General features: G+C 47.4%; 4 protein-coding genes across 4 annotated transcripts; 2 read left to right on the top strand and 2 right to left on the bottom strand.

The window, feature by feature from the left end:
• The first annotated feature begins 28,261 nt into the window (after nt 1-28,261).
• Nucleotides 28,262-29,272, top strand: LOC147979322 (uncharacterized). Its single transcript, XM_087546839.1, has one exon. The coding sequence runs from the start codon at nt 28,343-28,345 to the stop codon at nt 29,042-29,044; it is 702 nt and encodes a 233-aa protein (XP_087402965.1). The 5' UTR covers nt 28,262-28,342; the 3' UTR covers nt 29,045-29,272.
• A 3,792-nt stretch (nt 29,273-33,064) lies between these two features.
• Nucleotides 33,065-39,385, bottom strand: LOC125543686 (Chaperone DnaJ-domain superfamily protein). Its single transcript, XM_048707135.2, has 3 exons — nt 38,820-39,385; nt 36,327-36,396; nt 33,065-33,336 (listed from the first exon to the last, which is right to left on the bottom strand). The coding sequence occupies exons 1-3, from the start codon at nt 39,239-39,241 to the stop codon at nt 33,274-33,276; spliced, it is 555 nt and encodes a 184-aa protein (XP_048563092.1). The 5' UTR covers nt 39,242-39,385; the 3' UTR covers nt 33,065-33,273.
• Nucleotides 39,386-53,500: 14,115 nt separating this feature from the next.
• On the top strand, nt 53,501-54,073 carry LOC125542198 (uncharacterized). The gene has a single exon (XM_048705152.2). The coding sequence runs from the start codon at nt 53,501-53,503 to the stop codon at nt 54,071-54,073; it is 573 nt and encodes a 190-aa protein (XP_048561109.2).
• A 411-nt stretch (nt 54,074-54,484) lies between these two features.
• Nucleotides 54,485-56,245, bottom strand: LOC125548289 (uncharacterized). Its single transcript, XM_048711938.2, has 3 exons — nt 55,719-56,245; nt 55,534-55,588; nt 54,485-54,910 (listed from the first exon to the last, which is right to left on the bottom strand). The coding sequence occupies exons 1-3, from the start codon at nt 56,156-56,158 to the stop codon at nt 54,824-54,826; spliced, it is 582 nt and encodes a 193-aa protein (XP_048567895.1). The 5' UTR covers nt 56,159-56,245; the 3' UTR covers nt 54,485-54,823.
• Nucleotides 56,246-72,089: the final 15,844 nt, after the last annotated feature.

The following is a 72,089-nucleotide window of genomic DNA, read 5'->3' as shown; positions in this document are numbered from 1 at the left end:
GCTTCCACACAATGATGTCTTCAGCACGTTTATCAAGGTGGACATCATTTATAAGCGCCCATAGAGTGAAGAATTGTCGGATGTGTTCAACGGATACGACCGTGGAGGTGTTGATCTTGAGGATCCATGCATTATATTTTAGGGCCCCACACACCTTCCAATTCTTCCTCGAGGAGGCCTAAAAACGAGCGGAGCAACGTCCTTGGGCTTGCATCCATGAAGCCAAGGAGAATCCCAAAAGGATGTTTTAGCACCATGCCCCATGGTGATGGTTGTGGACGCATAGAAGAAGTCAAGGTCCTCCTTGTCACATGGGTTTCCCAATCCCACCCACATCTTGTGAGGCACCGTCCATTCAAACCATGGCCACCTCAAACGCAAGGCCCTCTCAAATTTGTCGGTGTTGAGGACCCCTAGACCGCCATATTTACGCGGCCAGCAAACAATCTCCCAATTCACCTTGCACTTGGCACCCGTCGTCTTGTCCGATCCAGACCAAAGGAAGGCTCGCTCGAGTTTGTTGATACTTTGAAGAATGCTCGACGGTATGACCAACGGCATGATGAAGTAGATCGCTTGTGAGGTGATGACGGACTTGACAAAGGTTGTGCGTCCAATGGTGGTGATATTTTGGCCATCATAGGTAACCAACTTGCTTGCAACCTTGTCGACAAGGAATTGCCAATCCACCTTCTTAAGCTTCCAGACGGATAGAGGAAGGCCCAAATATCTTAAGGGGAAGGACGCCCTTTCCACCGGCAAGCTTTGAAGGATGTGCTCTAGATTGAGGTGATTGCATAGAATGGCCACAACAGAGCTCTTATGGAAATTGGTGCATAGCCTGGTGACCTCCCCAAATCCGCGCAAGATGGCTGAGAGGTTGTCAATATCATTTTTAATTGGGGCCATGAAAATGGCTGCATCATCTGCATAGAGTGAAGTTCTCACCATGACCCCTCTCCCCGCACCTTGTGAAGTAGCCCTTTTCGGGTTGCCAACTCAAGAAGTTGTTGGAGCGCATCAATTGCAATGACAAAAAGGAGCAGGGATAGGGGATCCCCTTGCCGGAGGCCCCAACCATGTTTGATGGGGTGGCCAGCCACACCATTCAGTAGGATCCTCGAGGATGATGTGCATAGAAGGGACGCAATCCAATCCTGAAACTTGGGGGGAAACCCCTTCGCCGTAGGAGATCAAGGATGTATTCCCATCTGACCGAGTCGAAGGCCTTGCGGATGTCAAGCTTGAACAACAAAGACAGGGTCTTGCATTTGTGCAGTCTACGAACCAAGTTGCGAACACACAAAAAGTTGTCGTGTATGCCTTTGCACTTGATGTATGCGCTTTGGGCATTGGAGGCCAGCTTGTCCATGTGCGGAGAAAGACGGATTGAGAGAATTTTTGCGATAATCTTAGCAATGGCATGAATGAGGCTGATGGGCCTATAGTCTGCAATCCCCTCGGCGCCTTCTTTTTTGGGCAGAAGGACCACATTTGCGGAGTTGAGCCAATGAAGATTTGCCGTGTGGAGGGCATCAAAATGGTGTACCACCCTCATCATGTCCTGCTTCGTGTTGCCCCAACACTTATTAAAGAACGCACCCGTGAAGCCGTCCGGGCCTGGTGCCTCATCACTTGGCATGCCATTGATTGCCTCCCGCATCTCCTCCTCAGTGATGGGTGATTCGAGGCCATGCAGGTCATGCACCTCTAAGTTGAGCTCATCCCAATTGAAGTCTTTGTCACTTGTGCTCCCTTTTTTCATCACTTTAGCGAAGTGTTCCAGAATGAGCTTCTCTTTAGCGTCATGCTCGGTAACCCAACCTTGGTCATGCTTTATCCTATGGATATGATTCTTCCTCCTTCTAACATTAATTCGGCGATGAAAGAACTTGGTGTTGGCATCGCCCTCCTTGAGGTTAGCAATTCTTGAGCATTGCTTTTTCCGAGCTCTCTCGAGTGCGGCCAAGCTAATAACTCTCCTCTTCAGCCGGGTCCTAAGGTAACTCTCATTGGGGGAGATTTGCCGATTATCTTGAGCAATGTCGAGGCGGAGAATCACCAAAAGAGTGGCATGAAGGTGAACTTTTGCTTTTGAGAAAAGGCCCTTACTCCACTCGGAGAGTCGGAGAGCCACCTTCTTGAGCTTATGGAATAAGACTTGATATGGCTCGGTGTGCTCGAGAGGATTGTTCCATGCCATATTTACCACTTCCACGAAACCGGGCATAGAGATCCAAAAGTTTTCAAACTTAAAAGTTCGCAGTCTCCGCGGTCCCTTGTCATTGGCGAGGAGTGGACAATGATCGGGCAGAGATGACGAGAGGGCATGTAGCAAATGAGTGTTGAAAGTGGTGTCCCACCCGGCGTTGCAGGAAAATGAGTCAAGTTTGCACATTGTATGGTTTTCCCTCTCATTGCTCCAAGTGAACCTTCTGTTTTGCAAGTGTATCTCTTTAAGTTCACAACTTTGAAGAGTGGTTTGGAACCGATTTATTCGACTACGATTAACATGCCTTTTATTCTTGTCTCTTGCATGGTATATTTGGTTGAAATCCCCTACAATGAGCCATGGCATCCCGTTGGTCCGCCTTGATCTTTTCCAGCAGCTGCTCCGCTCGGGGATCGGTGAGCTTCTCGTGAGCCCACCGGTCCAGCTTCACCGGGATCGTGGTCGGCGGCTCCAACAGAGCATGGGGGCGCTTGGCATCCATGAAGACCCACTTGTTCCGGAAGTCTTCCACCTTCTTCCCTGCCCTCGAGATCGCATTGTTGCCATTGGCGGAGATGAAGCTAGCGCACCCGAAGCACTAGGAGCTGCCTAGTCGGAGGTAGAAGAAGTGGCGGAACAGCGGGACGAAGGGCATCACCCCCACAAATGCCTAGCAATAGAAGGCGAAGATCGACAGGAGGAGGATGGAGTTGGGATGAATATGGAGGGTGTGGAGCCCGTAATGATTGAGGATGGCATAGAAGAAACTAGAGAAGTGGGGAACAAGCCCAATGAAGATGCTATGCAGGAAGAAGGGGTAGAAGTTCTCCCCCAAGGTCCCCGGATCTGTGGAGCCAACCCAGAGCACCGTCTCCCCTCCATCGTTGGTGCTGTCGGTCGTCAATAGGAGCGCGGCAGCAAGCTGCTTCTCCTTGGTGACGGATGACGCACCAAGGGCCGGTTCGAACGAGGGGGCCTGGCGCACAAGAGGAGCGGCAAGCTTCGCCTTGTCAGAGGCCATCAGCGGCAAGCTTGGGGAAGAGATTCGGCGGATCCGGTGGTTTTCTGAGCAGAAGGAGAAGGGGATCTGGAGCAAGATGAAGGGAAGGCAATGAAGACTTGGTGGCAGGCACCAGCCTTTTTGTCAGTCCTGGACGGTTGCCGGGGTAGTGTGGGGAAGCAGAGACGCCCACATCCAATCAAGCGCCATGTGTCGACCAAGGCCGCAGGCGGTTAGGGCCCGTGGCGCTCCGCACTTGCCCTTTGGCTTCGCCTCGAAGCCAAGTTTGAGCGCGCCTTGGGCCCGGAGGCTACTGTCGGCGTTCTAGGTGAAGAAAATATGCCCTAGAGGCAATAATAAAGTTGTTATTTATATTTCCTTATATCATGATGAATATTTATTATCCATGCTAGAATTGTATTAATCAGAAACTTAGTACATGTGTGAATACATAGACAAACAAAGTGTCACTAGTATGCCTCTACTTGACTAGCTCGTTAATCAAAGATGGTTAAAGTTTCCTAACCATAGACATGAGTGTCATTTGATAAAAGGGATCACATCATTAGAGAATAATGTGATTGACATGACCCATCCGTTAGCTTAGCACTATGATCGTTTAGTTTATTGTTACTACTTTCTTCATAACTTATACATGTTCCTATGACTATGAGATTATGCAACTCCCGAATAGCGGGGGAACACCTTGTGTGCTATCAAACATCACAATGTAACTGGGTGATTATAAAGATGCTCTACAGGTGTCTCCAATGGTGTTTGTTGAGTTGGCATAGTTCGAGATTAGGATTTGTCACTCCGATTGTTGGAGAGGTATCTCTGGGCCCGGTAATGCACATCACTATAAGCCTTGCAAGCAATGTGACTAATGAGTTAGTTGCAGGATGATGCATTACGAAACGAGCAAAGAGACTTGCCGGTAACGAGATTGAACTAGGTATGAGGATACCGAAGATCGAATCTCGGGTAAGTAACATATCGATGACAAAGGGAACAACGTATATTGTTATGCGGTTTGACCGATAAAGATATTCGTAGAATATGTAGGAGCCAATATGAGCATCCAGGTTCTGCTATTGGTTATTGACCGGAGATGTGTCTCGGTCATGTATACATGGTTCTCGAACCCGTAGGGTCCGCACGCTTAACGTTTGATGACGATTTGTATTATGAGTTATGTGATTTGATGTACCGAAGGTTGTTCGGAGTCCTGGATGAGATCATGGACATGACGAGGAGTCTCAAAATGGTCGAGACGTAAAGATCGATATATTGGAAGGCTGTATTCGGACATCGAAAAGGTTCCGAGTGATTCGGATATTTTTTGGAGTACTAGAGAGTTACGGGAATTCGCCGGGGGAAGTAGTGGGCCTTAATGGGCCATACAGGAAAGGAGAGAAGGGCCTCAAGGGGTGTCCACCCCCCCCATGGCAAGTCTGAATTGGACTAAGGAGGGGGCGGCGCCCCCCTCTCTTTCCTTCTCCCTCTCCTACTCCTTCCCTCTCTCCTCTCTTGGAAAATGAAGGGGTCTCCAACTAGGATTGGGAATCCTAGTTGGACTCCCCCTATAGGCGCGCCCCTCCTAGGCCGGACTCCTCTTCCTCCCTCCTTTATATACGTGGGCAGGGGGGCACCTATAGACACACAAGTTGATTTCTTAGCCGTGTGCGGTGCCCCCTCCACATTTTTCCACCTCGATCATATTGTCGTAGTGCTTAGGCGAAGCCCTGCGTTGGTAACTTCATCATCACCATCACCACGTCGTCATGCTGACGAAACTCTCCCTCGGCCTCAGCTGGATCTAGAGTTCGAGGGACGTCACCGAGCTGAACGTGTGCAGATCCCGGAGGTGCCGTGTGTTCGATACTTGATCGGTTGGATCGCAAAGACGTTCGACTACATCAACCACGTTACTAAACGCTTCCGCTTTCTGTCCACGAGGGTACATGGACACACGCTCCCCGCTCGTTGCTATGCTTCTCCTAGATAGATATTGCGTGATTGTAGGAAATTTTTGAAATACTATGTTCCCCAACACTAGTATCCGAGCCAGGTCTATGCATAGATGTTATATGCACGAGTAGAACACAAATAGTTGTGGGCGATAATAGTCATACTACTTACCAGCATGTCATACTTTGATTCGGCAGTATAGTTGGATGAAGTGGCCCAGACTAACATTACATGACCGCGTTCATGAGACTAGTTCTACCGTCGTGCTTCGCACACAGGTGGCTAGTGGGTGTCTGTTTCTCCAACTTTAGTTGAATCAAGTGTGACTACGCCCGGTCCTTGAAGGTTAAAACAACACACTTGATGAAAAATCATTGTGGTTTTGATGCGTAGGTAAGAACGGTTCTTGCTAAGCCCGTAGCAGCCACGTAAAACTTGCAACAACAAAGTAGAGGACGTCTAATTTGTTTTTGTAGGACATGTTGTGATGTGATATGGTCAAGACGTGATGAGATATAAATTGTTGTATGAGATGATCATGTTTTGTTAAAGTTATCGGCAATTGGTAGGAGCCTTATGGCTGTCTCTTTATTCCATAAGATGCAAGCGCCATATAATTGCTTTACTTTATCGCTATGTGATAGCAATAGTTGTAAAAGCAATAGTTCGTGAGACGACCATGTGACGACACGTTGATAAAGATCAAGATGATGGAGATCATGGTGTCATGCCGGTGATGATGGAGATCATGATGGTACTTTGGAGATGAAGATCAAAGGCACAAGATGATGATGGCCATATCATGTCACATATTTTGATTGCATGTGATGTTTATCTTTTATGCATCTTATTTTTCTTAGTATGATGGTAGCATTATGAGATGATCCCTTACTAAAATTTCAAGGTATAAGTGTTCTCCCTGAGTATGCACCGTTGCGACAGTTCTTCGTGCTGAGACACCATGTGATGATCGGGTGTGATAAGCTCTACGTTCACATACAACGGGTGCAAGCCAGTTTTGCACATGCAGTATACTCGAGTTAAACTTGACGAGCCTAGCATATGCAGATATGGCCTCGGAACACTGAGACCGAAATGTCGAGCGTGAATCATATAGTAGATATGATCAACATAGTGACGTTCACCATTGAAAACTACTCCATCTCACATGATGATCGGACATGGTTTAGTTGATGTGGATCACGTGGTCAGTTAGATGATTAGAGGGATGTCTATCTAAGTGGGAGTTCTTAAGTAATATAATTAATTGAACTTTAATTTATCATGAACTTAGTACCTGATAGTATTTTGCATACCTATGTTGTAGATCAATAGCTCGCATATAGCTCCCTGTTTTATTTTTTTGATATGTTCCTAGAGAAAAATAAGTTGAAATATGATAGTAGCAATGATGCGGACTAGGTCTGTGGTCTGAGGATTATCCTCATTGCTGCACATAAGAATTATGTCCTTGATGCACCGCTAGGTGACGGACCTATTGCAGGAGCAGATGCAGACATTATGAACGTTTGGCAAAGCTCAGTATGATGACTACTTGATAGTTTAGTGCACCATGCTTTACGGCTTAGAACCGGGACTTCAAAAATGTTTTGAACGCCACGAAACATATAAGATGTTCCAAGAGCTGAAATTTGTATTTCAGACTCATGCCCAAGTCGAGATGTATGAGACCTCTGACAAATACTTTGCCTACAAGATGGAGGAGAATAGCTCAACCAGTGAGCATGTGCTCAGACTGTCTGAGCACTACAATCGCTTGAATCAAGTGGGAGTTAATCTTCCAGATAAGATAGTGATTGACAGAGTTCTCTAGTCACTATCACCAAGTTACTGGAACTTTGTGATGAACTATAATATGCAAGGGATGACGAAAATGATTCCTCGTGCTCTTCGCGATGCTGAAATCGGTGAAGGTAGAAATCAAGAAAAGCATCAAGTGTTGATGGTTGACAAGACCACTAGTTTCAAGTAAAAGGGCAAGGGAAAGAAAGGGAACTTCAAGAAGAATGGCAAGCAAGTTGCCACTCCCATGAAGAAGCCCAAAGCTAGACCCAAGCCTGAAACTGAGTGCTTCTACTGCAAAGGAAATGGTCACTGGAAGCGGAACTACGCCAAATACTTGGCGGATAAGAAGGATGGCAAAGTGAACAAAGGTATATTTGATATACAGATTATTGATGTGTACTTTACTTGTGTTCATAGTAACCCCTGGGTATTTGATACCGATTCAGTCGCTAAGATTAGTAACTCGAAACAGGAGTTACAAAATGAACAAAGACTAGTTGAGGGCAAAGTGACGATGTGTGTTGGAAGAGATTCCAAGGTTGATAAGATCACCATCGCATACTCCCTCTACCTTCGGGATTAGTGTTGAACCTAAATAAATGTTATTTGGTGTTTGCATTGAGCATAATATGATTGGATCATGTTTATTGCAATATGGTTATTCATTTAAGTCAAAGAATAATTGTTGTTTTGTTTACATGAACAAAACCTTCTATGGTCATACACTTAAAATAAATGGTTTGTTGAATCTCGATCGTAGCGATACACATATTCATAATATTGAAGCCAAAATATGCAAAGTTAATAATCATAGTGCAACTTATTTGTGGCACTGTCGTTTAGGTCATATTGGTGTAAAGCGCATGAAGAAACTCCATGTTGATGGGCTTTTGGAATCACTTGATTATGAATCACTTGATACTTGTGAACCATGCCTCATGGGCAAGATGACTAAGACTCTGTTCTCCGGAACAATGGAGCGAGCCACTGACTTATTGGAAATAATACCTACCGATGTATACGGTCCGATGAATGTTAAGGCTCGCGACGGGTATCGTTATTTTCTGACCTTCATAGATGATTTGAGCAGATATGGGTATATTTACTTAATGAACCATAAGTCTGAAACATTTCAAAAGTTCAAAGAATTTCAGAGTGAAGTGGAAAATCATCGTAACAAGAAAATAAAGTTTCTACGACCTGATCGCGGAGGCAAATATTTGAGTTACAAGTTTGGTCTTCATTTGAAACAATGTGGAATGGTTTCGCAACTCACGCCACCTGGAACACCACAGCGTAAGGTGTGTCCAAACGTCATAATCATACTTTATTACATATGGTGCGATCTATGATGTCTCTTATCGATTTACCACTATCGTTTTGGGGTTATGCATTAGAGACAGATGCATTCACGTTTAATAGGGCACCATCTAAATCCGTTGAGACGACACCGTATGAACTGTGGTTTGGCAAGAAACCTAAGTTGTTGTTTCTTAAAGTTTGGGGCTGCGATGCTTATGTGAAAATGTTTCAACCTGATAAGCTCAAACCCAAATCGGAAAAATGTGTCTTCATAGGATACCCAAAGGAAACTGTTGGGTACACCCTCTATCACAGATCCAAAGGCAAAATATTCGTTGCTAAGAATGGATCCTTTCTAGAGAAGGGGTTTCTCTCGAAAGAAGTGAGTGGGAGGAAAGTAGAACTTGATGAGGTAATTGTACCTTCTCCCGAATTGGAAAGTGGTTCATCACAGAAATCAGTTCCAGTGATTCCTACACCAATTAGTGAGGAAGCTAATGATGATAATCACGAAACTTCAGATCAAGTTACTACCGAACCTCGCAGGTCAACCAGAGTACGGTTCGCACGAGAGTAGTACGGTAATCCTGTTCTGGAAGTCATGTTACTAGACCATGATGAACCTATGAACTATGAGGAATCGATGATGAGCCCGGATTCCGCGAAATGGCTTGAGGCCATGAAATATGAGATAGGATCCATGTATGAAAACAAAGTATGGACTTTGATTGACTTGCCCGATGATCGGTGAGCCATAGAGAATAAAAGGATCTTCAAGAAGAAGATTGACGCTGACGGTAACGTTACTGTCTACAAAGCTCGACTTGTTGCGAAAGGTTTTCGACAAGTTCAAGGAGTTGACTACGATGAGACCTTCTCACCCGTAGCGATGCTTAAGTCTGTCTGAATCATGTTAGCAATTGCCGCATTTTATGATTATGAAATTTGGCAAATGGATGTAAAAAATGCATTCCTTAATGGATATCTTAAATAAGAGTTGTATATGATGCAACCAGAAGGTTTTGTAGATCCAAGAGGTACTAACAAAGTGTGCAAGCTCCAGCGATCCATTTATGGACTGGTGCAAGCCTCTCAGAGTTAGAATATACGCTTTGATAGTGTGATCAAAGCGTATGGTTTTATACAAACTTTTGGAGAAGCCTGTATTTACGAGAAAGTGAGTGGGAGCTCTGTAGCATTTCTGCTATTATATGTGGATGACATATTGTTGATCGGAAATGATGTAGAATTTTCTGGAAAGCATAAAGGAGTGTTTGAAAGGAGTTTTTCAAAGAAAGACCTCGGTGAAGCTGCTTACATATTGGGCATCAAGATCTATAGAGATAGATCAAGATGCTTGATAAGATTTTTCAATGAGTACATACCTTGACAAGATTTTGAAGTAGTTCAAAATGGAACAGTCAAAGAAGGAGTTCTTGCGTGTATTGCAAGGTGTAAAGTTGAGTAAGACTCAAAACACGACCACGACAGGAAATAGGAAGAGAATGAAAGTCATTCCCTATGCCTCAGCCATAGGTTCTATAAAGTATGCTATGCTGTGTACCAAACCTATTGTGTACCTTGCCATGAATTTGGCAAGGGGGTACAATATTGATCCAGGAGTGGATCACTTGACAGCGGTCAAAATTATCCTTAGAAGACTAAGGAGATATTTCTCGGTTATGGAGGTGATAAAGAGTTCGTCGTAAAGCGTTACGCCGATGCAAGATCTTACACCGATCCGGATGACTCTGAGTCTCAATCTGGATATATATTGGAAGTGGGAGCAATTAGCTAGAGTAGCTCCATGCAGAGCATTGTAGACATAGAAAAATTGCAAAATACATACGGCTCTAAATGTGACAGACCCATTAACTAAGCTTCTCTCACAAGCAAAATATGATCACACCTTAGTACTCTTTGGGTGTTAATCACATAGCGATGTGAACTAGATTATTGACTCTAGTAAAACCCTTTGGATATTAGTCACATGGCGATGTGAACTAATCACATGGTGTTGTGAACTATTGGTGTTAAATCACATGGCGATGTGAACTAGATTATTGACTCTAGTGCAAGTGGGAGACTGAAGGAAATATGCCCTAGAGGCAATAATAAAGTTTTTATTTATATTTCCTTATATCATGATGAATGTTTATCATTCATGCTAGAATTGTATTAACCGGAAACTTAGTACATGTGTGAATACATAGACAAACAGAGTGTCACTAGTATGCCTCTACTTGACTGGCTCGTTAATCAAAGATGGTTAAAGTTTCCTAACCATAGATATGAGTTGTCATTTGATAAACGGGATCACATCATTAGAGAATGATGTGATTGACATGACCCATCTATTAGCTTAGCACTATGATCGTTTAGTTTATTGTTATTGCTTTCTTCATAACTTATACATTTTCCTATGACTACGAGATTATGTAACTCCCGAATACCTGAGGAACACCCTGTGTGCTATTAAACGTCGCAACGTAACTGGGCGATTATAAAGATGCTCTACAGGTGTCTCCAATGGTGTTTGTTGAGTTGGCATAGATCAAGATTATGATTTGTCACTCCGATTGTCGGAGAGGTATCTCTGGGCCCTCTCGGTAATGCACATCACTATAAGCCTTGCAAGCAATGTGACTAATGAGTTAGTTGTAGGATGATGCATTACGGAACGAGTAAAGAGACTTGCCGGTAATGAGATTGAACTAGGTATGAGGATACCGACGATCGAATCTCGGGCAAGTAACATATCGATGACAAAGGGAACAACGTATATTGTTATGCGGTTTGACCGATAAAGATCTTCGTGGAATATGTAGGAGCCAATATGAGCATACAGGTTCCGCTATTGGTTATTGACCGGAGATGTGTCTCGGTCATGTCTACATGGTTCTCGAACCCGTAGGGTCCGCACGTTTAACGTTCAATGACGATTTGTATTATGAGTTATGTGATTTGATGTACTGAAGGTTGTTCGGAGTCCCGGATGAGATCACGGACATGACGAGGAGTCTCGAAATGGTCGAGACGTAAAGATCGATATATTGGAAGGCTATATTCGGACATCGGAAAGGTTCCGAGTGATTCGGGTATTTTTCGGAGTACCGGCGAGTTACGGGAATTCGCCGGGAGAAGTAGTGGGCCTTAATGGGCCATACAGGAAATGAGAGAAGGGCCTCAAGGGGTGGTCGCCCCCCCCCCCTGGCAAGTCTGAATTGTACTAAGGAGGGGGCGGCGCCCCCCTCTCTTTCCTTCCCCTCTCCTACTCCTTCCCTCACTCCTCTCTTGGAAAAGGAAGGGGACTCCAACTAGGGTTGGGAATCCTAGTTGGACTCCCCCTATAGGCGCGCCCCTCCTTGGCCGGCCTCCTCTTCCTCCCTCCTTTATATACGTGGGCAGGGGGGCACCTATAGACACACAAGTTGATTTCTTAGCCATGTGCGGTGCCCCCTCCACATTTTTCCACCTCGATCATATTGTCGTAGTGCTTAGGCGAAGCCCTGCGTCGGTAACTTCATCATCACCGTCACCACGCCGTCTGTAATGCCCCGTATGTAACTTGCCATATTTGTACTCTGACTCTTGCCATTTCCGGCTTTAAGTTATGTTTTCCCTTCGTGGTTGGGTTTGTCTTCGTTTTGCATTTTGTTCATGCCATGCATATCATATCATGTCATCATGTGCATCGCATTTGCATACGTGTTCGTCTCATGCATCCGAGCATCTTCCCTGTTGTCCGTTTTGCATTCCGACACTCCTACGCCTCCGGCGCCCCCTTTTGTTTTTCTTCGTGTGCAGGGGTTAAACATTCTCGGAATGGACCGAGATTTGCCAAGCGGCCTTGGTACACCACCGGTAGACCGCCTGTCAAGTTTCGTGCCATTTGGAGTTCGTTTGATACTCCAACGGCTAACCGGGAACCATAAAGGCCTCGTGTGTGTTGCAGCCCAACACCCCTCCAAAGTGGCCCAATAACCCATCCAAACCCCCTCCATCCTCTCGTCCATTCGATCACGATCGCGTGGCCTAAAACCGCACTCCATTTGGACTCTCCTAGCTCCCTCTATCTATAAATTGATGCCTCCCCCCGAAATTCGCAGTCCAAACCCTAAAAACCGCTCCCCTTCGCCGCTGGACACGTCCGAAGGAGCCGGACGCATCCGCACCGCCGCCCGCAGTGAACCAGCCACCACCTCCCACCGCGCCGGCCCGCGGGGCCCGACCGCGGCCCACCCGGCCCGGGTCGCCGCCGCCCGCGCCCCCGCGCCTCCCCGCGCCGGCCCCGCCGCCCGAACCCGCGCGCGCCGGCCGCCGCCGCGCCTTGCCGCCGTCTCGCCGCTCGCCGCCTTCAACCGCTCCGGTGACGCCGCTCCGTCCTCCGCCCGACTCCGGCCACCGCGCGGCACCTCGCCTCCGTCCGTCGCCGCCGGATCCGCGACTCCGGCAAGTCCGGCAAGCTCCGGCCACCTCCTCCCCAAGCTCCGGCGAGAACCACAACTCCGGCGAACCTCGGCTTCCGTGCCCAGATCCAGATCTGAGAAACCCAAGGTTGACCTCATTTTTTTCGAAGTCTGCAACATTTTCATGCACTATTCATCATGCCATAACTCCTCATCCGTAGCTTCGTTTTGTGCGTGTGATATATCAAATTGTTCATCTGGATGTGCTCTTCATTTCGTTCCATCGTGCCATGCTTGTTTGAGTCCATCTTGATGCCCAAATTGTTGATGCAAGAGTGCTATAAAATGTTAGTTCCTGTTACTTAGCAGATTATGAGCATTTGTCATTTTTGCCATGATTATTGTGTGCTGCATATGGGCTTGATCTCTACATGTGTTTTGGGCTATGCCATGCCATCTTTACAGGGGTGTATGTCATGTATTTTTATGATCAATGTGGTGACTAGCACATGCATGCAAAGTAGCTCTCGTGATATTGCTCATTTCAGGGACTTAGAATTTCACTGTCATTTCCCTGCTATTATTTTAATGCCATATATTCATGTTGCTACAGAGAGATCCATGCTTCTTTTGAATATGTTAAGTCAGGATGAATTGGACATATGGTTATGCTCTATCCATCCTTGCTCCTGTTTGCATTTATGGAGTGCCCTAGCATGACTCAATCTTGCTCTACTTTTGCTATAAAATATTCCGGGCAGATTGTTTATGTGTTAATCAATTTTGCCAAGGTTGTTGTAGTTGATCCATTTATTCTATGAGTTTGTTCTTGCTTTGGTTAGCTTCATGAACATGTCTTCTTGCTGGTAGTATGCTTATCTTGTCATGCCATGCCTTGTGGTGAGTGAATCGAGCTCGCAAAGAGGCCTTCATAATTCTGTTTTTGCCATGTCCATTTTTCTGCTAAGTCTGAATCTGTTAACGAAACTTGCTATGTTTACATGGGTGCCATCATATCTTCTGATCCTTTTTGGCTTATGGTCAATAAGGGTCTTTTGTTATAGGCTTTGAGTAGATTCATGCCATGCCTTGTTTTGCCATGATATGTTCCTGTAGCCTGTTGTTATCTTGCTCTAAACATTGCTTCCTAATGTTAATTCCTGACATGTTAGTATTTTCACTAAGTCTGTGAAGCTGATATCTTTTGCACTTTTGCCATGCTTGTTTGAACCTGCTCTTGTGTGATTTAGCCGTATCTCAGTGTTCATATTTTGTCAAGCATCTTGAGAAGATCACTGCCATGTGCTTTGTTGCTATGTTGGGGTGCAGTAGTTTAGTTTCTTGTTGCATTCTAGATGGCATCGTGCGGTTAATCACAGAATTGTGCCATTCTTGTTTTGCTTGCCATTTGCAAACCGTGCATCCGATTCCAGTGATCTTTATATCGATTTCGACCGAAATCAACTCACCTTTCCAGCGGAGGACTTGGTTTGCCAAGTTGATGCCTTAAACAATCTTTTCCTTCCGGAGCTCGCATATGCATTGCATATCACATCCCGCATATCATGCCATGTTTTGCATCATGTTGCTTGCGCATTGCACCGTGGTTGATTGTGGTTTCCTTTGCTTGTGTTCTTGCCTTGGGTAGAGCCGGGAGACGAGTTCGTGATCGAGGAACCCATTGAGTACGCTTACGAGGATCAAGCTTACGTCAACTCGGAGAACTTTGTAGGCAAGATGACCATACCCTCGAAATCACTTCTATCTTTGCTTGCTAGTTGCTCGCTCTATTGCTATGCCGCGATACCTACCACTTGATATATCATGCCTCCCATATTGCCATGTCAAACCTGTAACCCACCTTGTCCTAGCAAACCTGTTGGGGAACGTAGCAGAATTTTAAAATTTTCTATGCATCACCAAGATCAATCTATGGAGTCATCTAGCAACGAGGGAGAGGGGAGTAAATCTACATACCCTTGTAGATCGCGCGCGGAAGCGTTCAAGAGAACGGGGTTGATGGAGTCGTACTCGTCGTGATCCAAATCACCGATGACCTAGCGCCGAACGGACGGCACCTCCGCGTTCAACACACGTACGATTGGGAAGACGTCTCCTCCAACTTGATCCAGCAAGGGGGAAGGAGAGGTTGATGAAGATCCAGCAGCACGACGGCGTGGTGGTGGAAGCAACGGTGATCTCGGCAGGGCTTCGCCAAGCTCAGGGAGAGGGAGGAGTATCACGGGAGGGAGAGGGAGGCACCAGGGGCTAGGGTGCGGCTGCCCTCCCTCCTCCCCCCCCCCCCCACTATATATAGGACCCCCAGGGGGAGCGCCGGCCCTAGGAGATGAAATCTCCAAGGGGGGCGGCGACCAAGGGGGGTGGAGTGTTGGAAATATGCTTCATTGACCGTGGGGCACCCCCACCCCTAGGGTTTCCAACCCTAGGCACAGGGGAGGCCCATGGGGGGCGTACCAGCCCACTAGGGGCTGGTTCCCCTCCCACTTCAGCCCATGGGGCCCTCCGGGATAGGTGGCCCCAGCCGGTGGACCCCCGGGACCCTTCCGGTGGTCCCGGTGCAATACCGATTACCCCCGAAACTTTCCTGATGGTCGAAACTTGACTTCCTATATATAAATCTTCACCTCCGGAGCCTTTCGGAACTCCTCGTGACGTCCGGGATCTCATCCGGGACTCCGAACAACTTTCGGGTTACCGTATACTAATATCTCAACAACCTAGTGTCACCGAACCTTAAGTGTGTAGACCCTACGGGTTCGGGAGACACGCAGACATGACCGAGACGACTCTCCGGTCAATAACCAACAGCGGGATCTGGATACCCATGTTGGCTCCCACATGCTCCTCAATGATCTCATCGGATGAACCATGATGTCGAGCATTCAATCAATCCCGTATACAATTCCCTTTGTCAATCGGTACGTTACTTGCCCGAGACTCGATCGTCGGTATCCCAATACCTCGTTCAATCTCATTAATGGCAAGTCACTTTACTCGTACCGTAATGCATGATCCCATGATCAACCACTTGGTCACATTGAGCTCATTATGATGATGCATTACCGAGTGGGCCCAGAGATACCTCTCCATCATACGGAGTGACAAATCCCAGTCTCGATTCGTGCCAACCCAACAGACACTTTCGGAGATACCCGTAGTGTACCTTTATAGTCACCCAGTTACGTTGTGACGTTTGGCACACCCAAAGCACTCCTACGGTATCCGGGAGTTGCACAATCTCATGGTCTAAGGAAATGATACTTGACATTCGGAAAAGCTCTAGCAAACAAACTACACGATCTTTAAGCTATGCTTAGGATTGGGTCTTGTCCATCACATCATTCTCCTAATGATGTGATCTCGTTATCAATGACATCCAATGTCCATACTCAGGAAACCATGACTATCTTTTGATCAACGAGCTAGTCAACTAGAGGCTCACTAGGGACGTGTTGTGGTCTATGTATTCACACATGTATTACGATTTCCGGATAACACAATTATAGCATGAACAATAGACAATTATCATGAACAAAGAAATATAATAATAACCATTTTATTATTGCCTCTAGGGCATATTTCCAATAGTCTCCCACTTGCACTAGACTCAATAGTCTGGTTACATTGTGATGAATCGAACACCCATGCAGTTCTGGTGTTGATCATGTTTTGCTCTAGGGAGAGGTTTAGTCAATGGATCTGCCACATTCAGGTCCGTATGTACTTTACAAATATCTATGTCTCCATTTTGAACACTTTCACGAATGGAGTTGAAGCGACGCTTGATATGCCTGGTCTTCCTGTGAAACCTGGGCTCCTTGGCAAGGGCAATAGCTCCAGTGTTGTCACAGAAGAGAGTCATCGGGCCCGACGCATTGGGTATGACTCCTAGGTCGGTAATGAACTCCTTCACCTAGACTGCTTCTTGTGCTGCCTCCGAGGCTGCCATGTACTCCGCTTCACATGTAGATCCCGCCACAACGCTTTGCTTGCAACTGCACCAGCTTACTGCCCCACCATTCAAAATATACACGTATCCGGTTTGTGACTTAGAGTCATCCAGATCTGTGTCAAAGCTAGCATCGACGTAACCCTTTACGACGAGCTCTTTGTCACCTCCATAAACGAGAAACATATCCTTAGTCCTCTTCAGGTGCTTCAGGATATTCTTGAACGTTGTCCAGTGTTCCATGCCGGGATTACTTTGGTACCTTCCTACCAAACTTACGGCAAGGTTTACATCAGGTCTGGTACACAGCATAGCATACATGATAGACCCTATGGCTGAGGCATAGGGGATGACACTCATCTTTTCTCTATCTTCTGTCGTGGTCGGGCATTGAGCCGTGCTCAATCTCGTACCTTACAATACAGGAAAGAACCCCTTCTTTGACTGATCCATATTGAACTTCTTCAATATCTTGTCAATTTACGTACTCTGTCAAAGACCAATGAGGCGTCTCGATCTATCTCTATAGATCTTGATGCCTAATATGTAAGCAGCTTCTCCAAGATCCTTCATTGAAAAACACTTGTTCAAGTAGGCCTTTATGCTTTCCGAGAATTCTATATCATTTCCCATCAACAGTATGTCATGCACATACAATATGAGAAATGCTACAGAGCTCCCACTCACTTTCTTGTAAATGCAGGCTTCTCCATAAGTTTGCGTAAACCCAAACGCTTTGATCATCTCATCAAAACGAATGTTCCTACTCCGAGATGCTTGCACCAGCCCATAAATCGAGCGTTGGAGCTTGCACACCTTGTCAGCATTCTTAGGATCGACAAAACCTTCCGGCTGCATCATATACAATTCTTCCTTAAGGAAACCATTAAGGAATGCCGTTTTGACGTCCATTTGCCATATCTCATAATCATAGAATGCGGCAATTGCTAACATGATTCGGACGGACTTCAGCTTCGCTACGGGTGAGAAAGTCTCATCGTAATCAACCCCTTGAACTTGTCGATAACCCTTAGCGACAAGCCGAGCTTTATAGATGGTCACATTACCATCCGTGTCTGTCTTCTTCTTAAAGATCCATTTATTTTCTATGGCTCGCCGATCAACGAGCAAGTTAGTCAAAGTCCATACTTCGTTTTCATACATGGATCCTATCTCGGATTTCATGGCTTCCAGCCATTTGACAGAATCTGGGCCCGCCATCGCTTCTTCATAGTTCGAAGGTTCACCATTGTCTAACAACATGATTTCCAAGACAAGGTTGCCGTACCACTCTGGTGCGGAACGTGTCCTTGTGGACCTACGAAGTTCAGTAGCAACTTGATCTGAAGTTTCATGATCATCATCATTAACTTCCTCTCTAGTCGGTGCAGGCACCTCAGGAACAATTTCCTGAGCTGCGCCACTCCCCGGTTCAAGAGGTAATACTTCATCAAGTTCTACTTTCCTCCCACTTATTTCTTTCGAGAGAAACTCTTTCTCTAGAAAGGATCCATTCTTGGCAACAAAGATCTTGCCTTCGGATCTGAGGTAGAAGGTATACCCAGTAGTTTCTTTAGGGTATCCTATGAAGACACATTTTTCCGATTTGGGTTCGAGCTTTTCAGGTTGAAGTTTCTTGACATAAGCATCGCATCCCCAAACTTTTAGAAACGACAGCTTAAGTTTCTTCCCAAACCATAATTCATACGGTGTCGTCTCAACGGATTTCGACGGAGCCCTATTTAAAGTGAATGCGGTAGTCTCTAAAGCATAGCCCCAAAATGACAGCGGTAGATCGGTAAGAGACATCATAGATCGCACCATATCCAATAGAGTGCAATTACGACGTTCGGACACACCATTACGCTGAGGTGTTCCAGGCGGCGTGAGTTGTGAAACTATTCCACATTTCCTTAAGTGTGTGCCAAATTCGTGACTCAAGTATTCTCCCCCACGATCTGATCGCAAGAACTTGATTTTTCTGTCACGTTGATTCTCAACCTCACTCTGAAATTCCTTGAACTTTTCAAAGGTCTCAGACTTGTGTTTCATTAAGTAGACATACCCATATCTACTCAAGTCATCAGTGAGGGTGAGAACATAACGATAGCCACCGCGAGCCTCAACGCTCATTGGACCGCACACATCAGTATGTATGATTTTCAATAAGTTGGTTGCTCGCTCCATTGTTCCTGAGAACGGAGTCTTGGTCATTTTACCCATGAGGCATGGTTCGCACGTGTCAAATGATTCGTAATCAAGAGACTCCAAAAGTCCATCTGCATGGTGCTTCTTCATGAGTTTGACACCTATGTGACCAAGGCGGCAGTGCCACAAGTATGTGGGACTATCATTACCAACCTTACATCTTTTGGTATTCACACTATGAATATGTGTAACATTAAGCTCGAGATTCATTAAGAATAAACCATTCACCAGTGGAGCATGACCATAAAACATATCTCTCATATAAATAGAACAACCATTATTCTCGGATTTAAATGAGTAGCCATCTCAAATTAAACGAGATCCTGATACAATGTTCATGCTCAAAGCTGGCACTAAATAACAATTATTGAGGTTTAAAACTAATCCCGTAGGTAAATGTAGAGGTAGCGTGCCGACGGCGATCACATCGACCTTGGAACCATTCCCGACGCGCATCGTCATCTCGTCCTTCGCCAGTCTCTGCTTATTCCGCAGCTCCTGCTTTGAGTTACAAATGTGAGCAACCGCACCGGTATCAAATACCCAGGAGCTACTACGAGTACTGGTGAGGTACACATCAATTACATGTATATCACATATACCTTTAGTGTTGCCGGCCTTCTTGTCCGCTAAGTATTTGGGGCAGTTCCGCTTCTAGTGACCACTTCCCTTGCAATAAAAACACTCAGTCTCAGGCTTGGGTCCATTCTTTGACTTCTTCCCGGCAGCTTGCTTACCGGGCGCGGCAACCCCTTTGCCGTCCTTCTTGAAGTTCTTCTTACCCTTGCCTTTCTTGAACTTAGTGGTTTTATTCACCATCAACACTTGATGTTCCTTTTTGATTTCCACCTCCGCTGATTTCAGCATTGAATATGCCTCAGGAATGGTCTTTTCCATCCCCTGCATATTGAAGTTCATCACAAAGCTCTTGTAGCTCGGTGGAAGCGACTGAAGGATTCTGTCAATGACTGCGTCATCTGGGAGATTAACTCCCAGCTGAGTCAAGCGGTTATGCAACCCAGACATTTTGAGTATGTGCTCACTGATAGAACTGTTTTCCTCCATCTTACAACTGAAGAACTTGTCGGAGACTTCATATCTCTCGACCCGGGCATGAGCTTGGAAAACCATTTTCAGCTCTTCGAACATCTCATATGCTCCGTGTCGCTCAAAACGCTTTTGGAGCCCCGGTTCTAAGTTGTAAAGCATGCCGCACTGAACGAGGGAGTAATCATCAGCACATGACTGCCAAGCGTTCATAACGTCTTGGTTCTCTGGGATGGGTGCGTCACCTAGCGGTGCTTCTAGGACATAATCTTTCTTGGCAGCTATGAGGATGATCTCAGGTTCTGGACCCAGTCCGTATAGTTACTGCCATCATCTTTCAGCTTGGTTTTCTCTAGGAACGCGTTGAAGTTGAGGGCAACATTAGCGTGGGCCATTTGATCTACAAGACATAGTGTAAAGATTTTAGACTAAGTCCATGATAATTAAGTTCATCTAATCAAATTGTTCAATGAACTCCCACTCAGATAGACATCCCTCTAGTCATCTAAGTGAAACATGATCCGAGTCAACTAGGCCGTGTCCGATCATCACGTGAGACGGACTAGTCAACATCGGTGAACATCTTCATGTTGATCGTATCTTCTATACGACTCATGCTCGACCTTTCGGTTTTCCGTGTTCCGAGGCCATGTCTGTACATGCTAGGCTCGTCAAGTCAACCTAAGTGTATTGCGTGTGTAAATCTAGCTTACACCTGTTGTATTTGAACGTTAGAATCTATCACACCCGATCATCATGTGGTGCTTCGAAACAACGAACCTTCGCAACGGTGCACAGTTAGGGGGAACACTTTCTTGAAATTATTACGAGGGATCATCTTATTTAAGCTACCGTCGTTCTAAGCAAATAAGATGCAAAACCTGATAAACATCACATGCAATCAAATAGTGACATGATATGGCCAATATCATTTGCTCCTTTTGATCTCCATCTTCGGGGCTTCATGATCATCGTTGTCACCGGCATGACACCATGATCTCCATCATCATGATCTCCATCATCGTGTCTTCTTGAAGTTGTCTCGTCATCTATTACTTCTACTACTATGGTAAAGCTTTAGCAATAAAGTAAAGTAATTACATGACGTTTATGTTGACACGCAGGTCATAAATAAATTAAGACAACTCCTATGGCTCCTGCCGGTTGTCATACTCATTGACATGCAAGTCGTGATTCCTATTACAAGAACATGATCAATCTCATACGTCACATATATCATCTATCACATCTTTTTTGGCCATATCACATCACACGGCACATGCTGCAAAAACAAGTTAGACGTCCTCTAATTGTTGTTGCAAGTTTTTACGTGGCTGCTATAGGTTTCTAGCAAGAACGTTTCTTACCTACGCCAAAACCACAACGTGATATGCCAATTTCTATTTACCCTTCATAAGGACCCTTTTCATCGAATCCGATCCGACTAAAGTGGGAGAGACAGACACCCGCTAGCCACCTTATGCAACTAGTGCATGTCAATCGGTGGAACCAGTCTCACGTAAGCGTACGTGTAAGGTCGGTCCGGGCCGCTTCATCCCACGATGCCGCCGAATCAATATAAGACTAGTAACGGCAAGCAAATTTACAATATCCACGCCCACAACTGCTTTGTGTTCTACTCGTGCATAGAAACTACGCATAGACCTAGCTCATGATGCCACTGTTGGGGAACGTAGCAGAATTTTAAAATTTTCTATGCATCACCAAGATCAATCTATGGAGTCATCTAGCAACGAGGGAGAGGGGAGTGCATCTACATACCCTTGTAGATCGCGCGCGGAAGCGTTCAAGAGAACGGGGTTGATGGAGTCGTACTCGTCGTGATCCAAATCACCGATGACCTAGCGCCGAACGGACGGCACCTCCGCGTTCAACACACGTACGGTTGGGAAGACATCTCCTCCAACTTGATCCAGCAAGGGGGAAGGAGAGGTTGATGAAGATCCAGCAGCACGACGGCGTGGTGGTGGAAGCAACGGTGATCTCGGCAGGGCTTCGCAAAGCTCAGGGAGAGGGAGGAGTGTCACGGGAGGGAGAGGAAGGCGCCAGGGGCTAGGGTGCGGCTGCCCTCCCTCCCCCCCACTATATATAGGACCCCTAGGGGAGGGCGCCGGCCCTAGGAGATGCAATCTCCAAGGGGGGGCGGCCAAGGGGGGTGGAGTGCCCCCCAAGCCAAGTGGGGCGCCCCCACCCCTAGGGTTTCCAACCCTAGGCGTAGGAAGGCCCATGGGGGGGCGCACCAGCCCACTAGGGGCTGTTCCCCTCCCACTTCAGCCCATGGGGCCCTCCGGGATAGGTGGCCCCACCCGGTGGACCCCCGGGACCCTTCCGGTGGTCCCGGTGCAATACCGATTACCCCTGAAACTTTCCCGATGGCCGAAACTTGACTTCCTATATATGAATCTTCACCTCCGGACCATTCCGGAACTCCTCGTGATGTCCGGGATCTCATCTGGGACTCCGAACAACTTTCGGGTTACCGTATACTAATATCTCAACAACCTAGCGTCGCCGAACCTTAAGTGTGTAGACCCTACGGGTTCGGGAGACACGCAGACATGACCGAGACGACTCTCCGGTCAATAACCAACAGCGGGATCTGGATACCCATGTTGGCTCCCACATGCTCCTCGATGATCTCATCGGATGAACCACGATGTCGAGGACTCAATCAATCCCGTATACAATTCCCTTTGTCAATCGGTACGTTACTTGCCCGAGACTCGATCGTCGGTATCCCAATACCTCGTTCAATCTCGTTACCGGAAAGTCACTTTACTCGTACCGTAATGCATGATCCCGTGATCAACCACTTGGTCACATTGACTCATTATGATGATGCATTACCGAGTGGACCCAGAGATACCTCTCCGTCATACGGAGTGACAAATCCCAGTCTCGATTCATGCCAACCGAACAGACACTTTCAGAGATACCCGTAGTGTACCTTTATAGTCACCCAGTTACGTTGTGACGTTTGGCACACCCAAAGCACTCCTACAGTATCCGGGAGTTGCACAATCTCATGGTCTAAGGAAATGATACTTGACATTCGGAAAAGCTCTAGCAAACGAACTACACGATCTTTAAGCTATGCTTAGGATTGGGTCTTGTCCATCACATCATTCTCCTAATGATGTGATCTCGTTATCAATGACATCCAATGTCCATAGTCAGGAAACCATGACTATCTTTTGATCAACGAGCTAGTCAACTAGAGGCTCACTAGGGACGTGTTGTGGTCTATGTATTCACACATGTATTACGATTTCCGGATAACACAATTATAGCATGAACAATAGACAATTATCATGAACAAAGAAATATAATAATAACCATTTTATTATTGCCTCTAGGGCATATTTCCAACAAAACCGTTGTATGGCTATGTTACCGCTTTGCTCAACCCCTCTTATAGCATTGCGTGTTGCAGGTGATGATGGAGTTTGTTCCTTGTTGGAACATGATTTTTGTTGGGATATCATTAGTATATCTTGTTTACTTTCATGCACCTATATACTTGGTAAAGGGTGGAAGGCTTGGCCTTATGCCTGGTGTTTTGTTCCACTCTTGCCGCCCTAGTTTCCGTCATACCGGTGTTATGTTCCTTGTTTTTGCGTTCCTTACGCGGTTGGGTTATAATGGGAACCCCTTGATAGTTCGCCTTGAATAAAACTCCTCCAGCAAGGCCCAACTTTTGTTTTACCATTTGCCACCTAAGCCTTTTCCCTTGGGTTCCGTGGACTCAAGGGTCATCTTTATTTTAAACCCCCCGGGCCAGTGCTCCTCTGAGTGTTGGTCCAAAACGGGCAGCCTGAGGGGCCACCTCGGGGCAACTCGAGGGTTGGTTTTACTCGTAGCTTGACCTATCCGGTGTGCCCTGAGAACAAGATACGTGCGACACCTATCAGGATTTGTCGGCACATCGGGTGGCTTTGCTGGTCTTGTTTTACCATTGTCGAAATGTCTTGTAACCGGGATTCCGAGTCTGATCGGGTCTTCCTGGGAGAAGGAATATCCTTCATTGACCGTGAGAGCTTGTGATGGGCTAAGTTGGGACACCCCTGGAGGGTTTTGAACTTTCGAAAGTCGTGCCCGCGGTTATGGGCAGATGGGAATTTGTTAATATCCGGTTGTAGAAAACCTGACACTTAACTTAATTTAAAATGAATCAGCAGCGTGTGTAGCTGTGATGGTCTCTTTTCGGCAGAGTCCTGTCAGAGAACACGGTCTCGTGTTATGCTTGAACGTAAGTAGTTTCAGGATCACTTCTTGATCATGATAGTTTATCGACCGTGCTTTACTTCTCTTCTCGCTCTCATTTGCGTAAGTTAGCCACCATATATGCTAGTGCTTGCTGCAGCTCCACCTCACTACCCCCTTTTCCTACCTTAATCTTAAATAGTCTTGATCGCGAGGGCGTGAGATTGCTGAGTCCCCGTGACTCACAGATTACTTCCAAAACCAGATGCAGGTGCCAACGATGCCAGTGCAGGGGACGCGACCGAACTCAAGTGGGAGTTCGATGAGGATTTTGGACGTTACTATGTTTCCTTTCCGGACGATCAGTAGCGGAGCCCAGTTGGGGCGGGGGATCTTTTGCATTAGGGGTTGTCTTTCTTTATTTGGTTCCATAGTCGGACCTTGATTGTATTCTGGATGATGTAATGCTATATTTATGTATTGTGTGAAGTGGCGATTGTAAGCCAACTCTTTATCCCTTTCTTATTCAGTACATGGGATGTGTAAAGATTACCCCTCTTGCGACATGCCTACTATGCGGTTATGCCTCTAAGTCGTGCTCCGACACGTGGGAGATATAGCCGCATCGTGGGTGTTACACCGTCGTGCTGACGAAACTCTCCCTCGGCCTCAGCTGGATCTAGAGTTCAAGGGACGTCACCGAGCTGAACGTGTGTAGATCGCGGAGGTGCCGTGCGTTCGGTACTTGATCGGTTGGATCGCGAAGACGTTCGACTACATCAATTGCGTTACTAAACGCTTCCGCTTTCGGTCTACGAGGGTACGTGGACACACTCTCCCCGCCCATTACTATACTTCTCCTAGATAGATCTTGCGTGATCGTAGGAAATTTTTGAAATACTACGTTCCCCAACACTGGGAACGAGGGTACCCAGACTTGCCTGCCTGCGGCCCACGGTGTGGCTCTATCGACGGCCTGGTACGGCCCACCTTCAGCATCAACAACTCAAGACCCTCGCGAGGGGCCAAGCCTCGCGAGGCGGACAACATCAAGACCTCCAAAAGGAGCGGCCTCCTCAGGCTGGCTCCTGAGGAGCGGAGATTCCTATGCAAGTCTAACCTCGTGAGGCTCAGGTGATGTGAGCCATGACGACCAAGGCCAGGCGGGTGCCAGTGGGTGCAGAGCAACAATTTCCTTTTCGGTGCTAAGGAGGCAAAGCGCAGGCGTGGAGTCCCGAGGAATCAACTAAAGGTTTTCGTTCTTGTGCAACAAGACCAAGACTGCCAGGACGGAGGTCATCGCCGAGCCCACCGTGGCGTCACGACCAGAGGCTTTTTGCAGGCGAAGACTATTTTTGTCAAGATAACACGTATTAGTTGTCTCCCTTCGAATTTGGCCATTGTGGGATCCCTTCCCGCCTTCATTTCGGAAGAGGACCAAGGCCACTATAAATAGGACTTAGCCACCACCATAGGGGACGACGAGGAAAAGGAGACCGGATCGGATCCATTCCATCCTCACCAGCTCACCAACTCTCTCGAGCACAAGAACACACCTCCTCCCGAGGTTGTTCTCCCACTGTACTAGTTCACCCTCAGCCCCTCGAGGCCAATCCAGTACAAAGCAGGAGTAGGGTTTTACACCGCAAGGTGGCTCGAACCTGGGTAAACGGTTGTGTCCCGTTTCCTTCTAGTTCGTCGAGATAGGCCGTGAGATTAGCGAGTAGGCAGACTGGGGAGGTTGAGTTCTTCGCACGCACCCCAGAGTTTGAACCTCTCAAGGGTCTGCGGAACCCGAAATCCGACACCAGCTGCGCCGCAGCGACATCCGCGTGCCCAAGGCCAACACCTCGGCGCCTCCCACCCGTGTCGCTCGAGCGATCGCGGGAGTGCTCCTGGCCATCCTGCCGCTGACGGCCGCGAGCGCCCCTGGAGAGGGAGCGGTGGATGCGGTCGCGCCATCCCTCCTGCGCACACGGGCCGCCGTCGCGGTCGTTGTCGTCGTCGCGCCGTGCCGGACGCCTCTCGTCGCATGACTGTCTAGCACGACAGTCACCACGTCGTGTCGTGCCGTCCACCATACGGGGGAACCACGTGAACTCGTAGATGTCAGCTGGCGGCGGGTCGTCGTCGTCACGAGCCTTGGAGTGGTCCTCGTGCAGGTCAAGGTGGATCAGCACGCGGTGACGCAGGCCGGGCCGGCCACGGCGCCGGTGACCGCGGGCGGGCAGCGTGAGCCACTTCACTTTTGGAATGGTGTTAGGGTTGGACGTCCATGCCCAGAGCGCCAGGTAGCGCGTATCCTCCCAGCGCAGCGACTTCTGCTTGATGTAGTCGAGGGAGCACCCACGGCCGATGACGAACGCGGCAACATACTCGTTCCAGCCATGGACAGGGACCCCCTCGATGCACAGGCGAACGTAGGCATCATGTCCAGCGTGCGCCTCGAGCCTCCAAGCATGGACGAAGAGAGAGGAGTTGCCGACAAGAAAGTCGCCGCGGTTGACCGCGTCGGCACAGTTGTGCTGGTACATAAACCTGACGAGATACTGCTCGGGGAAGTGATGCACCACACTTACGTCTGCCTGACGGAAGCCAAAGGTGGTGGCGAACGCAGCTGCGGCGATGTGGCATGGGACATCCTCGCGGGCTCCTTCGAACCAAGCCACCGCTGCGTTGGTGGAGAGCAGCGCCGACTCCGCCTACATCTCCGGCATGGCTGGGACGACGACGAAGTCCTCCTCCGGCCGGTTGGCCATGTGTCTATTACCAAACGCCAAGGAGTATGGCATTTACACCAAACGCAAGGTTCATGGCGTTTCGCCTTTGCCACATTAGCGCCAACTGCGGAAGTGTGGGTCAGGGCTAAACGCTATTGATCGTGGCGTCTGCAGTGCAATTGAAACACCAGGGATGTTGGCGTGACCAAAAAAGGTCAAATTCGAAAATATTTTTCAAACGAGGTCAATTCGTGCTAATCTTCACGTATAAGGTCAAAACAGTGATTTCGTCTCAGCGATGCTGCCTAGCTGCTGCAATAATGATTCTCCGCCGTCCACTGACCATGTCAACTGATGTGATTGACTGATGATTGGCTGCGGATAAAGGGAATGGAATATGGAATCCTTTTGGTCACTCGACCCGGGCCAGCTCGCCTCTGCTGAAAGCCGATCCACCTCCATTCCATACATACTCCTACTACATACTCCATACGGCCAGATAGGCCAAATGCGTACCACATCGGGCGTGGGCCCGGGCTCTGACAACGCGTTTTGACTCCCCGTCTACGAGGCGACGACTCTTTTCTTTCTTCCTTTTTTGTGTTGAAGCAAGGATCAGAGCAAGACGACGGGAGCGTCCATGTGTGCCAGGCAGGACAGGACAGTGTCGCCGTCGTGCCGAGTCGGTATCCAACGTTATCAACTGAATGCTGTTCACACACCGCCGCACAGCACTGCTCCACTTGCTAACCATGCTTACTGGAGTACATTCTGTTGGTTATTCCGTACGGCTTACTGTATGCACAAAACAAGCTGATGCCGAGCACTGTGATTAGTTTACTCGTCATCTTTGCAGGAAACTGCTGGCTGATTAAACTACGGATCGAGCAGTTAAGATCTGGTGACATTACATAAATATTTGCAGCTCCTTACCTCGGCTTGACGCACACGCCTGGATTCACAAGGCTAGGGGAACAAGGCAGCCCTGGCTAGCTTGGGCAGCAAGAAGAATGACCGCCACAGGGCCACGCTCGCGAGTGTCCTCTGGGAAGGAGAAAGAAACCGGAAGAGAGAGAGAGAGAGAGATTAGACAAGGAAAAGAGGCGACGTGGCGTGATGAGACGATTAGCCGGCAGGGTGGGTGTGGCACCGGCAGCGGCCAGCAGCACACACTCGGCGCCGTGTCCACCGCGCTCGCTGCGCGGCCCACGCCGCAACGCGGTTTCTCCACCCCCATGTCGAATCCCCGCTCTCTCCTCACTTCCTCACCGTCATCGTGAACCCTACCAAAATCATTTAACTTTTCAAAAGAAAAGATTATTGCTCCGCTGGCTCTGGGTACGTCCACCATTCCGCGGCCAGCGCCATCCTGTATGCCGCTCACTCCCTCTATAAACCCCCCGCCGCGCTCTCACTCGGCATCAGTCACCTTCAAACCCAATCCAGGAAGCAAAGCTACTTCCTCTCCCTCCCATGGCCAACAGCTGCGCGAGCCTTGACACCACCTGGTCCCACCTCCCCGCTCCCGCCCCGGCTCCCTGGCCATACGCCGCCTGGTTCTCCCCCGCCGCCGCCGCCTTTGAGAACGACGCGCTCGCCACCGCGCTCGCTCGCGCCTCCGCCTCGCCGTCCTCCCCGACCCCTTCCTCCTCCACGACCACCACCTCCTCCGCGTCCGAGCTGTCCTGCACCCCGTACGACGCGCCCGCGCTGCCCGCCGTAAGCTGCAGGCCAGCCTCGGCGGCGGCGGCGGCGCGGCACTGCACGGGCCGCGTCTCCAAGCGGAAGCCCCGGGTGTCCCGCCGCCCGCAGACCACGTACATCACCGCCGACCCGGCCAACTTCCGTCGCATGGTGCAGGAGATCACCGGCTACGCCCTTCCCGGCGCGGAGAGAGCCTCCGCCGTGCCAGCGCCGCCCCGGCCGGACCCGCTCGCTTTCGTGCTCCCGACGCTGGACACGTCCGCCTGCTTCTTGCTGGACCAGGGCCAGGCGCCCTCGCTGCCGCAGCAGCGTTGGGAGGACAAGACGTCGGGCGGAGCGGCGGCGGCGACAGCAATGCCCGCGATGGCGGACGACTCGTCGCTGCGGCTGATGCAGGAGCTGGAGGCCATGATGAGCGCGCCGCCCGCCGTGTCCTCCTTCCCGACGTTGGAGAGCTGGGGGATGATCTGAAGTTCTCAAGGATTGGTCTTTTTTCCTTTTCTTATGCTACGTAGCGCTTTTAGTGTCTTGTCGGTCCTCCCGATGTGAGGATCAGATGGGCGGAGGTGGTAGATGATTCCTTTTTGTTGAGATCGTAGTAGTAGGAGTTCTGTAAAGTGGATTAGTGGCGGTCAATGATGATGTTAATCACTTGTAGTCTAATCCAAGTAGTAGTAGTACTGCATTACAATTTACAAAGTGTTGTGCTGGTGTTATGGTCTTAACCGTGCTCTGCCTTTCAGCTACGCACGTAACGTAGATGAGCAGAGATTTGGAGCGTTGCCATCGTGCGCTGCGACGTGAACGGTGGACGAGATTAGAAAGAACAAGAGTTAATTGCTTTTTTTTTGAAGAGTGGGCGACTCCTGCTGGTTGTTTCTGGCTATGCATCTACTCCTATTTTTCTATCTAATACATTGACATGTGGGACCCACATGCAGATGCAGGTATGGAGTGAAAAGTTACCAGCAGACGACGAAAAGTACCCGGAACACAAGTTGTAGAACCGATTTATGTACCCCCGGGACATGTGGTTAGCAAATTCAAAATTCACGTAGAATGGATTTATGTCATTTTTTAAGTTTATGTATGAATATGTACATCTAGTGCAAGTTTATATATCAAAAGTGTAATTAACTCTTAGAACAAATAGCTGCATGGTTCTATGGCTGTTTTACAGTCGTAGGATGACGTATTAATGCTATTTGTAGTGTGGCTTTCCTTACCAGACAGACCGGGACACACCACCCTCTCTCTCTCTCTCTTTGACAGAAGAAGGGACACACCACTCTCATGACAGCGCACACCCGCAGGAGTGGCGGTGCCGGGCCATCACAGATTTTATGAAGTTTGTGTAAAACGAACTCGTGGACTCGCCTAGTGGAGACAGAGTCAAGTGACGGCACACTGAGCTTGCGTCTGCGTGCATGATTTTGTTGACAAACAGACAGCAGCTGCGAAACTGCTGCTTCTTTCTTTCTTTGTCAACGACATAGTTTGGACAACCTTGCAGGCACATAAATTTCACTTGACATGACACAAGCTCTCAACACTACAGCATGTCTGATTTAGGGCTTTAAACATAGCTTCAAACACTAGCCTCCCGAAGCCCAGGCTGTTAGAATGGATAGAGGGAGAGAATTGGCCGAATATGATGGATGTATTATTGAGCCTCGGAGGTGAGTATATAACCCAAATATATCTCTAAGGATAAGACACCTCTTCTAAAGATAAAGTAGGACACGGATTACAAATCCTAGACTACCAAACACATAACCCAAATATATCTCTAACACCCCCCCCCCCCCCTCCCTGCAGTCGTAGCGGTAGCGTTGCGGACAACATGAGCATCACGAACGGTCAGACTGAAGAGAATAGCAGCCGACGGCTGGCATCCCTCCGCAGTCGTAGCGGGAGCGTCGTGGACGGTGTTGCGTCGCTGGCGCGTTGACTGTAGAGGAAGCCGTCGAGTTGCTCAAGCGAGGTGATAGCCCTTTGTGCCGTTATCGAGGTAGCCGAGAGCGTGGGTGGTGTAGCCGTGGTCGAGGTAGCCATGCGAAGAATGCCGTGGTCAATGTCGAGTCGGGGTGGCCGGTGTCGAGGAAGTCGTCATGGAGCCGCGGGCGCAAGGAGGCACCGAGTTAGTCATGGGCGAAGTGGTGTCGAAGTAGTGGTGCGCCGGGAAGAAGATGGTGTTGACGAAGCGTTGCGCCGAGTTTGCCAGACCTCGGGACACGTCGTAGACAAAGGCACACGTCGGTGTTGCCAACACCGGGCATGCGTAGACGAACGAAGACGAAGTTGACGAAGCGCCGCACCAGGCTTGCCAGGCCCGGGGACACGTCGTGGACAAAGGCACAGATCGGTGGTGCCAGCATCGGGCATGCGTAGACAAGGGACCTGCACGAGCTATACGCCATGTCAAGGAGTCGTAGGGGTCAGCAGAGAAGGAGACTCGACGGCGGTTGCGGCGCCAATCGGCGTGGGGCCGATGTCATCAATGGTGGTCGGAATGGTTGAGGAAGATGACGGCGTGGTCGAGGAAGATGACAGCGACGCTGCGACGAGCTGGTGCTGGACGAAGACGAAGGGGGTGGACTGACGGCGTGGCTCGAGTGAGCGAGTGGCAGCGGTGCCGAGGAAGTAGAGCGGTGGCAGGGGCTTGAGGACGCGCCGACGGCGACGACTAAGTTAGGAGCACGACGACGGTGCTCGAAGTAGGCGAGGAGAACCCAACAGCGTGACGAAGACCGGCGTGGGACGGTGGTGTTCCCACGCCAATGGAGGCGGCACGGCGTATACCACGGGAAGTCGACGTGCGATGACGGCGGAGTGGACTGCGGGCCACGACGCTAAGGCCTGAAGGGGCGACGCAACGGCGGCAGGCAAGTCGGGGCGACGACGGGAAGACCTTGGGGCGGCGGTGTGGACTGCGTGCCGCGACGCTACGTCCCGAAGGGGCGGCGTTGCGGGGGAGCGCGGGTCGGTGCAACCGCGGGGACGACCTCGGAGCGGTGACAGGGAACCGTGTATCACGGCACTACACCCCGAAGGGGCGACGCAACGACGACACACGAGTAGATGCAGCCGTGAGTAGAACCACGAGGCGGCGGCGCTGCGGCCCGACGGGGCGACGCAACAGTAGACCGCTGCTCGATCGGTGGAGGGGCGCGCTGAACTCGGGGACGATCTTCACGGGACATGCGGAGGCGCGCGCAACCGACTTACAGGTCGGTCGCCCGACGTAGATGAGGTGAATCGCGGCGGCGGGCGGGTGATCAATCCGATCGCGCGCGAGGTTGGAGACGTCGCTCGGTGGAGGCGGAGTGCGGGATGAAGCCGGCAACGACGGGCGGCGTGGGATGACGCGCGGACGAGTGCGTCAGCAGCGACGCGCGGGCGGCCAACGCAACAACGTCACCCGAGCAGCCAGGCCCGAAGCGGCGAACGCAACGTCGTGTGGAGGCAGGCCATACATACGGGACGGAAGCGGGAGGTGATGCAGGAATCTCGGTCGAAGCAGGGCGGTGACGGCTGACGTAGAGCGATGGGCGGGCAGACGCGCGAACGACAACCGTGACGGGCCGCCGTGTCGTGCAAGGCCGTCGGGTCAGAGAAGAGGCGAAGTGGTCGCGTCGGTGTCGGAGTAGAAGGGCAGGTGGGCGGCGGCGGGCGACACAAAACGATCGTAGATCGAAAAATCAAAAAGGAAACGCCGATCAAGACAACCGGCGAGAAAGAAAATTCCGGAGCAAGGGCTCGAGAAAAGACTCTCTAGGGCAGCCGGTCAACACGACAGATGAACCCTAGGTACGGGTGGCGTGGCCCCAGCGACGGACATGCAGGCCGACTGCCCAGGGGCGGCACGCGGGGCAAAAAAGATGGGCTTCGGCTAGGGTTTGAATCGGTTAGACTGATACCATATTACTCCCTCTATCTAAGTGTGTAAGTCATCTTAGGCTGTGCACCGCGACCAAGGCGGAGTGAAAAACGAGAGAATTTAATATTTTTTTTGCTAATCAATAGCATTGCATGCAATGAACTAACCACTGCATGTCATGTTTGTTATTCTTAAGTCATTAAAAGCATACACAACCCACGTCTCTTATTGATTGATGTCATGAAACAAGAAACGACGAGGGAGTTAATATACCATATCTAAGTGTTTTGAGATTATTTGATTTTCGTAAGATGACTTACACACCTAGACGGAGGAAGTAGAAAGAATAGAGGAAGAGAATTAGGAAATATGATGGATGTATTATTGAACCACGAGGACGAGTATATATTCAGTACAAGACTTAAGGGCAAGACACCTCTCCTAAAAATAAGGTAGAAGACGGATTGCAAATCCTAGACTACCAAACACATGTAACCCAAATATATCTCTAATACAGGCCAGCCTTCGTACCCACCATTCTGTCTGTACCATTACAATACACAATGCGATTACTTGCAGATTCCGAGGAAACAAAGCATGATTAGAGGAGGTTAAAAGACAACTTGTTTGAATCTTTGCACTGGAAGAACCTTAGGCATAGATGCACATTACAATCATCCACAGCTACGCTGATCAGGTAATCAGTCGTCACTTTGTCACAAATATTATTCCGACTGTACAGAAGGATCTGAACAACAATATGCACACTCGTTTGTCTATGTACCAGTGTACCACAATTTGATGGAACCTATCTACTTCTCTACCTATTCCCCTTTCCCCCTTTTACCTTCTCAATCGACTCCATTGCTTCTTCAAATGATTTCTGCATGGCAAATAGACAAAACACGACTTCATGTCACTAGTAGTAAGTAGTAATCGTTTTTTTCTACAACACCAGTACTACTACTAGTAAGTAGTAATAGCAAGAATAAGATTAAGTACTAGTCATATGCTGATGATGCCTGACACAATATTTATATAATTATAATAATCCTCCTCTTTGTTTCTCACTCACCCTACCCAGCATAACTAAGCTGCCCGAGGGGTTTCTTATCACCTCTACACATGAAATTACACACCTAACAAAACTGATGTACGGGAGTAGCTAGGCGTTGCAACCTCTAAATCTAAGTATACCACCCTGACGTACAGGAAAAAAGGTGTAAGAGATATAAAGTACTATGACAGAAAAGTTGTAATCAGAGTCAAAATAAGACACATTTTTACTATCTTATATAAGCAAGAAAAGAAAGTGTGTGAGCTCATTATAGCCGCTACTGCTAAGCATGCCAATAAGATTTGGTGTACATATATGTGTAGAACATTTAAACTCAATATATGGTTTAGTGAACGCAAATTCCTCAAGTAAACAAGAATAATCATTTCTACAAACTGTTAAAAATATCGAACGATATTTAAGGTAATCGGCCAGTTAATCCTGAATCCGTAGGTCAAGGATGCGATAACACCTTATCCATCCAGCGGATTAATCGGCTGTCAGGCCGATTTATTCCACTGGGGCGGTTAACTGAATAGAGGGAGAGAGAAATTTGGGCTCCAACATTTTGGACCATTCCCTCCTTTACCCCAAAACTGGGTGTTTTATAGGTCAGGCCCTTCTCACTCTCCCCTCCCCTCCCGTAGTAACCCTCATTGGAGGAGGCTACGAGCAGCCGGCGTCATCCGCCGGAGGTGCCTGCACTCCTCAAGGATCCAGGCACCAAGCCTCTTCCTCCCGCTCGAGCCCGCCGACCCTCCCCCTCCCCGAGACCAGCAGCACAGCAGACGAGCTTGCCTCCCTTCTTCTTCCTGCTCCAGGTCGCCGCCCCCTCCCCAAGCAGTCTGTGCTATATGCTGATCTGCTTTGTGCTATGCTATATGTTGCTCCTGCTCTGTGTTATATGCTGTTGCTGCTGCCGCTGCTGCTTATTGGCTCTCCATTATTGATGCTGCTGCTGCATTATTGCTATATGTAGCTAAGATAACAACAACAACAACAACAACAACAACAAAGCCTTTAGTCCCAAACAAGTTGGGTAGGCTAGAGGTGAAACCCATAAGATCTCGCAACCAACTCATGGTTCTCGCACATGGATATCAAGCTTCCACGCACACGTCCATGGCTAGTTCTTTGTCCATACTCCAATCCTTCATATCCCTCTTTACGGACTCCTCCCATGTAAAGTTCGGTCTACCCCGACCTCTCTTGACATTATCGGCACGCTTTAGCCGTCCGCTATGCACTGGCGCTTCTGGAGGCCTGCGCTGAATATGCCCAAACCATCTCATACGATGTTGGACAAGCTTCTCTTCAATCGGCGCTACCCCAACTCTATCTCGTATATCATCATTCCGGACTCGGTCCTTCCTTGTGTGGCCACACATCCATCTCAACATGCGCATCTCCGCCACACCTAACTGTTGAACATGTCGCCTTTTAGTCGGCCAACACTCAGCACCATACAACAGTGCGGGTCGAACCGCCGTCCTATAGGACTTGCCTTTTAGCTTTCGTGGCACTCTCTTGTCACAGAGAATGCCAGAAGCTTGGCGCCACTTCATCCATCCGGCTTTGATTCGATGATTCACGTCTTCATCGATATCCCCATCCTTCTGCAGCATAGACCCTAAATATCTAAAGGTGTCTTTTTGAGGCATCACCTTCCCATCAAGGCTAACCTCCTCCTCGTGCCTAGTAGTACTGAAACCGCACCTCATGTACTCGGTTTTAGTTCTACTAAGCCTAAAACCTTTGGATTCCAAGATTTGTCTCCATAGCTCTAACTTCCTATTGACCCCCGTCCGACTATCATCGACTAGCACCACATCATCCGCAAAGAGCATACACACCATGGGATATCTCCTTGTATATCCCTTGTGATCTCATCCATCACCAGAGCAAAAAGATAAGGGCTCAAAGCTGACCCTGGTGCAGTCCTATTTTAATCAGGAAGTCATCGGTGTCGCCATCACTTGTTCGAACACTTGTCACAACATTATCATACATGTCCTTGATGAGGGTAATGTACTTTGCTGGGACTTTGTGTTTCTCCAAGGCCCACCACATGACATTCCGCGGTATCTTATCGTAGGCCTTCTCTAAGTCAATGAACAGCATATGCAGGCCCTAATTAACCTACCAATGAATGGGTTACCGATAAATTCAGTTAATAGGCCGATTCACCAATTAATCCCTACTCCTCACCTGACCAAGCAGCTACAAATGACCAAGGGGTTAGTTTAATTACATCTGAAAATTGAAAACTCTCAAAAACTGATGTTCATTTTCTTACCAATTGGAAATACAACTTTGAAAAACATGAAGCTGTTCCATAGTTTCCAAAGGGTGGTTCATCATTGGAAGGTACAAGAAAATCCAAACTGAAGCATTCTAACTACCAACTGGGAAAAAGAAAAGGGCATCTCCATCATATTCCGCACTTAACCTGAACTTATCAGTGAATTGCAATCTTTCTAGCTTAATGAACAAACTGGACGCATTACAGTGATGGTCACAATCAGATAAGGAGAAGGTATCACATGGACAACGTTAAAAGGATTAAGTTTCACCATTTGATGTTTTGTACCACCTTTTCCCTTCTAACAATTCTAATAAACTGCATATTATAAGCTTCACCCAGCTTTTGTCACTCAACAACCAAATCAACTTGCTCTTGACGGAAATAAATTCAAAAGAACAAGGGTTAAATCGTTAAACCAAAGGAACTCATGTGGATACTGAGAAAAGAAATAAATGAGAATGAAAGTTACTCTAGATAAAGCACTAGAAGTTCACCGGCTATATACACTTACCCCAGAGTTATTCATGTTCCAGAGTTCCAGAATACTTCCATCAAGAAAAGCTGCACCAGAAAGCAATACACTGCAGTGCAGAATTATCATCATCAGCCATTGAACTCAACCGCTATCATAATAAAAATAATGGGAGGCCATTCGGACTAGAACATTTGATATTACTACATAAAACACTAAAGGGAATCACATGAGTTTGCCATGTTAAGCATATGGATCTCCTGGTAGCACACGCCGTGACCGATCAAAATTTAGCACCCTCTAGGACATTCTCTCAGCCGTCTGGGATGAGTTATGTTGACATGTGCACGTAACATCTACTTCCTCTGTTCTTTGGCTGGCCACTGAATGTGGTCGAGTCTTCGAGTGAATTTCCCATCAGAGTATAAGTGCATCAAACTGTTTAATGTCACTCAGGTTATTCTGTTTGAGTGATCTAGTGTTATTAATACCTGCTATTACTTTCTAGTACATGTATGTCTATTCTATCATGATTAATAGTTTATTTGCCTGGACATCAGTTTCATGTTGCCTTGTGTGGAGCTATCTTGTTCTTCCCATACTAGCACGATCAACAATACTTTGTATGCTTTGCGCTCTCCTGCCTACACTTAATCAGTTGGTTAGTGGGTTAATTTATCTCTTGGGTACTGACTTGCAATTCAATTAAAAGTAATTCAGTTATTACTTCATATTGCATGTATTTTTCAGAGACACTCCAAACATCACTAGAGAATAACTTGTCATTGTGACATCGTCAGCTTTAGCACTTCAAACATCACTAGAGAATAACATGTCATTGTGACTAATCTTCATATTTAAGGACTGAATACTGAAAACATTAAAGATGGCAGTCTAAGTACGTTAGTATCACTTACCCTAGAACTTGTGGTGGGTTATACTACAGGTGACACCTGATGGCTTGCCAGCAGGAGGTGGATCTTGAGGTAGCAAACAAAACTGCTGTGTGTATGATCTTTTCGGAGCAGCTCTATGACATACAAATTTATCGTGGAGCTACGGGGTGTGTTAGACCACCAATTCGTGGTTTCAGAATCAGGGTGCTAGATCTAGGTGGTCGAACAATACCACAACAACAAGACAGTTGATAATGAGTCAGTGATAAGGCAGTCCCACGATCCTACAACAATAGTGGATAAGATGGCTCAATCCGATGTTCAAGACAACTCCAAGTCTGTTGTAGGGGCATAATTCCTAAAATCTCCATCATGGAGAAGTTTTGCCATCGCACTTAATCAGAAATGAGAGGGCATGAAGTTTGATGACTCAACTGCTCACCAGGATGTGGAGGAGAGACGTGGCTTGTGTCACACATGACAGGGCATCAAAATCCAATCTAGTAAGCAACAAACTCTAAGGTGCCACCTGCTTTAAGTGCAGTGAGGTAGGCCAAAAGGCCAAGATATGTATGCCACGACAGGGAAGGCGGGAAGAATGGCTCGCAAGGGTAGAACTCTAGGTGTGGTTGTCGGTGAATCTAGTACCTCACTGTATGATTATTCATTATACCCTTGTTCTACTTATAGGTTATAGCATGTCAATTGTCAATCCATTGATTGGTTGGTTCATACAAGAGCCGAAACTCATGCATGTGCCAACAGTTCTTCCTTTCTTGATAGGAAACAGCTCAGGTCTGCTGCTTTTGGAGTAGGGAAGGTTGACTTGAAGCTTACTTTGGAAAAAACTATCACTCTGGGGAATTTGCTGCACCTGCGTTCGTTAAAGAAGGCTATGTCCAATGTTGAGATGGCTTTAAATTGGTTTTCAGTCCAATAAACTCATTATTTTCAAATCTGGTTCATTTATTGGAAAAAAACTGTGTGCAGAGGCTTGTTCCATGTTAGTTTGTTCAATTCCTCGGATAGATTTGTTAACAACACTCACGCTCACATTGTTCCATGTTAGTTTGGCATTTAAGCCCCTCACTACTAGTCTACTAAGCATTGATTTTAGCACCAATCTGTGTCATCTAACCCATGATCATCATAGGATTTATGAGCTGACTTCACCGACTCATCATCAACCACCATTCCACCAAGAGTAGCCATATATCATGTCAATTTTAATTTCACATTTATGAATTAGAAGTACTCTGTCAACAGCCAAAACAGTTATGAAGTAAGAATGCCATTGCATGAGGTGGAACAGGTATTGAAGTCCAAAATATATGACGAAATTTCTTTGGAAAAACGTCTGATTCTGTTTTTTGGAACTGATTGCCAGCTCCAAGCGCATCCATATTTGACCGAACAGCAGTGATAACAAATATTCAAGTACTTGTGGTAACCCAATTTGGAGGTTTGGTTCTGTTTAATTTCTTACACCAAGATATCCATAAACCACTGTGTAACAATCATGCAATGGTATTGGACTCTCTCTTGAAAGTTGAAAACCTAACAAAATTAGTGCAAGAGCCCTCTGCGCGGCGCCATAGGAACTCAAGAAAGAAAAGTATCGATGCCAATTTGGTACCTGGAGAAGCCGAGATTGAGAAGGAACCTTCGCCGAGTCATCGCCTTCAGCAACAAGCCCCAATCGTATCCCACCGATGCGCCTCCGCCTCCCGGAGGCGGCCGCCGCCAAGAACTTTCTCTGTGCCCGTAGCCGTAGCCGTGCGAACACGAGGAGGAGGCCCAGGTGGAGGAGGATGTGCGGACATAGGAGGAAGAGCGGAGACGGAGGTCGTACTCGGCCCTCCTTTGGTCGTCGGAGAGGACGTGGTAGGCGTCGGAGGCCTGGCGGAAGCGCCGCGCGGCTTCGGCTCGGGCACCGGCGTCGCCGGATTGAGCGTGGCGGTCGGGGTGGTCGCGCAGGGCGCGGCGGCGGAAGGCGGCCTTGACCTCGGCCTTGGTAGCGTCGGGCCGCACCCCAAGCGTACCGTAGTGGTCGCCCATGGCGCGCAGAGGGTTTCGCCTCCCTGCAGAATGGATCGCGAGCAAGCACGACGAGGAATCGAGGAGGAAGGTGACGACGACCGCATCGTGGCCGCTCTTACCGCCGCCCGTTCTTCCAGAGCTATTAGACTGATGGCCGGGCCGGGCCGGTCTAGCTTATTTGACTAGCCCACTGATACATGATTACCGGTCATAAATTTAGAATAATCTTGTCTAAAAAAATAGAACAATCGATTCTCAGCACTCAAAAAAGAATAATTGACTCTCAAACAAAATTTAGAATAATTGCTTTAGGATTAACTGAAAAAAGATTTTAGTATTGTGATTAGAACACCTGATCATATGCAAATAAGGGGTGGCACTAATCAGACTTTTGGAGATTCCTCATGACCATGGCCTTCTTGTGGTGTGGAGGTGGTTGATGAAGTGGTAGCAGACACGTCGTAATTGTGGAGGAAGCCCATGGACGCCGACACTGACCATGGAGGTGGCCACCGATGTTCTTGGATCCCTGCAGCGTCCTTGTATGATTGGTGGTTGGGAGTGTTAGGGTTTTCCCCGTACGTGTATTATCTCTCTCGCAGCAAAGATTTCAAGCTCTTCTTTATATATATATATATATATATATATATATATATATATATATATATATATATATATATATATATATATATATATATATTACAATGCCCGTGCGTTGTCACGGGTTTTCAAAATATTTTGCCATAACGCATATTAAATTTTATAAATGTCAGTTGATAATTTTAAAACATCATCCAAATCCATTAGTTCTTATCTCTGACGAACAAAAGTGGAAATAAATTTTATACTACATTATATAAGTATAGCAAACATGATCGTGCGTTGCAACGGAAGTAAGTAAATAAATATGTGCTTAGAAACCTGAAAAAAATTGACCATAATGAATAGTTAGTTCGATACATAAGGTTTTCATTAATATGATCATAAGCATCATCGTCACGAAAATTGTTCATCAGAAGTTTAACTGACATAATGAACGTAGCTCAAGACTCCCAATGGGTCTACATCCTCTATCTCCAATGTAGATAGCACTCCCCGCTTATCCTTTTTTCTATCCTTGCCTACATGATTGTGGTGTCCAGTTCGCAATATGTCCAAACGTGATCAATTTCACGACAATGAGCACGCCTCCCCCCCCCTCCCCCCCGACGTGCACACATGTCGCTGCATCCACACTAGGGAAAATTTAAAACTTTAAAAACTATTTTGTCAAGTTGGACATGAGGACGCCCTCTGCGCCCTGTACCTGTCTCTACATCTTTCCTCGTATTCCTACTTGTTTTTGCACAAAGCATGCCGCTACATAGCCTATTGCTATGAATTTAGTCAACATTGCGGAACTGTGTCACGACACATTAAGGGAGGTAAAAAGTTCGGCAGGGACAGAGTGATAGGGGAGGATATAGATGCCAGGCGAGACATGGCGAGACGTGATGCCGGCGTCTAAGGGCACCAGCGGGTCGAGCGAGACGGACTTCTGCCCAGCAGCAACGTTGAGAAAGAAGTGTCAATTACAGGCGCCGACCAGTCTACGCGTATTATGGGCTTATATGGTCTAGTTTTAGTTTTTCATATCAAGATGATTTGTTTTTTTTAATTGAGCGATTCGTATCAACATGTTTGATGCACCTTTGGATTTCAATGAATCTGTGATATATGCTTTTTTGGATCATATTTCAAAGTTACAGTTCAGCGATTGGTGTTCTCCTATGCCAAACGGACGCCGCGCTGGAGACGCACTCACGCATGACTTGAGACACGCACACAGTCAACCAGTTATCCTATATGCTTCGACGCCCATGTATGTACTACACGTCACACACCATGTTTAACTGGACAGGGCCTCCGCATGCCAGCCACGCACACCACACACACAGCCACGAGTCAGACACATGCAACAGCAATAAGCACAGCTGCTGCCGCCGCCAAACCCGTGCAGGAAAAAGGCTGGATGATCCATCCCACCCATACCATGCAAAAATGAAAGATGACTCCCATCTCTCTCTCTGCTTGGAATAATGGTGGTCCTCACTTCGCTGCCTCTCCACCACTCCTCCTCTACCTTCTTCCTCCCCTCTTTCTCCTCCTCCACGTCCTACCTCCGCCACACCTTCCCATCCCTGCCATGGCAGGCTCCCTCTCCTGCCTTCGCCACCACGACTCCGTTTCTCCATCCCTCTATTTTCCCTACAAGAACACCCCGCGCGCCATGGAGTTTGCACTGGACCTCCCCTGCCTCGCGCCGCCGCCTCATTAGCCCCGCCGACGGAGCGCGCCACCGCTAGCGGACCAGGGCGCTTCCCCTGCGGCACCTCTCTTTCTCCCTCTTTTCCTTCTCCTCCCTGGATCGTCCTCACCCCCCACGCATCTCTCTCCCTATCTGTGTTCCAGGAAACGACCATGGCCGAGTGCCAAGCCGGATCGAGCTTTGTCGCCCTCTGCTATCTGTCGCGCCAGCCAGCCTCATCTACGCTGAGGTCCTGCAGCCATCCCACCGACTCGGATCTCGCCGGACCCGTCCGGATCGGGACCCGCGTTGCCCGCCGAGCTTGCCACCTGCGCTGTCGCTGCCTCTTCTATCGAGCACGAGCTCGTCCCTGGACTCCTCTGCTCGCGTTGACCCGAGCGAGCGAATGCCGATGACGCCCGTAGACAGCACCGCCGTGGGTGCACCCTGCACCTCCTACTCCCGCTACCGTCTGCTGCAGCAAGGCGCCGCCTCGTCTCCCCTCCTTTCTCCAGTTTTTCCTTTCCCCGTCTCCTTTCTGACAGGAGCCCAGATGCCATGAATTCGCCTAGGAAATCGTGCTCCGGCCTTAATCTTCGTCACCGGCGACCCCCTTCCTCACCGCCCGCCTCTGAATCCTCCCCAGCCCCTGCAGTGTACGGATCCGTTCGCTGCAAGCTCTAGCCGCCGCCGCCGTTCTGCAGATTGCGGGTTGAATAGACGAAAATACAGGGTCATGTTTGTAAATTCGAAACGGTTTTTTGACTTACTAAAACCGGTAGTGCGGGTTGATTTCACGGAACTATATGGGGGTTTCTGTAAATATGCGCGACGGACCACCAGAAGCATTAGGTGCTTTATTATTAGGGGAAGAGGGGAAGATTGTCCGTGATTTCAACCTTCATGGAGTTGGCCAGCGATGACGGCTCTTTTCACTATTTTGACCCTTTTAGAAAACTTTCGCACAAAATAAACTTTACACAAAACTATTTCACGATCTGATCCTTTTGGTAACGCCATAGGCCATGGCGTTTCTTCTCTATTTAGAAATGCCGAGCTAGCTAGCGTTGCTGGCCTGGTCAAGACGCTACGTGGCAGGGCAAAAACGTCAAAGTATGCTTGTAGGATCTAGAAGTAGATGTGTCTAAGGGGGGGGTGATTAGACACTTCGTGCTAAAGTTGCAATTTTCAATCCTTTTCGGTTCAAGTGGAGTTTAGGCACAATTTCAATACACACAATACATATCAAGCAAGCATGCAAAGAGTATATGAGCAGCGGAATGTAAAGCATGCAACTTGCAAGAATGTAAAGGGAAGGATTTGGAGAGATCAAACGCAATTGGAGACACAGATGTTTTTCCCGTGGTTCGGATAGGTGGTGCTATCCTACATCCACGTTGATGGAGACTTCAACCCACGAAGGGTAACGGTTGCGCGAGTCCACACAGGGCTCCACCCAAGGGCAACGGTTGCGCGAGTCCACGAAGGGCTCCACCCACGAAGGGTCCACGAAGAAGCAACCACCCACAAAGGGTCCACGAAGAAGCAACCTTGTCTATCCCACCATGGCCATCGCCCACGAAGGACTTGCCTCACTAGCGGTAGATCTTCACGAAGTAGGCGATCTCCTTGCCCTTACAAACTCCTTGGTTCAACTCCACAATCTTGTCGGAGGCTCCCAAGTGACACCTAGCCAATCTAGGAGACACCACTCTCCAAGAAGTAACAAATGGTGTGTAGGTAATGAACTCCTTGCTCTTGTGCTTCAAATGATAGTCTCCCCAACACTCAACTCTCTCTCATAGGATTTGGATTTGGTGGAAAGAAGATTTGAGTGGAAAGCAACTTGGGAAGGCTAGAGATCAAGATTCATATGGTAGGAATGGAATGTCTTGGTCTCAACACATGAGTAGGTGGTTCTCTCTCAGAACAAATGAGTTGGAATGATGTGTGTGTTCTGATGGCTCTCTCACTGAATGAGAAAGATGTGGAGGGGTATATATAGCCTCCACACAAAATCCAACCGTTACACAGTTTTCCAATCTCGGTGGGACCGAATCAATAAACTCGGTCTGACCGAAATAGTAAACCTAGTGACCGTTAGGAATTTCGGTGGGACCGACTGGATCAACTCGGTGGGACCGATGTGCTAGGGTTAGGGTAAATCCAAACCTCGGTTTGACCGATTACTCAAACTCGGTGGGACCGATTCGGGTAATAGGTGAAACTGAGATTTGGTCAAGCAAACTCGGTGGGACCGATTGCATATCTCGGTGGGACCGAGAATATTGCAATGGGTAACAGAGAGTTTGCAAGCCCATCTCGGTGAGACCGAGATCCCATCGGTGAGACCGAGCTGATTAGGGTTTGGCAGTGGCTTATGACAAGTGAAACTCGGTGGCGCCGGATAGGAAGAATCGGTAGGACCAAGTTTGGCTTAGGGTTTAGGTCATATGTGGATATGGGAAAGTAGTTGAGGATTTTAGAGCATATCATTAAGCACATGAAGCAAGAGGCTCATTAAGCAACACCTCATCCCTCCTTGATAGTATTGGCTTTTCCTATGGACTCAATGTGATCTTGGATCACTAAAATGTAAAAGTGAAGGGTCTTGAGCTTGAAGCTTTAGCCAATCCCTTGTCCTTAGCATCTTGAAGGAGTTCCCACAACCTTTAGTCCATGCCGCTCCATTGTTGAACTTATCTGTAACATGCTGGATAGAAGTGTTAGTCCAACAAGAGATATGTTGTCATCAATTATCAAAACCACCTAGGGAGCACTTGTGCTTTCAATCTCCCCCTTTTTGGTAATTGATGGCAACATACATCAAAGCTTTAGATAAAGATATACAGAACAACAAGTAAAGCTTTGGAAGAACATGTAGCAAGCATAGGCTCCCCCTACATGTATGCACTCATGTAAATATGAAATATAGAGGCATGTGAGAGCATAATCATGACAGAGTAGGCAATGTGTTACATGTATCTTGGCCATATGCATCAGAGCAAAAGATTATTAAGGAAAATACCTTCATGCTCATTAGTCCTTCTTGCAAACAGTATGTACATAAGCAAGAACTCCTCATACTCATGATTTTGATGCATATACTTACCTTGTGGTCTCGAGTTGGCTTAGGATGGAATGAACCTGCAAACAAGGTTAGATAACACAGGTACGTCCACTAGCCAGAGCAAACAAAAGAAACCACAAGAATGCCAAGACTGGGATGACATGTAGAGAGTGATAACATTGGATTCAACATGTCCCCAAGAATAAAGATATGCAATGAATTTGGCTGATTTCTTTTCCCTTAGGTGTCTTGCTCCCCCTGAATCTTACATGGGATATTGGGAGAAGATAGGAAACAGAAAATCAGAGCTGAATAGAACTTAATTCAAATGAGTTCATATGAACATGTCTTTCCCCCAAAAAGACATGTGGCATCTCTCCTCTTGAACATCAAGCATCTGGGATCCTTGAGTATTTTTCTCTCCCTGGAGATCTCTCTCTCCCCCTTAACAACATCTGGGATCCTTGAGAATTTCTCTCCCCCTTAATACTTTTTCTCTCTTGGTGTGATCTCTCTTTCCTACAAGCTTTGATGTGATCTCTCTCTCCCCCTTTGACATCAATTTCCAAGAAGGTTTTTCCTGGAATCCGTCGAATAGGTTTGTGATGCTTGTGGAGGACAAGATTCATTGAGTGGAGCTGGATCAGAAGAAATATAGAACAAGTGGCAAAATGGTTTTTTGATTACAAAGTCGGTGGCACCGAGTGGCACATTTCGGTGGTACCGAAAAGATTCGGTTGAACCGAAATTTGCAAGTCGGTGAAACCGAGTTTACACAGAGAAAAAAACACTTGTCACCTCAGCTCACTAGTCAAGTAAGATCTCACAAAGATTTGCAATGAATTAGCTGAAGGATTTGCAAGAAATTTGATGCAGAAATATGCAGAACAAAACAAACAGGAAAAAGTGAAAGTTTATAGATGAAGTTTTTTTTGTTTGAGAGAGAAGGAAACAAATATGCAAGGAACAAATGCAATAACTCAGAAAAGGACACAAGAGAACTTCATCTAGAATTGGGCGGTGACATAGTCACCTATGTTAGAGTATATTGACTTAGGAGTCAAGTGAGGACACTTGATCATAGGTCATACTCATCGTTTAAGCTCAAAATGGGGTTACCATTTTTCGTTTAAGCATCTTGATGTATTCACATCTTGTTGAGTTGCTTTGACTCATGTCTTGGAGTAAAGCTTCTCTAAGATGGAATGACATACCTTGGGTGGTGATGTGGTTCTTGCTCATGTAGTTGAACTTGTGTGGGTGCTCAGGGTTGATGTAGTTCATCAAGAGTTGGGAGCACCACTTGGAGTTTGAGTTCATCTACCTACATGGGTTAGTTCTTGCAAGGAAGAGCACTTGTGTATCCAAAAATGACAATCATGAAGCTTAACATAGAGTTTGTCAAAGGATATGTTTGAATGGTTTTGTGCTTCCTTGTCTTCAACCACTATTGTGTAGAGTCTTGGTCTTGTAGAGATTGCTCAAGATGTGAGTGAGTCGCAATCTCATGGAATTAAATTCAACCAAGCACCTACATGGGTTAGACAACATGCAAGGTGCAAATATATCCAAGACATAAGATAGTTATCATAAGAGATACATCATGGATTAGTTATAAGCTCATGTCTTGCATGTAGCCAATGGAGTTTCTACTCCAAGTTCGAAGCATCAATGATGTTCAATTCTCCTCTCAACCTGCAAAACACTTTCTCATCAAGCGGTTTAGTGAATATATCCGCTAATTGCTTATCGGTGCGAACATGCTTAAGATTGATGTCACCCTTAGCAACATGATCTCGAATGAAATGATGACGAACTTCAATATGCTTAGTTCGAGAATGTTGTACAGGATTATGACCAATTTTGATAGCACTTTCATTGTCACAAAGCAGTGGAACATGTTTCACATAAATCCCATAATCTTTAAGAGTTTGGGTCATCCAAAGTAATTGAGCACAACATGAACCAGCGGCAATGTATTCCGCTTCGGCGGTGGATAAGGATACCGAGTTTTGTTTCTTGGAAGACCAAGACACAAGAGATCTACCAAGAAATTGACAAGTACTCGAAGTGGACTTTCTATCAACCTTGTCTCCGGCATAATCTGAGTCGGAATAGCCAACAAGATCAAAAGAAGACCTCTTAGGATACCAGATGCCAAAATTTGGTGTATGGATTAAATATCTCACTATCCTTTTCACAGTCTTAAGATGACAATCTTTAGGAGCAGCTTGATATCGTGCACACATGCACACACTTAGCATAATATCGGGACGTGAAGCACATAGGTATAACAATGAACCAATCATAGAGCGATAAACCTTTTGATCAACAGGTTCACCATCTTTGGTCAAATCATTATGTCCACTAGTAGGCATGGGTGTAGACATACCTTTGCATTCTTGCATATTGAACTTCTTGAATAAGTCCTTGGTGTACTTTGTTTGACAGACAAATGTACCTTCCTTAGTTTGCTTGATTTGCAACCCGAGAAAGAATTTGAGTTCACTCATCATAGACATCTCAAACTTCTCTGACATTAGCTTTCCAAACTTTTCACTAAAGAGAGGGTTAGTTGAACCAAATATGATGTCATCAACATAAATTTGGCATACAAATAGTTCTCCATTAACCCTTTTAGTAAAAAGAGTAGAATCAATTTTACCAATTTCAAAACCACTTGTAGTAAGGAACTTGGTCAAGCATTTATACCATGCTCTAGGAGCTTGTTTAAGACCATAAAGAGCTTTGTGAAGTTTGTAAACATGATTTGGTTTCTTAGGATTGACAAAGCCGGGAGGTTGTTTGACATAAACTTCCTCCTCTATTTCTCCATTTAGAAAAGCACTTTTAATGTCCATTTGGTACAAGGTGATATTATGGTGATTAGCATAGGCAAGTAAGATGCGAATGGACTCAAGTCTAGCAACGGGAGCATACGTCTCACCATAGTCCATACCTTCGACTTGTGTGTATCCTTGGGCGACGAGACATGCTTTGTTGCGAACCACTTGTCCATCTTCATCTTGCTTATTGCGAAACACCCATTTGGTACCAATGATGTTGTGGTTGTTGTCAGGCTTCTCAACCAATGTCCAAACTTGGTTTCTCTCAAAATTATGTAGCTCTTCATGCATGGTGTTTATCCAATCCGGATCTTCCAAAGCTTCTTCAACCTTCATTGGTTCAATGCTCGAGATGAATGAATAGTTTTCACAAAAGTTAGCTAAACGAGTTTTTGAGCGAGTGATTCTCCCGGTTTGTATATCATTGAGGATTTGCTCGACGGGATGATCTTTGGCAATTCTTGCTCGAACTCGTGAGAGCTTTTGCTTGGGTCTTTGTTGAGCATCTTCTTCATCTTGTTCTTCTTCTTGGCCTTCTTCATTGTTGACGTCGTCGTTCTCTTGTCGTGGTGGAGAAGGAGGTTGTTGATGTTCATCTTGATGTACTTCCTCGTTTTCTTCATCTTGGTGTGGCCCACTTGTGGATGCTTCCGTGTCGATTCTTGGTTCACCTTGTCGTGAAGTAGAAGCTTCCACTTGGACGGACGAAGTACTCTCCTTCACCTCTGTTGGACAAATTTTGCCAATAGACAAGTCTTGAATTGCTTCTGAGGGGTCTTTGTCTCCTACATCAATTGGCAATTGCTCTACTTGCGAGCCATTAGATTCATCAAACTTCACATCTACCGTCTCTTCAACCTTTCGGGTGAAATTGTTGTAGACACGGTAAGTGTGAGAGTTTGATCCATAACCAAGTAGAAAACCTTCATGAGATTTAGGAGCAAACTTTGAACGACGATGCTTATGAAGAATGTAGCACTTTGAGCCGAATACTCGAAAGTATCCAACTTGAGGCTTGTTACCGGTGAGGAGCTCGTATGCCGTCTTGCCGAGTAGCTTGTGAAGATATAAGCGATTTGTTGCGTGACAAGCTGTCTCAACCGCTTCTGCCCAAAAGTGCTTTGGCGTCTTGCATTCATCAAGCATTGTTCTTGCCATTTCGATGAGCATCCGGTTCTTCCTCTCAACAACTCCATTTTGTTGAGGTGTGTATGTAGCCAAGAACTCGTGTGAAATCCCTTCTTCGTCAAGAAAGGTGTCCACATTTGCGTTCTTGAACTCTGTTCCGTTGTCACTCCGAACCTTCTTGATCTTCACATCAAACTGATTTTGGGCTTTCCTAGCGAAGTTTCTGAAGATCTTCTGGACCTGCGACTTGTCATTAAGAAAGAACACCCACGTAAATCTTGAAAAATCATCAACTATAACTAGACCAAAAGAATTTCCACCGAGACTCTTGTAGGCATTGGGACCAAAAAGATCCATGTGAAGCAGCTCGAGTGGCCTCCTTGTGGTCATGATGTTCTTCACGGGATGTCTTCCTCCAACCTGTTTACCTGCTTGACAAGCACTGCAAAGTCTATCCTTATCAAATATGACATCGTTAACTCCAAGGATATGATTTCCTTTAATAAGCTTGTCAAGGTTTCTCATGCCAACGTGACCTAGTCGTCTATGCCACAACCAGCCTTTTGAGGATTTAGCAACAAAGCAAGTTTTAGGTTGTGCCTTTTTAGAGAAATCGACAATGTAAAGATCACCTCTACGCATACCCGTAAAGACCATTTTATGATTGTCTCGACGAAATACTTGGCAATCTACCTCAGTAAATAGGACGTTCAAACCGAAATCAGCAAGTCTAGATACTGAAAGTAAGTTATAGCCAAGAGATTCAATGAGCATGACATTTTGAATGGAACTATCATGTGAGATGGCCACCTTACCAAGGCCAACCACTTTACCCTTTGAATTATCACCAAAGGTGACATATTTTCGAGGGCCGTTGTTTTCAGCAAGCTCACGGAACATCTCTTCATCTCCGGTCATATGATCAGTGCATCCACTATCAAGAACCCATTCCTTTCCTCCTGATTCATATCCCCGAAGATTTGCCATAAGACCAAAATGTCTCATTGCATTATCAAGATCAGAGTCACTATCATCATCATCATAATATTCATGTTCATCATGATCTTGTGACTCATCATTTTCTAGAGAGGGTAATTCATTAGATAAATGATCAAAGTGGTTACTTTTATGAATTCTTATAGCTTTGAGTATGATATCATTAATGATTCCAACATCTCCTTTAGCATGCTTAAGATTGGCAAGTTCAAGAAGACATTTACCAAAACTAGGATCACTAGAGTTCATCTTACTCAAGGCAATAGATTTATGGAGAATTTCATCCAAAGATTTCAAGGAGTGATTGGGAAACCGTTCCTCAAGAAATTTTCATATAGTATAGGCGCAATTTTGAGTAGGCAAACTAGCAATCAAATCTTTGGGCAATCCTCTAATGATGAGCTCAATAGTTCTAAGATTGCGAATCATGTCAATATCTTCGTCTAGGGTAGGATGCAAGGGATCAATATGGGGTGCACAAGGGCTAGCAATATACTTGTTCAAATGATATTGATTGAAGATTACAAGCATCTCATTTTTCCACTCATGAAAATACTTTCCATCAAGAATGGGCACTCTATGTCTAAGACTCCCTAGAGTAGACACATCCATCTTCCTCCAATGGTGATTAAACCAAGGCAATGGAGACCAAAGCTCTGATACCACTTGTAGGATCTAGAAGTAGATGTGTCTAAGGGGGGGGGGGTGATTAGACACTTCGTGCTAAAGTTGCAATTTTCAATCCTTTTCGGTTCAAGTGGAGTTTAGGCACAATTTCAATACACACAATACATATCAAGCAAGCATGCAAAGAGTATATGAGTAGCGGAATGTAAAGCATGCAACTTGTAAGAATGTAAAGGGAAGGATTTGGAGAGATCAAACGCAATTGGAGACACAGATGTTTTTCCCGTGGTTCGGATAGGTGGTGCTATCCTACATCCACGTTGATGGAGACTTCAACCCACGAAGGGTAACGGTTGCGCGAGTCCACACAGGGCTCCACCCAAGGGCAACGGTTGCGCGAGTCCACGAAGGGCTCCACCCACGAAGGGTCCACGAAGAAGCAACCACCCACAAAGGGTCCACGAAGAAGCAACCTTGTCTATCCCACCATGGCCATCGCCCACGAAGGACTTGCCTCACTAGCGGTAGATCTTCATGAAGTAGGCGATCTCCTTGCCCTTACAAACTCCTTGGTTCAACTCCACAATCTTGTCGGAGGCTCCCAAGTGACACCTAGCCAATCTAGGAGACACCACTCTCCAAGAAGTAACAAATGGTGTGTAGGTAATGAACTCCTTGCTCTTGTGCTTCAAATGATAGTCTCCCCAACACTCAACTCTCTCTCATAGGATTTGGATTTGGTGGAAAGAAGATTTGAGTGGAAAGCAACTTGGGAAGGCTAGAGATCAAGATTCATATGGTAGGAATGGAATGTCTTGGTCTCAACACATGAGTAGGTGGTTCTCTCTCAGAACAAATGAGTTGGAATGATGTGTGTGTTCTGATGGCTCTCTCACTGAATGAGAAAGATGTGGAGGGGTATATATAGCCTCCACACAAAATCCAACCGTTACACAGTTTTCCAATCTCGGTGGGACCGAATCAATAAACTCGGTCTGACCGAAATAGTAAACCTAGTGACCGTTAGGAATTTCGGTGGGACCGACTGGATCAACTCGGTGGGACCGATGTGCTAGGGTTAGGGTAAATCCAAACCTCGGTTTGACCGATTACTCAAACTCGGTGGGACCGATTCGGGTAATAGGTGAAACTGAGATTTGGTCAAGCAAACTCGGTGGGACCGATTGCATATCTCGGTGGGACCGAGAATATTGCAATGGGTAACAGAGAGTTTGCAAGCCCATCTCGGTGAGACCGAGATCCCATCGGTGAGACCGAGCTGATTAGGGTTTGGCAGTGGCTTATGACAAGTGAAACTCGGTGGCGCCGGATAGGAAGAATCGGTAGGACCAAGTTTGGCTTAGGGTTTAGGTCATATGTGGATATGGGAAAGTAGTTGAGGATTTTAGAGCATATCATTAAGCACATGAAGCAAGAGGCTCATTAAGCAACACCTCATCCCTCCTTGATAGTATTGGCTTTTCCTATGGACTCAATGTGATCTTGGATCACTAAAATGTAAAAGTGAAGGGTCTTGAGCTTGAAGCTTTAGCCAATCCCTTGTCCTTAGCATCTTGAAGGAGTTCCCACAACCTTTAGTCCATGCCGCTCCATTGTTGAACTTATCTGTAACATGCTGGATAGAAGTGTTAGTCCAACAAGAGATATGTTGTCATCAATTATCAAAACCACCTAGGGAGCACTTGTGCTTTCAATGCTGCGTTGCTGGAAACGCCAAGGGTGCCTGGCGTTGCTGCCCAAGCATGAAACGCCAAGGGGTTTGGCGTTTCAACTAGTTTGTTCATATTGCCATTTATTTATGTAGTGCAGCACCGCTAGCTAGCTTGACGTTTATAAATAGACGAAACGTCATGGCTTGTGACGTTGCCAAAAGGGTCAGATCGAGAAATAGTTTTGTATGGAGTTCATTTTGTGCGAAAGTTTTCTGAAAGGGTCAAAATAGTGAAAAAGGCCCAGCGATGACATGGTAGAGATTTCAACCAAATGTTTGTTCTGTGTCTGAACTTTTAATGATATGTTATTCTCTGTGATCATATTTTCTCATCCATGCTTTATTAAGAGTATATCATCTCATAGTTCAGTAAAATGAGAGCGCGTACAAAAAAAATCAATGGATTTCAATACGAGCACTTAGCCCTACAAATTTGATTCTAATGTGTTCAAAAATCTGTCATGCAGAAAAACCCAAACTACATTTCTAACCCAATGCACCATTCTTTTATTCTTTCTCTAATCCGCGAACATTTTTCGCGACGCTACAAATCGTCACAGAATATGCACATACCTAATGACGGCCAAACACATCACCTAAAATCAGGCCAGAATATCATCAAAGTACTCGAGGGAGCTGATCCATGAGGAAATCAGTTGGTGATGGAAAATCATCACAGAAAATACGTGTTTTGGTCCGTCACTAGGATTTTCGTCACAAAATAGCACAATTTTTGTAGCGAGGAGATGAGAGTTGGACGGCGACAAGAAGGGCAAGTCATCGTTTAGAAATCGGGTAGCGGTGTGGCGTCGTTCACGAAGGCACATACAAGACGACGACACCGCGACCACGAGGCGGACCAGGAGGGGAGCAGTGGCGGAAGGCATTGATTGACCATGCGTGGCACACTGCTGTGGGCCGGGAGGTCTGGGCAGGAGCAACGGTGCTCAGGTGTGTGGGCGGAGCAACTACGAGATTTTTCACACGATAGAGACGGGAACGTTGGGTTGCGGAGACCGAACGGGCAAAGTGCGTTTTTTTAAAATCTAATATTTGTTGTTTTTCTCTGTGGAGTGGGCTATCTCTAGTTATTACATATCTAAGTGACTCAATTAAATATAAAAAATAAAAGTAAAAGAGATACAAACACGAATCTCCATGTAAATCAATGACACGAGATTTAGATGTGTTTTAGCAAACCCGACTTTTTTAGTCTCACCGAAAATGGTGTGAGGAAGGTGGTAACCATTACAATGGTATACTGCCCTTTAATAGTACAGGTGCTTGTCTCTCTTAGAGCATCTCCAGCAGCGGCGCCAAAAGGCGCGCGCAGTAAACTTTCACTTTAGCGCGTGGGACGTTTTGGCGTGCTCTAGCGGCGGCGGGAAACTAGCGCGCAATAAACGATTACACGCACGCGGGAAAAGGCGGCAGCTCGCGCGCTAGATTTGGCGCACCGCTTCGAGTGCGCCTATAAATTACGGGGCTCGCCATGCGGCCTCCACACTGCCACGCGCGCTCTCCCCGCTACTCTGCCGCTCACTCTGCCTCTTGCTCGCCCCTTGCTTGCCCCCGCCACCACCGCGCCACCATGCCGCCGCGCTGCCGTGGATCGTCTGGCTACCGCGGCGTCCACGAGCGCCCCGGCGGCACCTACTATGCCGAGATCCGGTCCGGCGACGTTCGGCTCGGCCTCGGCACATTCGGGACCGCGCACGAGGCCGCCCGCGTGTACGACGTGGCGGCGTGGCGCCTAGAGAGGTCGCCGACGCAGATGAACTTCCGTGACGTCTTCACGCGCGAGCAAGCGCAGTCCGTCGCCCCTCCGTCTCGTCTTATCACGGACCAGGACCGTGCGGAGCATCGGCGGCGGCGGCGCTGCCTCCTCGTCGCTGAGGAGGACGAGCGAGCCATGGCGGAGTGGCGCCAGCGCCACCCGAAGGACGTCGCGGCAGAGCACGCCTTCTGGGCGAAAAGGACGGCAAAGCGCCGCGCGGAGCGGTTGGAGAGGCGTCGGCGGAAGCCCCTGGCGATATCGCAGTGCGATATCATTGAGGCGGGTGGGGTGTCGATCTTTGGGGATAATGATCTTCGTTGGGATGACATGTGGATCGATACCTCAGACAACACCAGTCCGGATGAGGACAAGGACGACTCGGAGTAGGGTGTAGTTGCATCATAGTTCATCTAGTTGCATCGTAGTATGTAGTTGCACTATAGTTTTATCTATCTATGCTATGGAACTATGTAAAATATCTATGCATCGTTTTTATTATCTATGAAATATGTATCATTTTTATTTAAAACATATGTATGCAATGTTTCGTGCGATAGCGCGCGCTGCATTTTAGCGCGCTTGCTAGAGCTACGCGCGTTAAATTTTAGCGCGGTTGCTGGAGCCAGCGCTGTCCGCCATGCTTTTTCAGACGATGGGCACGTTGCAAAGTACTTTTTAGCGCGTCGCGCGTTCGGCGGTTGTTGGAGATGCTCTTACCATACCACTATTTATCTTTAGATGTAATATCTATTCACTATGTGTTCGTGTTAATGGGCTAAAGTGAGAGCGTCACATCAATTATATATTTATATACTACTACATTGCTTTCTGCAGCTAGTGACAGTAATCTTACATCGCTTGGAACACAAACCAAATCCCAGTGCAATCTTAGGGGCGGTGGATGGCTTACATTTCCAAATCTTTCAAGACGGAAAACATGCGTTCCGCAGTGGAATCTAGTTAGACAAAATTTACAAGGATTCTAGTATCTCTAATGCCATGTGCCACAAGTTTCAGAGAATGGCAAGAGTTACACCTTACGCATTGCTCCCTCACACCTTGCACAACAATGTGGAACTAGGCTTGGAATGGGTAGCCAGTGGGTCATCTCATGGGCCAGATTGAAACCCCGTTCATCTACTCTTTCGCTTCTGAGGGCTCATTCTTCATCTTCTCTTCAGACTCCGCTGTTTCCTTCTCTATTGACGACTCCCTTGATGATTTCTGCAAGTAAACAGGCACACACCAAGTTCATGCATTGCATTTAATTTGAATATCAATCCAAATAGCAATCAGTAAAATAAAACATCAGCAATGGTAGGATACAATTTTAGTGTTGCATTTATCCATAGGGCAGGGGAACTTCAGCGCATGATACCTACATTTTGTAATTCCGAATTGGAGATCGAGCTGGCGTGTTTTAACTTGCTAACACAATACTTCCCATTTCACAAAGCAAACAATCAGTCAAGAATGAGAGGATGCAATGACAAAACGAGCGAATTCCCCTGTACCCCTCTTTTGTCAGCTTGAGTAGCACACCTTCTGCAGTTTCTAACCAACTCTTTTATTTAATTAGCTTACTCACTAACAATCGAATCAGCATGTCAATTTGCTTGGCTACCATCCACATGGCAATATGGCATATACTCACACAGACCAATGATTCCAAAATAGTTAGTACTGATTTTAGCAGACTACATTTAGTAGACATACAATGGGAGCAAGAATTGATTGAAGCATGCATATTAGCCAAATGTGTCCAAGAGAACAGGGAGTTGATTGATTAACTAAGGGGAAATCAAAACCCATCGACTAATTTAGAGGTTGAGGGGTCGTTTACTTACCCAGGTATTATACAGCTTCCAGCCATCTATTACAACTTTTGCGATCCTCATGGTGCTGCAGCAGAGTTACCATCATGAGAAATCACATTTCAGATACTAGACGATATCGCTGGAATTAGAACGGGTGGTCATGCCACAAGAAACAAAAGCTTTGAGGCCGATTTAGCAGCCAAATTTGTGCTTACCAGCAGAGCAAGGGGTACCAATTGGCTCTCATCCAAACGCCCAGACTTTCGCCTTCCCTCGGAGATGGCCAGTCCTGAAAATCGCCGCCGCATCCGTGTGGGTACCCGTAGCGACCCGAAGGCGAAGAGGAGGCCCCGCCATGGCCGTAGCCACCCGAGGCCGAGGAGGAGCGGGACTTGGCGCCGCCGTGACCGAAGCCGCTCCAAGCCGAGGAGGTGCGGAGGTCATACTCGGCGCGGCGGTGGTCATCGTAGAGGACGTGGTAGGCGTCGTACACCTGGCGGAAGCGGCGGGTGGCGTCAGCGCGGGTGGCGGCGTCGGCCTGGGCGTGGCGGTCGGGGTGGTGGAGGAGGGCGAGGCGGGAGAATGCGGCCTTGACCTCGGCTTTGCTGGCATCTCGCCGGAGCCCCAGCGTCCTGTAGTGGTCGGCCTCGCCCATCACGGCTGCGGTATCGAACTGGCTTTTCCTTCTCTCCAAGATCGAGACGGGGGGTTTGTGACGACGGTTCTGTCAGGGTGCGGCTCGTTCTATTTTTAGTTTTTTTTCAAGGGTACGCTAATGGCGCACCTTAGCTTTATAGAAGGCAAAAAGTATAATTACAAGACGTCATTACAAGATGCGAACATCCCCAACGACACATCCGACACCACACCAACCAAACTCGTCTAGGCTACTCTCTTACAAAAGGATCTAAACCACCTACACCTAATCCAGCCGCTCTCCAATTCTTGAGCTCTTGGAGTACCTGCTCGACTAATTGCGGAGGAGTTTTTTGCTGATGTGGTCGATTGAACAGTCTTGCATTCCTTTGCTTTCACAATGCCCAAGCCATCCCTATGATGAATGAGTCGAATCCTCGGATTGACCTGCCTGTGAGATTCCTTCTTTGCTGAAGCCACCAATCTTGAAACGTGTTCAAGTTCGCCGGAGGGTCGATGTTTATCTGAAAGAAGTCGAAGCACCGATGCCAAACCTCCCTAGCATAAACACATTGAACGATGATGTGGTCAACGTTGTCCTCCTCCTGCATACATGTGAAGCAAGCTGATGGCTGATCTTGGAGCCCATGTCGGGCTCGCCTGTCCGAAATCCATAATCTGTACTGCACCGTTAGCCAAGCAAAGATTTTGCACTTCAAAGGTGCCCAACTCCTCCAGATGCACGACGCCATGGGTGATCTTGTGAGCCCCTGACATAACCTATGATATATCGATTTTGCCGTATAGACCCCTGATACGTCGGCAGGCCAAGCGAACTGATCTGCCTGATTTTCATTGTGAGGTACTGTGGTAATTGCGAGGCATAGATTTGCAATTTGTATATGCGCCGTGAAGGAGATATCGCCCTGCACATCCAAGGCCCACGCGTTGCCGGTCAAGGCATGTCGTACCGTTCTAGTATTGCGGGCACGAGTGCTGACGAACTCCATGATTGTTGGAGCTATTTATGCGCCCGTTGTCTCTCCAGAAGAGTACTCGGTCGCCATTGCCCAATGAGATCTTTACCAAAGAATTGAACACCATTTTGGCCTCCTCGTCTTCCACCATAGGTATGCCCTGCCATGGCCTCGTCGGGTCTGTACGACGCAACCATTCCCATCTAACTCTAAGAGCAGTCGCCTGTAGCTTGAGGTCCTTCACCCCCAAGCCGCCAAAACAAGTTGGCCTACACACTGTCTCCCAGGCCACGGGGAATTGACCGCCATTCACCTTCTCCTTTCCCGCCCAAAAAAAGGCACGCAACCATTTTTCAATGTCCTCAAAGACCCAGTTTGGCGCATCTAGCACCCGAAGTTGGTGGATCGGTGCCGAGATCACCGACTTTACCAGCACGAGTCTTCCCGGCCTCTGAATCAAACCTCATTGCCAGGCCGGGATGAACTTCCTCACCTGGTCTACCAACGGCTGCCAATCTCCTTGAGTGAGTGCTTTGATAGCGAGTGGAATACCCAAGTATCTGCAGGGGAAAACCCCCATCTAGCACTGTAGGATGGTCACCACGTGATGTCTCTCCTCCTCTGTCCCTCTGATCAAGATCGCCGTCGATTTAGTGTAATTGATCCTCAAACCAGAAGCGATGCTGAACGCATCCAGGACAGCTCTAATGCAGATGAGATCCTGCGTGGATGGCTTGATAAAGATTACCACATCGTCCGCGTATATGGACAGTCTCTGTAAGGGCGAAATACCACGGAACGAGCTGAGTGTGCCTACCTCCATAGCCTTGCAGATCAAAGCCGTGAGCGCATCCATGGCTATTACGAACAGCAAGGGTGAGACCGGGTCGCCTTGCCTCAACCCTTTGGCGTGGAAGATGGGTCGTCCCGGCACCCCGTTGATGATGATTTTCGTGCTTGCCGTGGACAATGAGGCGACGACCCATTGAATCCATCTTTCACCGAATCCTCTTGCTCTCAACACCTCCATCAAGAATGCCCACGAGAGCGAGTCGAATGCCTTGGAAATATCCAACTTAAGGAAAAGTCCATGGGTCTTGGAGTTGTGAATCTTGCGGGCCACCTGACGTACTAGAAGAAAGTTATCGTGAATACTTCTGCCCTTGATGAATGCAGATTGGTTAGAGCTGACAATCTCGTGCATCCTCTTGCGAGCTCTAGTAGTGAGCAGTTTGGCGAACAACTTGGAGAAACTATGGGGAAGGCTGATTGGCCTGTAGTCCCCCACCTCAATGGCGTCGGCCTTCTTCGGGATCAGCACCAAGTGAGCTTTGTTAAGCCTACCAAATCCCCTGTAGTCCCCCACGAAGAGTTTCAACAGCGCAGCCATAATATCCTTCTTGATCACCGGCCACGATTTATGGTAGAAGAGCCCAATAAAGCCATCGGGATCGGGCGCACGATCTGGGGGGGGGGGGATTTCCTTGATAACTTCCCAAACCTCTTCTTCCGTGAAAATTACTTCAAGCTCGGATAGCTCCAATTGCGGCATGCCTAGGTAGTGTAGATCGAGCGTGTGATCTCTGGCCAGCGCCTTGCCTAACAGATTGTCATAGGCCTCCGCAAAGATCTCCTCCATCCTCCCATGATCTGTAGCAATCTCCGAACCGTGCTTGATTTTAGAGATAAAGTTCTTGGATCTCCGACCGTTGGCCACCGCCTGGAAAAGTTTTGTATTCGCGTCCCCTTCTTTCAGCCATCTGATACGCGATCTTTGCCGCTCAATGGTCCTCTCAAGCGAAGCTAGCCCGAGGAGAGAGAGCTTCAAGGTTCTCCGCAACCAGATCTCCATGTCAGTCAGGATCCTCGCTTCCTGCACTTGGTCGAACCTGAATATTAGCCAGTTTGCCACCGCCATAAGGATCTTGATATTGCCCGTTTTTCGTTGCCCCCATGCCTGAAGATATGCCGCCGCGTTTCTGAATAGGGCATCTAGTTTTTTGAATGGGTCCACAATGGACTCATCGCATACCCACGCGTCCCGGATAGCATCATCAAAACCTTCAAGCTTCGTCCAGTACACCTCGAAGTGAAATTGCTTTTTCTGATAGAAGTGGGCGTTGGTGGATAGGTGCAGAGGCGCATGGTCTGAAACTCTCGATGATAGCACCTGCAGCAGTTCTCTGGGTGTGCCAACTCCCAATCAACCGAGACTAACACCCTATCAATTTCGGTGAGCGTCGGAGTGCCCTCTCATTAGACCAAGTGAACGTGCGACCGTGCATGTATAGCTCCTTGAGTTCATGAGCGTCCACGAAACCTCCGAACCTCGCCATCATAGCCATGTTGATGTTAGTGTTGTTCTTCTCCATCGCTCGAAGGATCATATTAAAGTCTCCGAGAATCATCCATGGCCCCGGGTAAACGGCTCGCCTAGCGCTAAGGTCATGGAGGAACTGGGTTTTCAGCTCGTCCCCTTGCGGCGCATATACCATAGAAATCCACCACTCCGTTCCGTCCTTGTTGTGGACGCGTCCAGTTAGGAAGTTAGTGTCTAGCTGAATCTGATCTATGATAATCACCGTGGTGTCCCAAGCAAGAAGCACACCCCCACGAGTCTCCATAGTAGGTAAGTAAGCAAAACCGTCAAGAGACGGGCCTAAACATTGCATAGCCATGAAAGGGTCAATGACATCCAGCTTCTTCTCTCCGACCATTGACCGACGCCAAGAACTCCCTAATCGCCTTTTTCTTCACAGGATTATTTAATCTGCGAAGGTTCCAACATAAAATCTCCGGGTTGCACTCCATAAGAAACCTAGTACAACACCCGCACCAGCCTAACAACATCAAACCACCGAGACGGCCTCGATCCTTCCATGCGCTAGCTCCTCCGCCGGTGGCAATGCTTTGCCAAACAGTGCCGCAAGAACGCGCACGTGTTGCTCTCTCAGCGGTGAGTCAAACAGCCGCTTGAGCTCGATGACAGCCTCCTCGTTCGGCACCATGTCGTCAGGGACCAGCCCCAAGGTGCGCAACAACACATTCTTAGCAGGTTTTGCCTTAGTTGTGGAAGCTGCCGCGTTGCGCTTAGACGCCCTTGTCGTTGGTTTGGACGTGGAAGGCTCCGCACCGGGGCGGAGGGAGGACGCCTCGACTTCCTTCAGCAGTGGTGGGGCGAGTTTCTTCATAATGCTGGTGCAGTGAGGGAGTATCTTTCAGTTTGATTAATTTTCCTTTGTGGGGATAACGGGTACGTTTAGAACATCTTTTTTTGGAATGAAGGCTCCAGAGGAGCCCGACTTTGAATTGAATTAACAAAACCATCAACCGGCCAAGAGTATAAAAGCAGACCACGAACAAAGCAACGGCTAAAGGATACAAGGGAGAAAGAAGAATAGCTTACTAAGCTACACCTACAACCAGCGAATAGAAAAATACATTGAAGAACAGCTAATTGAGGTTAAGCCCTCGACACAAAGGCCCTGAAACGACTATGAAGAAGCCACGAGGATCTGCAGCCGCCAAAATTGGTCGGGCACATGGCTGAAACCCGAAACTGGAGATGACACAACACATGCCTTCTCTAACACCGAAGGGGATCCCTTCCCCTCGCCTAGGCTCGAAGGCGCCACACCGTCGAAGTGTAGAGATGCTCACCCAAGAGATAGAGCATAGGTTGGTCTCAAGACCGGGCCAGCAATGGGGCCAACCACATCATGCCGGAGCACACACACGCAAGCTGCAACACAGGCGCCGAAGGAGACCGACGGAAGAGGGTAAGACGCTGGGACAGTCGCCGAAAGGAAGAAGCTGTCAAGCCACATGGCAAAGATTAGGAACGAGGAACTCAAGAACCAGCCGAATCGGCACCTGCGGCGTTGCTGCTGCCGGGAAGGGGAACCCGATCCCCTTCCACCCATACTCGAGGGCACCGACCCGCCGGGACATTGCAAACACCACCGCAGAGCACTTGTGGCTGGATCTGAGACCTGCACAGAAGGGACGCCACGGACTCCACAGACGCCAGGCACCCACCTACAACCGCTACACTCCCCCAAAGCACCAAACCTCCCCAGACAGCGCCTCCAAGGAGGGCACGACGCACCAGGCGCCACCACCGCCCATCCCAGGCCGGGATTTGAGCTTTCGTCCGGGAGGCATGGCCGGGGTGTGGAGGAGAGCCCATGGCTGCGACTCCAACGAGCAGAATGACGCAAAAGGGCGCCGCCGCCGCGTTGAAAATACCAGCAAGGGTTTCCCCCGGGCTCGTCCAACACCACTTGCTCGGGGATCACCCTGACGGCACCAGATCTGGCGACAAGAGGCTCGGAATCAGGCGAGTCCAGTGAGGAGAGCAGAGAGGGGGAAAAACCCGACCTTCAGATCTGGAGCAGAGGAGGAGGAACCTCGCCGCGCCACGACCACTACCCGCGGGACCTTGCTGCCCGAGCAGCCAAGGGGGCCGGCCATCACCTCCCGCGCGCGCCACCGGCCGAAGGACGACGCTGCCTCACCGGGCCGCCGCCCAGGTTTCCGAGGTCCAACGCCACAACGGGCGAAGCGACGAAGCCCCGCCGCCATCGTCATCGGCAGTTGCCCAGGCGATGCCCGACGACTCCCTCGGGTGACGGCAGGGGGGGAGGGGTGGGGGGACGGCGCCTAGGGAAACCCTAGGGGCCCGGATTGAAGTGTGTGTGTGTGTGTGTGTGTTAGTCCTGTTTAGAACATCTTCAAAAGAGTTTCTATTTTCAAGGCCCAAAACCCCGTCTTCAACAGATGATGTAGATGAAAAAAATTACATCTCTATCCAAGAGATGCAAAATACAACATCTCACGATGCAAACATACATCTCCACCGACTTCTTCGACCCATGACGTAGATGAAAAAATGTACATCTCTACCTCTCAAAGATATAAAATAAACATCTCAGATGCTAACATGCATCTCCGCCGACAAGATGTAAAAACGTCAACCATGCACCAACCGTGAACCGCCCGTTTCTCTTAATTTCCCCAACCCATCTTCTTCCTCCCGCCACCCGCCCGCTCGCACGCACCCCGCCGTTGTCGCCGCGCGCCAGATCCGCCCCCTCCAGCACCCCTGCTGCCGGTTCCGTCGGGTTTCGACAGCCGCCCGCCGCGAATCCATCGTTTTTCGTCACCGTCGTGTCCGCCGTCGCCGCAACCACTACCCGACCGCCAACCACCCGCATAACCACCACCGCCCCGCAGCCCCGCGAGTCTGTTGTATTTCCTGCTCCACCGTTGCCGCCCGATTCATCGCCACCGTCGTGTCTGCCATCGTCGCAGCTACCACCCGACCGCCAAGGACCCTCCCAGCCACCACCGCCTCGCCCACAGCACCGTGAATCTTGTCCAATTGTGTTGGTCCATCCTCGCCTTCTTGAAAAGGCTTCCTTTTGTTGCGCCACGCTAGTTGCTGAAGCCAGCGTTAATCTCAATCTCCTCGACGTCGCTGCTGCTTCCTCTATTACGGCGCTTGTTGTTCATGTTACTGATAACCCACAAGTATAGGGGATCGTTTGTAGCCTTTTTCCATAAATAAGAGTGTCGAAACCAACGAGGAGCTAAAGGTAGAACAAATATTTCATTTATAGTTCTATCGACCACCGATACAACAACTCTACGCACGATTAGCGTTTGCTTTACCTAGAACAAGAATGAAACTAGAAGTACTTTGTAGGTGTGGTAGGATAGGTTTGCAAGATAATAAAGAACGTGAAAATAAAAGTTAGGTGCTGTAAAGAAACGATTAACATAGTATTATCGGGGAACATAGTAATTGTTGGGTAACGTAGTAGTTTCAAAAAATTTCCTACGCACACGCAAGATCATGGTGATGCATAGCAACGAGAGGGGAGAGTGTTGTCTACGTACCCTCGTAGACCGGAAGCGGAAGTGTTAGCACAACACGGTTGATGTAGTCGTACGTCTTCATGGCCCGACCTATCAAGCACCGAAACTACGGCACCTCCGAGTTCTAGCACACGTTCAGCTCGATGATGATCCCCGGACTCCGATCCAGCAAAGTGTCGGGGAAGAGTTCCGTCAGCACGACGGCGTGGTGACGATCTTAATGTTCTACCGTCGCAGGGCTTCGCCTAAGCACCGCTACAATATTATCGAGGATTATGGTGGAGGGGGGCACCGCACACGGCTAAGTGAACGATCACGAAGATCAACTTGTGTGTTTAGAGGTGCCCCCCTGCCCCTGTATATAAAGGAGCAAGGGGGAGAGGCCGGCCGGCCCTTGGGGCGCGCCAAGGAGGGGGGGAGTCCTCCTCCTAGTAGGAGTAGGACTCCCCTTTCCTAGTCCAACTAGGAAGAGAGAAGGGGGAAGGAAAGAGAGGGAGAGGGAGAGGGAAAGAGGGGCCGCGCCCCCCTCCCCTAGTCCAATTCGGACTCCCCATGGGAGGGGGTGCGCCACCTCCTGGGCTACTGCCCTCTCTCTCCCCTCAGGCCCACTAAGGCCCAATACTTCCCCGGGGGGTTCCGGTAACCCTTTCGGCACTCCGGTTTTCTCCGAAATCACTCGAAACACTTCCGGTGTCCGAATATAGCCGTCCAATATATCAATCTTCATGTCTCGACCATTTCGAGACTCCTCGTCATGTCCGTGATCATATCCGGGACTCCGAACAACCTTCGGTACATCAAAATATATAAACTCATAATGAAACTGTCATCGTAACGTTAAGCGTGCGGACCCTACGGGTTCGAGAATAATGTAGACATGACCGAGACACGTCTCCGGTCAATAACCAATAGCGGAACCTGGATGCTCATATTGGCTCCTACATATTCTACGAAGATCTTTTATCGGTCAGACCGCATAACAACATACGTTGTTCCCTTTGTCATCGGTATGTTACTTGCCCGAGATTTGATCGTCGGTATCTCAATACCTAGTTCAATCTCGTTACCGGCAAGTCTCTTTACTCATTCCGTAATACATCATCCTGCAACTAACTCATTAGTTGCAATGCTTGCAAGGCTTAAGTGATGTGCATTACCGAGAGGGCCCAGAGATACCTCTCCGACAATCAGAGTGACAAATCCTAATCTCGAAATACGCCAACCCAACAAGTACCTTCGGAGACACCTATAGAGCACCTTTATAATCACCTAGTTACGTTGTGACGTTTGGTAGCACACAAAGTGTTCCTCCGGTAAACGGGAGTTGCATAATCTCATAGTCATAGGAACATGTATAAGTCATGTAGAAAGCAATAGCATCAAACTAAACGATCAAGTGCTAAGCTAACGAAATGGGTCAAGTCAATCACATCATTCTTCTAATGATGTGATCCCGTTAATCAAATGACAACTCATGTCTATGGCTAGGAAACTTAACCATCTTCGATCAACGAGCTAGTCAAGTAGAGGCATACTAGTGACACTATGTTTGTCTATGTATTCACACATGTATTATGTTTCCGGTTAATACAATTCTAGCATGAATAATAAACATTTATCATGATATAAGGAAATAAACAATAACTTTATTATTGCCTCTAGGGCATATTTCCTTCAGTCTCCCACTTGCACTATAGTCAATAATCTAGTTCACATCGCCATGTGATTTAACATCGATAGTTCACATCACCATGTGAACAACACCCATAGTTCACATCGACATGTGACCAACACCCAAAGGGTTACTAGAGTCAATAATCTAGTTCACATAGCTATGTGATTAACACCCAAAGAGTACTGAGGTGTGATTATGTTTTGCTTGTGAGAGAAGTTTAGTCAACGGGTCTGCCACATTCAGATCCGTAAGTATTTTGTAAATTTCTATGTCAACAATGCTCTGCATGGAGCTACTCTAGCTAATTGCTCCCACTTTTAATATGTATCCAGATTGAGACTTAGAGTCATCTGGATCAGTGTCAAAACTTGCATCGACGTAACCCTTTATGACGAACCTTTTGTCACCTCCATAATCGAGAAACATATCCTTATTCCACTAAGGATAATTTTGACCAATGTCCAGTGATCTACTCCTAGATCACTATTGTACTCCTTTGCCAAACTCAGGGCAGGGTATACAATAGGTCTGGTACACAGCATGGCATACTTTATAGAACCTATGGCTGAGGCATAGGGAATGACTTTCATTCTCTCTCTATCTTCTGCCGTGGTCGGGTTTTTGAGTCTTACTCAACTTCGCACCTTGTAACACAGGCAAGAACTCCTTTTTGACTGTTCCATTTTGAACTACTTCAAAATCTTGTCAAGGTATGTACTCATTGAAAAAACTTATCAAGCGTATTGATCTATCTCTATAGATCTTGATGATCAATATGTAAGCAGCTTCACCGAGGTCTTTCTTTGAAAAACTCCTTTCAAACATTCCTTTATGCTTTGCAGAATAATTCTACATTATCTCCGATCAACAATATGTCTTTCACATATACTTATCAGAAATGCTGTAGTGCTCCCACTCACTTTCTTGTAAATACAGGCTTCACCGCAAGTCTGTATAAAACTATATGCTTTGATCAACTTATCAAAGCGTATATTCCAACTCCGAGATGCTTGCACCAGTCCATAGATGGATCGCTGGAGCTTGCATATTTTGTTAGTACCTTTAGGATTGACAAAACCTTCTGGTTGCATCATATACAACTCTTCTTTAATAAATCCATTAAGGAATGCAGTTTTGTTTATCCATTTGCTAGATTTCATAAAATGCGGCAATTGCTAACATGATTCGGACAGACTTAAGCATAGATACGAGTGAGAAACTCTCATCATGGTCAACACCTTGAACTTGTCAAAAACCTTTTTGCGACAATTCTAGCTTTGTAGATAGTAACACTACTATCAGCGTCCGTCTTCCTCTTGAAGATCCATTTAATCTCAATGGCTCGCCAATCATTGGGCAAGTCAATCAAAGTCCATACTTTGTTCTCATACATGGATCTCATCTCATATTTCATGGCCTCAAGCCATTTCGCGGAATCTGGGTTCATCATCGCTTCCTCATAGTTCGTAGGCTCGTCATGGTCAAGTAACATGACCTCCAGAACAGGATTACCGTACCACTCTGGTGCGGATCTCACTCTGGTTTACCTACGAGGTTCAGCAGTAACTTGATCTGAAGTTACATGATCATCATCATTAGCTTCCTCACTAATCGGTGTAGTAGTCACAGGAACAGATTTCTGTGATGAACTACTTTCCAATAAGGGAGCAGGTACAGTTACCTCATCAAGTTCTACTTTCCTCCCACTCACTTCTTTCGAGAGAAACTCCTTCTCTAGAAAGGATCCATTCAAAGCAACGAGTATCTTACCTTCGGATCTGTGATAGAAGGTGTACCCAACATTTTCTTTTGGGTATCCTATGAAGACGCACTTCTCCGATTTGGGTTTGAGCTTATCAGGTTGAAACTTTTTCACATAAGCATTGCAACCTCAAACTTTAAGAAACGACAGCTTAGGTTTCTTGTCAAACCATAGTTCATACGGTGTAGTCTCAACGGATTTAGATGGTGCCCTATTTAACGTGAATGCAACTGTCTCTAATGTATAACCCCAAAATGATAGTGGTAGATCGGTAAGAGACATCATAGATCGCACCATATCTAATAAAGTATGGTTATGACGTTCGGACACACCATTACACTGTGGTGTTCCAGGTGGCGTGAGTAGTGAAACTATTTCACATTGCTTTTAACTGAAGGCCAAACTCGTAACTCAAATATTTTACTTCTATGATCATATCGTAGAAACTTTATTTTTGTTACGATGATTCTCCACTTCACTCTGAAATTCTTTGAACTTTTCAAATGTTTCAGACTTGTGTTTCATCAAGTAGATATACTCATATCTGCTCAAATCATCTGTGAAGATCAGAAAATAATGATACCTGTCACGAGCCTCAATATTCATCGGACCACATACATTAGTATGTATGATTTCCAACAAATCTGTTGCTTGCTCCATTGTTCCGGAGAACGGAGTTTTAGTCATCTTGCCCATGAGGCATGGTTCGCAAGCATCAACTGATTCATAATCAAGTGATTCCAAAAGCCCATCAGCATGGATTTTCTTCATGCGCTTTACACCAATATGACCTAAACGGCAGTGCCACAAATAAATTGCACCATCATTATTAACTTTGCATATTTTGGTTTCAATGTTATGAATATGTGTATCACTACGATCGAGATCCAACGAACCATTTTCATTGGGTGTGTAACCATATAAGGTTTTATTCATGTAAACAGAACAACAATTTATTCTCTTACTTAAATGAATAACCGTATTGCAATAAACATGATCAAATCATATTCATGCTCAACGCGAACACCAAATAACACTTATTTAGGTTCAACACTAATCCCAAAAGTATAGGGAGTGTGCGATGATGATCATATCAATCTTGGAACCACTTCCAACACACATCGTCACTTCACCCTTAACTAGTCTCTTTTCATTCTGCAACTCCTGTTTCGAGTTACTACTCTTAGCAACTGAACTAGTATCAAATACTGAGGGGTTGCTATAAACACTAGTAAAGTACACATCAATAACATGTATATCAAATATACCTATGTTCACTTTGCCATCCTTCTTATCCGCAAATTACTTGGGGTAGTTTCGCTTCTAGTGACCAGTCCCTTTGCAGTAGAAGCACTCAGTTTCAGGCTTAGGTCCAGACTTGGGTTTTTCACTTGAGCAGCAACTTGCTTACCGTTCTTCTTGAAGTTCCCCTTTCTTCCCTTTGTCCCTTTACTTGAAACTAGTGGTTTTGTTTACCATCAACACTTGATGCTTTTCTTGATTTCTACCTTTGTTGATTTCAGCATCACGAAGAGCTTGGAATCGTTTCCGTTATCCCTTGCATATTATAGTTCATCACGAAGTTCTACTAACTTGGTGATGGTGACTAGAGAATTCTGTCAATCACTATTTTATCTGGAAGATTAACTCCCACTTGATTCAAGCGATTGTAGTACCCAGACAATCTGAGCACATGCTCACTGCTTGAGCTATTCTCCTCCATCTTTTAGCTATATAACTTGTTGGAGACTTCATATCTCTCAATTCGGGTATTTTCTTGAAATATTAACTTCAACTCCTGGAACATCTCATATGGTCCATGATGTTCAAAACGTCTTTGAAATCCCGATTCTAAGCCGTTTAAGCATGGTGCACTAAACTATCAAGTAGTCATCATATTGAGCTAGACAAATGTTCATAACATCTGCATCTGCTCCTGCAATAGGTTTGTCACCTAGCGGTGCATCAAAGACATAATTCTTCTATGCAGCAATGAGGATAAACCTCAGATCACGGATCCAATCCGCATCATTGCTACTAACATCTTTCAACTTAGTTTTCTCTAGGAACATATCAAAAATAAAATAGGGGAGCTAAACGCGAGCTATTGATCTACAACATAGATATGCTAATACTACCAGGACTAAGTTCATGATAAATTAAAGTTTAATTAATCATATTACTTAAGAACTCCCACTTAGATAGACATCCCTCTAATCCTCTAAGTGATCACGTGATCCAAATCAACTAAACCATGTCCGATCATCACGTGAGATGGAGTAGTTTCAATGGTGAACATCACTATGTTGATCATATCTACTATATGATTCACGCTCGACCTTTCGGTCTCCGTGTTCCGAGGCCATATCTGTTATATGCTAGGCTCGTCAAGTTTAACCTGAGTATTCCGCGTGTGCAACTGTTTTGCACCCGTTGTATTTGAACGTAGAGCCTATCACACCCGATCATCATGTGGTGTCTCAGCACGAAGAACTTTCGCAACGGTGCATACTCAGGAAGAACACTTATACTTTGATAATTTAGTGAGGGATCATCATATAATGCTACCGTCAATCAAAGCAAGATAAGATGCATAAAAGATAAACACCACATGCAATCAATATAAGTGATATGATATGGCCATCATCATCTTGTACTTGTGATCTCCATCTTCGAAGTACCGTCATGATCACCATCGTCACCGGCGCGACACCTTGATCTCCATCGTAGCATCGTTGTCGTCTCGCCAATCTTATGCTTCCACGACTATCGCTACCGCTTAGTGATAAAGTAAAGCATTACAGCGCGATTGCATTGCATACAATAAAGCGACAACCATATGGCTCCTGCCAGTTGCCGATAACTTGGTTACAAAACATGATCATCTCATACAATAAAATTCAGCATCATGTCTTGACCATATCACATCACAACATGCCCTGCAAAAGCAAGTTAGACGTCCTCTACTTTGTTGTTGCAAGTTTTACGTGGCTGCTACGGGCTTAGCAAGAACCGTTCTTACCTACGCATCAAAACCACAACGATAGTTTGTCAAGTTGGTGCTGTTTTAACCTTCGCAAGGACCGGGCGTAGCCACACTCGGTTCAACTAAAGTTGGAGAAACGAACACCCGCCAGCCACCTGTGTGCAAAGCACGTCGGTAGAACCTGTCTCGCGTAAGCGTACGCGTAATGTCGGTCCGGGCCGCTTCATCCAACAATACCGCCGAACCAAAGTATGACATGCTGGTAAGCAGTATGACTTATATCGCCCACAACTCACTTGTGTTCTACTCGTGCATAACATCAACGCATAAAACCTGGCTCGGATGCCACTGTTGGGTAACGTAGTAATTTCAAAAAATTTCCTACGCACACGCAAGATCATGGTGATGCATAACAACGAGAGGGGAGAGTGTTCTCTACGTACCCTCGTAGACCAGAAGTGGAAGCGTTAGCACAACACAGTTGATGTAGTCGTACGTCTTCACGGCCCGACCGATCAAGCACCGAAACTATGGCACCTCCGAGTTCTAGCACACGTTCAGCTCGATGACGATCCCCGGACTCCGATCCAGCAAAGTGTCGGGGAAGAGTTCCGTCAGCACGATGGCGTGGTGACGATCTTGATGTTCTACCGTCGCAGGGCTTCACCTAAGCACCGCTACAATATTATCGAGGATTATGGTGGAGGGGGGCACCGCACACGGCTAAGAGAACGATCATGAAGAGCAACTTGTGTGTCTAGAGGTGCCCCCTGCCCCTGTATATAAAGGAGCAAGGGGGAGAGGCCGGCCGGCCCTTGGGGCGCGCCAAGGAGGGGGGGAGTCCTCCTCCTAGTAAGAGTAGGACTCCCCTTTCCTAGTCCAACTAGGAAGAGAGAAGGGGGAAGGAAAGAGAGGGAGAGGGAGAGGGAAAGAGGGGCCGCGCCCCCCTCCCCTAGTCCAATTCGGACTCCCGATGGGAGGGGGCGCGCCACCTCCTGGGCTGCTGCCCTCTCTCTCCCCTCAGGCCCACTAAGGCCCAATACTTCCCCAGGGGGTTCCGGTAACCCTTCCGGCACTCCGGTTTTCTCCGAAATCACCCGAAACACTTCCGGTATCCGAATATAGACATCCAATATATCGATCTTTATGTCTCGACCATTTCGAAACTCCTCGTCATGTCCATGATCATATCCGAGACTCTGAACAACCTTCGGTACATCAAAATATATAAACTCATAATGAAACTGTCATCGTAACGTTAAGCGTGCGGACCCTACGGGTTCGAGAATAATGTAGACATGACCGAGACACGTCTCCGGTCAATAACCAATAGCGGAACCTGATGCTCATATTGGCTCCTACATATTCTACGAAGATCTTTTATCGGTCAGACCGCATAACAACATATGTTGTTCCCTTTGTCATCGGTATGTTACTTGCCCGAGATTTGATCGTCGGTATCTCAATACCTAGTTCAATCTCGTTACTGGCAAGTCTCTTTACTCGTTCCGTAATACATCATCCTGCAACTAACTCATTAGTTGCAATGCTTGCAAGGCTTAAGTGATGTGCATTACCGAGAGGGCCCAGAGATACCTCTCCGACAATCGGAGTGACAAATCCTAATCTCGAAATACGCCAACCCAACAAGTACCTTCGTAGACACCTATAGAGTACCTTTATAATCACCCAGTTACATTGTGACGTTTGGTAGCACACAAAGTGTTCCTCCGGTAAACGGGAGTTGCATAATCTTATAGTCATAGGAACATGTATAAGTCATGAAGAAAGCAATAGCATCAAACTAAACGATCAAATGCTAAGCTAACGAAATGGGTCAAGTCAATCACATCATTCTCCTAATGATGTGATCCCGTTAATCAAATGACAACTCATGTCTATGGCTAGGAAAGTTAACCATCTTCGATCAACGAGCTAGTCAAGTAGAGGCATACTAGTGACACTATGTTTGTCTATGTATTCACACATGTATTATGTTTCTGGTTAATACAATTCTAGCATGAATAATAAACATTTATCATGATATAAGGAAATAAATAATAACTTTATTATTGCCTCTAGGGAATATTTCCTTCAGTAGTTTCAAAAAAATTCCTACGCACACACAGGATCATGGTGATGGATAGCAATGAGAGGGGAGAGTGTGTCCACGTACCCTCGTAGACCGAAAGCGGAAGCGTTAGCACAACACGGTTGATGTAGTCATACGTCTTCACGATCCGACCGATCCAAGTATCGAACGCATGGCACCTCCGAGTTCAGCACACGTTCAGCTCAATGACATCCCACGAACTCCGATCGAGCAGAGCTTCACGGGAGAGTTTCGTCAGCACGGCGGCGTGATGACGGTGATGATGATGCTACCGACGCAGGGCTTCGCCTAAGCACCGCTACAATATGATCGAGGTGGATTATGGTGGAGGGGGGCACCGCACACGGCTGGGAGAGATCAACAGATCAACTTGTGTGTCTAGAGGTGCCCCCTGCCCCTGTATATAAAGGAGTGGAGAAGGGGAGGGCCGGCCCTCTCTAGGGTGCGCCATGGGGGGTCCTACTCCCACCGGGAGTAGGATTCCCCCTTTTCCAACTTGGACTAGGAGAGGGAAGGAAGAGGAAGGAGGGAGGAAGGAAAGGGCAGCCTGGCCCCCC

This window comes from Triticum urartu, chromosome 3A (genome assembly GCF_056163025.1).
Source record: "Triticum urartu cultivar PI428250 chromosome 3A, HENAU_Tu73, whole genome shotgun sequence".
In the NCBI taxonomy this organism is placed as follows: Eukaryota; Viridiplantae; Streptophyta; class Magnoliopsida; order Poales; family Poaceae; genus Triticum; species Triticum urartu.
The sequence above is the reverse complement of the archived record's forward strand: the minus strand, read 5'-3'. Positions and strand labels throughout refer to the sequence as shown.

Bases quoted from the DNA above. Each gene is read 5' to 3' on its own strand.
- LOC147979322 (XM_087546839.1), top strand. From the start codon at position 28,343: ATGGCCAACAGCTGCGCGAGCCTTGACACCACCTGGTCCCACCTCCCC.
- LOC125543686 (XM_048707135.2), bottom strand. From the start codon at position 39,241: ATGGGCGACCACTACGGTACGCTTGGGGTGCGGCCCGACGCTACCAAG. The intron at 36,397-38,819 runs GTACCAAATTGG...TCTGCACTGCAG, and splicing joins CTCAATCTCGGCTTCTCCAG to TGTATTGCTTTCTGGTGCAG. The intron at 33,337-36,326 runs GTAAGTGTATAT...TTTGCCATGCAG, and splicing joins GGAACATGAATAACTCTGGG to AAATCATTTGAAGAAGCAAT.
- LOC125548289 (XM_048711938.2), bottom strand. From the start codon at position 56,158: ATGGGCGAGGCCGACCACTACAGGACGCTGGGGCTCCGGCGAGATGCC. The intron at 55,589-55,718 runs GTAAGCACAAAT...ACTCTGCTGCAG, and splicing joins TGGTACCCCTTGCTCTGCTG to CACCATGAGGATCGCAAAAG. The intron at 54,911-55,533 runs GTAAGTAAACGA...GTTTACTTGCAG, and splicing joins GGAAGCTGTATAATACCTGG to AAATCATCAAGGGAGTCGTC.
- LOC125542198 (XM_048705152.2), top strand. From the start codon at position 53,501: ATGCCGCCGCGCTGCCGTGGATCGTCTGGCTACCGCGGCGTCCACGAG.